General features: G+C 43.2%; 2 protein-coding genes and 2 long non-coding RNA genes across 5 annotated transcripts in view; 1 reads left to right on the top strand and 3 right to left on the bottom strand.

Moving 5' to 3' along the window:
- Positions 1 to 3,785: 3,785 nt before the first annotated feature.
- Positions 3,786 to 16,513, bottom strand: znf865 (zinc finger protein 865). The gene is made up of 3 exons (XM_037092555.1): positions 15,834 to 16,513; positions 15,326 to 15,425; positions 3,786 to 9,766 (listed from the first exon to the last, which is right to left on the bottom strand). Exon 3 carries the CDS (start codon positions 9,308 to 9,310, stop codon positions 5,189 to 5,191), a length of 4,122 nt encoding a protein of 1,373 aa, XP_036948450.1. The 5' UTR covers positions 9,311 to 9,766; positions 15,326 to 15,425; positions 15,834 to 16,513; the 3' UTR covers positions 3,786 to 5,188.
- Positions 16,514 to 18,710: 2,197 nt separating this feature from the next.
- Positions 18,711 to 56,821, bottom strand: shisa7b (shisa family member 7). Its single transcript, XM_037092673.1, has 9 exons — positions 56,285 to 56,821; positions 55,842 to 55,917; positions 37,115 to 40,240; positions 35,105 to 35,347; positions 34,902 to 35,018; positions 34,351 to 34,496; positions 29,547 to 29,783; positions 24,668 to 25,049; positions 18,711 to 23,923 (listed from the first exon to the last, which is right to left on the bottom strand). Exons 3-9 carry the CDS (start codon positions 37,528 to 37,530, stop codon positions 23,488 to 23,490), a joined length of 1,977 nt encoding a protein of 658 aa, XP_036948568.1. The 5' UTR covers positions 37,531 to 40,240; positions 55,842 to 55,917; positions 56,285 to 56,821; the 3' UTR covers positions 18,711 to 23,487.
- Positions 40,249 to 45,364, top strand: LOC119016640. The gene is made up of 3 exons (XR_005074217.1): positions 40,249 to 40,776; positions 42,054 to 44,315; positions 44,406 to 45,364. It is a non-coding gene; the product is annotated as an uncharacterized LOC119016640 (long non-coding RNA).
- A 10,724-nt stretch (positions 56,822 to 67,545) lies between the features above and the next one.
- The window catches only part of LOC119016639, a 12,642-nt gene continuing 8,098 nt past the window's right edge, over positions 67,546 to 72,089 (bottom strand). Inside the window, exons 4-5 of one of the 2 annotated variants that reach the window (XR_005074216.1) lie at positions 70,383 to 70,461; positions 67,546 to 68,478 (exon numbers count right to left, since the gene is read on the bottom strand). This is a non-coding gene — a long non-coding RNA (uncharacterized LOC119016639). Of the gene's footprint in view, positions 68,479 to 70,280; positions 70,462 to 72,089 lie in introns of those variants that run through there. The other variant, XR_005074215.1, reaches the window with a different exon arrangement.

The raw sequence follows: 72,089 nt of genomic DNA on the forward strand, positions 1-72,089 counted from the left end.
TCTGATATTAGTAACTATTATTATTTTGCAATCTCTTTAACATTTGTCCAGGAAGCACAGATGAAAAATATACATTTGGCTAGAAAATTAAATAAATCATTGCTCTTAAAAATGTTCATATAATTAAACATCTCAGAGTTGCCAGATTTTCTCATAAGCTTATATGTTCCTCCACGTTCTCTGAGGCGCTCATCCTGTTTCGTGCTCATGCATCCAACTGGAAGCTGAAATCTATATATATATATTTTGATAATCGCAGGTTTACAATGCAGTAAATCATAAACAAGCCACGTCCTGTTGTTTCCTGTTGATACTGATGTGACTGATTCATAATTCAGAGGCAGCAGCTGCACTGTGGGAACAACCGTTCCTGGAAGGTCCTGGAAAAAAATTTTTAAAAAAATAAAAGCCTGCAGGTCCTATCTGGTGACAGAGTGCTGTCAAACACACATGACAGGAATGTGCTCGTAGTAAGAGGCCAAAATAGTCTCTGACACACACACACACACACAGGCAGGAGTGTGTGTGCGCTGGCATGCATCGAGAAAAGTGAGGAGGAAAAACAGCTTGACGCCACTAAATGTGTGATTCCAGTTTCTCGAGCTGTTTCTAATTCAGAGGATTTTCCCCAGTTTCCTCTCCTGCAGACTCTGGGAGGCAGCAACAAAGTCAAGTGTTTTAAAATGGCTCCATCTAGTGGACACACAAGGGAACAGCAGCAGAGTGTCACAGTCAGGCGAAACCAGAACCAAGACAAGGTCCACTCTGGTTAAAAGAAAGATGTGTTCAGATCTTTTACTCAAAAGTCATACTTGATTAAAAGTGAAGATACTGTGTTCAAATATTACTTGTGTAACAGTGGGAGTTACATGTTAAATAATACTAAAGTACAATTAATATCAGATACTTTTAGATTTTTACTCAAGTTTCAAAAGTTGGGCATTTTTAGAGGCAATGAATGTCAAAATAAAAGCAAAATTAAACGTAATTTTTACATGGATTTATTACATATTCAGCATTTTTCTGATTATTGGAATCTGTGTTTTTAAATCTGATTTCTGACAGAATAGTAATCATAGTAAACATGTAACTAAAGTTATCAAGTAAATGTAGTGGAGTAAAAACTACAATATTTGCCTTCAAATGTGGTTGAGTGGAATTATGAAGTAGCAGAAAATTTAAAGGTCCCATATTATGAAAAACACGTTTTCTCTGGTCTCTACATATATAAGCTGGTCCTCCCAGAGCCTGCCAACTCCCAGAATGAGGAAAACAAGTGATTCCTGCATGGTTTCTGCAGCCCACCCACTGATAACACGGAGCTCCTACAGTCTGTTCAGAATCTGCTCCTGTCGTTACGTAATGAAAGGAGTCATTATCATAGGCCGGCCTTTACCCTCGTAAAGGATCAGTCCCAACCGTACCGGACCCAACAGCTGCATCCGAGCCACCGAAAAGTGACGCCGCGGTTTTATAGTATTTACAGTTGCCTATGAGTCTGGAGAAGTCAGCTGTCAGCAAACACAGCTTTCGCTAGCTGTTAGCCGTTAGCTACATGGTGGTAAATGTAACAACACAAACAAACAAACTAACATTATTCAGACACACTAACCATTCTGAAACATCCTGCTGCAGCCACAGAGTCTGTACTTCTTCAGGAGCCTCTCCTTCTGGATCCGGTTCTGGGTCAAACTGGTTCGGTTGAACGAAAAAATCTCCGCTAGCAACAGCGATACATATATACATCCACGGGTAAACATTAGCGTATGCTACTGCTAAAGCTTGCTGGAAGGGCTCTCCAAGTGGGCGTTGACAGATGGAGCTCATTAGCATTTAAAGGTGCAGGCACAGAAACAGACTGCTGTGAATAGAGCTCTGTAGAGCGACTTTTAGACAGCTGAAGTTCAGGACCACAGATGGGTTTGAGGCAATGCATATCGAATACAGAGCTGTTGGACTTCTGACAGCTGTGTGAAATTGATGAAAAACAGTATAATATAGGACCTTTAAATACTCAATATCTTTAAATTTAAGTACTTGAGTAAATGTACTTAGTTACATTCCATGACTGCTTTAACTGAAGCATGTAAAGCCCCGCATTCATTTATATAAAGTAACAAAATAGGATACCTCACAATTTTACTACAGTACTGTGATTGAGTAGAAGTACTTCATTACATTCCATCAGTCGTCTTCGTCTCTCCTCCCGTATGATGTCTGAAACACGTGTCAGAGCACGAGGCTGTTGGAGGGGGGCAGCTGCTGAGTGCTGCAGCCTCTCACAGCTCACCTGACCCTCCTGCTCCAGGTGCACCACACATGACCTCCCACCATTCATGTGGGAGGCTCTTTGTGTTGTGTCTCTTTGTGTTGTGTGTTGTGTGGGGGCAGAGAGAGGAACCACTTCACGGCCCCTGTAGGCGGAGATGAAAATATACACAGTGGATTAATTATGATAAACGAGCTCTGAGGGGACGGAGGTGTGCTGGACAGCAGGAGAGACGACAGTCGGGGGCCTCGTCTGAACCGCCTCCACAGATGGAATGTAACTAAGTAAATCTACTCAAGTACTAAGTACAAGTTTGAGGCAGATATTTCCACATTGTGCTACTTTATATGTCCATTTCACCACATTTTGAAAGGGAATATTGAACTTTACTGGTTACTTCCCTTCAGTGAGGTTTTAAATGCAGGACTTTACTTGTAATGGATTATTTTCACAGTGTAGTATTGTTACAGTTTCAAGGTATTGTATTTCATGTTACTTTATACTTCTACTCACATACTTTTACTTCAGTCAGGTTTTAAATGCATGTATTCTTCTACTCCACCACATTTTGGAGGCTCCACTGCCTTGAGTTGGTAACTTTAGTTACTATTTTGCAGATTACTTACTGCATATAAATACATGTAAATATGTGTGTAACTAAGGTATTTGTACTTTTACTCCACTAAATTTTGGGGGCGAATATTGCACTTTTACCTCCACTACATTTATTTAATGGTTTTAGTTACAAGTTACTTTGCAGATCGCTGCATCAGAGTCAAAGTAGTGTATCTTTAAATTAATTAATTTTTTATTTTGTGAGTCAATAATCAGAAATCAGCTGAATATCTGATGAGATAAAGTGTTTCTGGGAGGAAATAGCTGTTGAGTTTAATCAGAAAGTTTTTTTAAGACTTTGAAACACTATAAATTGAATCACGTTCACCTTCATTGTCTTTGGTTTTTGGCTGACGGAAACTTGAGAAGCGGATATCATGAATAAAAACCGCAGCCGTCTTACAAACCCTGAAAGGGAAGTTGGCATGTTTTCTTGTGGTTTGGTTTAACCGACGGTCTTTGAACTCACCGCTGTGGTTAACCTCCAGATTAAAACAAGGAGGATGTTGAGCTTTGTTTTGGTTTTTACTTTCTAATTTCAAGAGAAAGTCCACGAGTTCAATTCAAAACTGAAACTGATAATATCTAAACAGTCCTTTCAGCTGTAGGATCAGCAAGTCTCACTTATGCTGGATAAAATTCATTTCAGCGTGCCGTGTTTTCCCTCAATAATCCTCTTTTTGGTGGCTGCAGAACAAATTGGAAAAAGAAAAACACACGATCAAAACTGCAGAAATACAATTATTAATTATTACATGTTTGTGTTTGAACATTAAATATAGGTCAAAAAATGAATTTGCAAATCTTTGCTTTCTGTTTTTATTTACAACATTCAACATTTTAGAGAACTGGGAGTTGTAGATGTATTTGTTTTTTTCTGGAACCTAAAAAAACAAGAAAATAAATAAAAACCTCAGTGTTTTTATTACCTACATTTCATACTTAGAGTACAAACATAATTGTTATTTCTTAGTGTGGAAGTTCATCAGCATTTTCACATAAACCGACAAGTGGACGTAACATTTCAGATTTTCTTTTTTTTTTTTTATTGATTTGAGGGTTTTCAACAACTCACTTTTTAGGCAAAGAAAAGGATAGTAATTTAGTAATAATATTACATGTTTTAGTTTTACAGGAAAAAAAAAAAGAAAAAACACGTCTGGACAGAACCTAAGTAATGAACTATGTGTACACGCTTTTGTTACAAAAATTGGGGCATAACTGTGGCTTTTAGGGAGTGGGGGTAAAAGAGGTACAGGAAGGGGAAAAAAATATCACATCGATACATATACTCATCCCGCTGTTTTACAAAGATAGTCCCCGACTCGATATCCCTCCCACCCGTACAATACCAACAATGATAAAAGAAATGATACTTGGAGTAAAAAACAGCAAATAATCAATATATAATAAAATATAATACCAATTGTACAGTACACTCCGGTTATTTCTGTTGTCCTTTTCAAATCCTGAACACATTAACAGTTTGAGTCGTGTCTTCTCTCTCCGTCCACGCCTCTTTTATAACAATGACAAAAAGTAGTGTACATTAAAAACAAGGTCAACAACACTTTTTCTGTTTTGTCCCAACTCCTTTTTTTTCCTCCTCATTCAGTCACTTTAGCACATCAACTAGTATTGCCTTTCTGTGACAGAGAGACCCTCTGAACAATTTAACAAGGATTTTTCTTTTTTTTTTCTTTAAAAGATTAATTTATCTTGAGGGCAGATCTCTTTATAAAAAAGGTGAGAGATTCTCCACTGTGGGGGGGTAACAAATAAACACATACAGAGCAAGAGACACGGACTATACTGTTTAACTGTGAATAATGTGAAAACAATTTGAAAAAATAAATTGGTACTAAAAAGGTACCTCACTTCTACAATAGGCATCCAATCCATATTTATGCGCAAACACTGCTAGAGGGAAGATTAAAAATAAAAAAAAGGATGATGGAGAGGACGCTGGATTAATGCATTTGTCAAACAGGTGCTACTAAAATCGTCACGTGGTCTAAACTTCCTCCACCTGAGGTGAAGAGAAGGGGGGCAGATATTGAGGGTGGTTCTGATTTTGGGCCTTTTGAAGTCCACGTTAATTTATCAACCACCTTTGCTGAAGTACGTTAGGACTGGGAGGGGTGTGGGGATATTACAGTAGTTACACTAACCCTCCCCCATCCTCCCGTCTGGTCGGTTAAAAACTTGCTAGCGCTTGCTTGCTTCTTGGATTATTTAAAAAAAATAAACATAAAAACATTCTAGTCTAGAAAACTGTTTTTTTTTTGTTTTGTTTTGTTTTTTTTACTGACTGTACTCAGTCAGAACTGTTGATCTCTCAGGCTGGACCAAAACTGGGACCGTTAGCTGAACTGGTGAGCGGTCACTATCTGAGTGGTCGCGTGGCAGCTTCATCAGTTCCCAGGCGCCGCCGCCCCCGCTGCCGATGATGGGCCCCCGGCAGCAGAACTTGTGGCGGGCCAGAAGCACCGGGTTCCAGAAGCGGTGTCGGCATTTGCAGCACTGGAATGCAGCTTGTTTTAGATGCCGGCCCCTGTGTTTCAAGGCTTTGTGTAATGAGCTGGTGCGTCTCCCACACACCTGGCACCGCAGACGGGCATGGTGGCCTGAGTTTCTTGGCGGGTGCCTGGTGGCGTAGTGGACCAGCAGAGAACCCTGCTTGGCGTATGTGGTGCTGGGGCAGATGGGGCAGGGGAATCTCTTGATGGGGATGTCCATTGAGGTGAGCCCGGTGACTCTGACCGCACCCCCAGACCACGACTTCACCTTCATCACGCCACTCTTGACCCTCAGCTGGGCCAGCATTTTTTTTTTGTTGAGCTGTGCTTGCAGTTTGCCTCTCCTCTTCCTCAGCATCAGCAGCTTCCTGCGGGTGTCTTTACTCAGGGGGACACCCACCAGTTTTCCGTCTCTCATGATGCTGTGGATCACCACCCGCCTTTTTTTTTTTCGGTGCTTTCTTGTTTGCCCATGCCTTTTTTGGAAGTTTTTTGAGCGGTACTGAAAAGGGTGTTGCAGCTGCTGGTGATGCTGCTGCGGTGGAGGTGGTGGTGGTGGTGCTTGCTGCTGTTGTTGAGGTGGTTGTGGCTGTTGCTGCTGCCCAGAGGCCCCTTGATGCATGTGGGATGACCCTGCATAGGTGGGACCTGATCCAGAATCATAGAAGAGCGGCGAGTACCCGGTGGGTTGGGACTGGTTGACACGCTGGCCGTTTCGGTCGAGGCCGTGCTGAGACAACTTGTGGCGTACTAGGCTGTTGGAGTAGGCGAAAGCTTTGCCGCAGACTTCACAACGAAAGGACTTTTCCAGCCCGACACCGCCACCATGGACAGTCTGTTGATGAGCCGTCAGGTGGAAGTAGTGGCGGAAGGATTTCCAGCACACGGTGCAGGTATAAAGCCTCTGAGACGGGGTGCCATGTGTTGGAGACTTCTCTCCTTGGGAGCAGGATGAGAAGTAGTCAGAGGTCCCCGAGCTGGCGACTTGACTGATGGCAGCAGCAGCAGCACCTTTGACTCTCCTCCCCTGGTTATCGATCTCTCCTCTTCTATGCAACTTCCCGTGTCTCACCAGACTCTGTGCATAGGCGAACATCTTCCCACACAGGTTGCATTTGTAGTTTTTTTGACCAGAGTGCACAGTGAGGTGCTTGGTGAGGTGGAAAGGCTCACGGAACATTTTGCCACAAACATCACAGGCGTGGGGCTTCTCCCCTGTGTGGACGCGGTTGTGGCGCCGCAGGGTCTCGGCCCTCCTGAAGCGTTTGCCACAGATCTGACAGCAGTACGGTCGTTCTGAACCGTCCCCCGGCGGAGCAGGGCTCCTTCTTCTCCGGACGATGCTGCTGGGGTCCCTTTTCTCTCTGGGCTTCCTCGGCCTCCTGGGCTTCGTGTGGGGCTGACTGTGGTGGGTTAAAGGCATGGTGGAACCGTTGAGGCCCGATGTCGATGACGGTCCACCCATGTTAAACCCCAACCCCCCCAATAGGCCTCCGATGATATCCCTCCTCTCTCCTTCCCGGCTTTCTGTGTTGATGTCACAGGAGGCTGCGGCTGCAGCAGCGATGGCCGACATCGCACTGCTGGTGACCTCATCCTCCGAATCATCCAATAGGGAGGAGAGGGGGAGGTGGGGCTGTTGTTGCTGTGGCGGATGGTGGTGGTGATGTTGCTGGCTCTGAGGATGGGGGTGCAGAGTTGGGGCTAAAGGGGCCTTACGTAGAGTTTGGTTGTTCATGTCACTGGCTAGCGTACTGTCTGAGGGGTACAGGGACGATTGTGATTGTGATCGTCTGTAGTCGTCAACCACGCTGTTGTAGGACGACTGGTTCTGGTAGCGATTTCTAGAATAATCTGTTGCATACTTGTCATTTGCCATTGGAGCCGCATCATTTGAAATTCCTACCCTGTCTCCACCGCCTTCCATTTTACTGCTGCTGGGGTTGGATGAGGCACTTCTTCCAGTGCCAGTTCGGTTTTTTGAACTCCGAGGAGGTTTGCCGCAGGCACCCGAAGCAGCGTGATTGAGGAGAGAGGTGCTCTCGCGGAAGCAACGCCCGCAGGCCGGGCATCGAAAAGGCTTCTCGTCGTGAATCTTCTCGTGTCTTGTAAGTGACTCTCGACGGTTGAAGGACTTTTGGCAGATGTTGCAGACAAAAGGCCGGTTTTCTGAGTGGGTGACACTGTGTTGGATGAGATGACCCCTCTTTTTAAATCTCTTCCCACACTCACCACAGCAGAATATCCTCTCTGGGCTGGGGGAGTTACAGTCCGACTTCCTGCTTTGGCTTTCTGGTGTCAGGCCGTGGCTGCGGAGATGCCTTCGAAGGCTGGAGAGGTGGGTGAAGGTTTTACCACATTCACCACAGTGGTAAAGAGGTTCTGGTTCGGGCTGGCCAGATGAACTATTATTGTGGCTTTCTCGGGATTTTGACAACTGTTGGCTACCGTTGGCTACAAGCACAGAGGTGGAGTTGGAGGAGGGAGGGGCAGACGAAGAGGAGGAGACAGTGGAGGATGACTGCGATGATGATGAGAGGAGAGAAGAATGCTGTGGCTCACTTCCGATGCCACTTATCCCAGATCCTCCTCCCACGAGGCCTGACGAGGAGCTTTGACTGTGCCCACTCGAGCTGCTGTTGTGGCAGTTACTAACACTGCTGCTGCTATGGCTGTGACTGTGGCTACTACTGTCCGCTTTCCTCTGCGGCAGGTAGCCCGCCATTGCTTTTTTCCTCCTGCTCCCTCCACTTGACGTGGATGTAGACGAGCTGTCTCCCGCCTTTGCATCGTCTTTAGAGAGCGACAGGTGCAGGGGCAGGGGGAGGGGAAGGCCGGCCTCTTGCTGCATTAGTGATGCTATTTGGTTAGAGGAAAGGACTGGAATGCCTTGGAAATCAAAGCCACCCAGCGGGGCAGGCTGGGGGGCCGGGTGGAGAGGGTGCGGGTGGTGAGTGTGGCTGTGTGGATGAGATAAGGCATGAGGGGTCAGCTGTTGTTGTTGCTGCTGAGGCTGTGGAGCTGAGTGGCTGTGGCTGTGGGAGGAGTGGAGGGCCGGAGGAGGGGCTAATGCCGAGTTTGAATCCGTGGCCCCTTGGCTCAGACCCAAACCCAAGTGGTTGTGAGTGCCTTGCTGGACGAGGAACTGCTCCAGGCTGCTGTTGGTGGGGACGCCGGACAGGAAGTACTGGTTAGCCGCAAGCATGCAGCTGAACTGCTGGTGGAGGCTGCGGGGGTCAGACTGGCCGACTAAGGGGACTGCAGTGCTGCCAGAGGGGTTGTTGGAGGCTGAAGACGTGGAAGGAGAGGGTGAGGAAGTGGGGGGACCGGGGGAAGGCTGGGGGACAGACAGACCTGGGTGCAGCGGGGGAGGCGGAGGCGCAGGTGTGACGACCCCTCCAATGACCCCAGCACTTCCCCCACTGCTGCTCCCACCAAAGTCAAAACGTCCCATCCCGGAGTGAAGCTGCTCCTGGGCCAGCGCTGCCTCGGCCGGGTGAAAAGGCCGCAGGAACTGGGGATAACCCGACGAGGAGCTGCCACTCCCACTGCTGCTACTGCTGCTGCTCATCTTACTGGACTTTCTGGAGCTGTGGGACGAAGAGGACGACTGGCTCTGGTGGGAGATGGGCGGGGGAGGGGCGCTCATTTTGGCGAATAATGAGGAGGAGTCAGCAAAGGCATTACTCCGAGAACTCTGGAGGGATCCCAGTCCGAGGCCGGACAGGAGGCTTCCAGAGGTGTCCGCGGAGGGCTGGTGCTGCTGTTGGAGCTGCTGCTGATGTTGCAGCTGGACCTGCTGCTGGTGGCTCAGTTGTCGTTCCAATCCGAGCCCTTTGAACTGGTGGGCTTGGTGTCCACTTAGCATTTCCAGAATGTCCATCGGGTACTTGCTGAACTGAAACATCTTCAGATATAGCAAGGTGCAGCAAAGCCACGTACACAAAGTCTTTCACTGCTGAAAACAGCAGTCGATCCTTGCCAACGTGGCAAGGTGTGATTTTTAGAGGTAGTCCAGGTGTGACTCCCTCAAACTTCCAACAAGCCACTTTTAATCCACCGAAAGCCGATGCTTGTTTTTGTCACATAAATGATTCACTAATGCGTTTACTCTTCATTTGAGAGTGAAGCCTTTCAAGTGCTTCTGTGGGACGTTACAAAAAAAGGTCATAAATAGGCAATAAACTAAACTATACTAAAAAAAACAGTCTGTAGTGTTTCTTTCAAGTGTTCCATAACCGTGTGCTGATTTCCGAAACAAGGTCAGCGAGTCCCATGAAGTGGAGTGTGTCCGTTACATAGGTGGAGGATGAGCCACTGCTTCACTGCCCTCCCGTCCCTTCATGGAGTTTCTTCGGACAGCCTGAAAAATGAGAAGCAGAAAAAGACAACAGTGTTAGTGATTCAGCGACTTGATACAGAGAAGATAAACTAAACAGTTTTGGCACGGAGAGCTCAATAACACTGAGCGGCTTTTCTTGCCCTCGGTGCCTCAAAACCAGGATGCTTCACGTCTCAAAGGAGACGCCTCCTGAATAAACAACTCCAATGATTCAGCTGAATGCAACAGTTCAGTTTCAGTAAGACAAAATGTGCCACCGTTTTCCCTCTTCACACTGAAAACCAACTGTTACAGCTTTTGCACAGTTTTATATTTTCCTTCACCAACTCCACATGTTTGTTTAAGCAGGTAAAAAACAATAGCTGCTGCAAACGTATAACTTGACTTGTTAAAAGTGTTTCCTGAAGTTTTTTCTTTAATCGTCTTTATGGACAAACTGTTCCGGGCTGTATTTTACTTTTGCATTAACATATTATTACAACTGCACAGTGACAAGCTCCCTTTAATCATGCAATGTGCAATTTTGTCTGTCACTGGGCCCCGAAATCTCCTGAGAAAATGAAGACTGACAGACGATGGATGCGTCTCATTCTGATTATTACTGATTATGATTTTTTTAAACAAGTTTTACGTCTTCTGGATGCGGTCTGATGAGCTATATGATCTGCTTCGCTCTTCTGTCCCCACAGAAATAAAAAGAGAAAGGTCCTAACAACATGTAAATTGTTTAAGAAACCTGCATGAACAGACTTTAAATGTGTGTTTGTGTCACTGTTTTAAATCACAAAAATGTTTAGTTGTAATCAAGACAAATAAACGTGAACAACAAAAAGAAGATTTGCAAATTCTACGTACAAACTGTCATTTACAGGTTTCCAATTATGAAACTGAATTAAAACGAGTTTGTTTTTTCATTACTTTATATTGTGGAGATTCAGCTAATACAGTTCAACACTAGTGGAACCTGGAGAGGAAAAAGAAAAGAGAGCGGTGGCTCAAAATGCCACACGGCTCCTGTCCAGCTCCTGCTGGATAACATGGCTGCCCGTCGGCTCAAACACACACACACACACACACACACACACACACACACACACACACACACACACACACACACACACACACACAGCTAAATGCCAGATCAGAAAAGGTGGTCTGGCGGAAAGTGTCTTTGTGTGTGTGAGAGAGGGAAAATGTGCTGCTGAGTCTCGACATTCAGACTCAGTTAATCCCTTCTGTCAAATATAAGATCTGATTGGCATTTTCCATTAACTTCACTGATTACCTTCCTGCTCTGTGTCTCAATCTCAACCAAGGTTTTTTATAAACAATTAGGGGAGGAGAGAAAATGTCTTCATACAAATGTGGGTCACCACACGGAGCCGTGGCTGGATACCGTTAGCCCATCGAGGAATGCAGCACTAAGCTATTAATATAGAATGTGATGCGTGTTGTGTCATTTCTAGAGTCTGATATAACTCAGTCATGAATCATTGGACATGTAGAGCGTTTACAACTGATTTACCTGACAACCCTTTCTGTCAAACACAGTCTTTGGCAAAAACGTATTTATCTTGACAGTAAATATGACATTAATCTGATTACGGTGATACTTTTACGATAACTCACTGTAGGAAATAACCTGCCCTTTTCTTCCGGCATAAAAGCCCTGAACAGAAATCAGACTCATGTTCCTCTGGGTCTGTCTAGCCTGGGCGACACGTCTTTTTAATAAACCGGGGTTAATTCTGCTCTCCACTCTGACCTTCCTGTGGCTTCCTTCCAGACCACTCGACATGAGCGACTATCCCCCCTGAGACAGAAACCAGAGAAGCCAAACATCCTCATATGTGCTGTCACATCTGCGTACAGTCTGAAACTCAGCAGAGCAACATCAGGGACGGCGTAGGCTCATCCTGTATCTAAGAAATCTTCAAAATACAGCAGTAATAAAACTGACAACAGCCAAAACTAAATGTGACTTTCATTCTGTAACATACTGAAAACTGCTGATACTTAAAGCTCTGCGTGTCTGCTTGTATCCATGGAAAAAAAAGGCAAAGGAGATAACTGAAGGCCAAACAAACAAACGGTCTTCCATAAGCACATTCAGCACATATAGACGCCGTTTCCTGAGATAATCCCAGACATCTGATTCTGATCGGGCAGGCAGTTCTGCCGCGGCTGGCCTCAAATTGAAATTGACAAAACAAACATTTGTCGGCCGTAACATTTACAACAATCACTCTCTCCAAACACAAACCACTAAAACCAACTACTCAGCACAAAGGCAAATAATCTAAATTCTGCTCAGTAACCAGTTTGTCACACTGGGTTGAAATCAGCAGAAATCTTCTGAAAACAACTTAAAAAAAACACACAGACTTTTAATAACCTATAACTAATAAATAAAAACATAAAGTATCTAATAACATTCACTCTGAAGACACAAACTGCAGCTCCATAGATTTAGTTCAGTTAGCAGCGGGGTGACTTGCATCCGTCCTGAAGGGTGCTGAGGTAAATATTTACACCTGTTCCATCCAGGTGAATGCAACAAAGAGTCTGGACTTAAAGCTGCGTTTCCACCACAGGAACTTTCCCAAAGGGACTGAGAACCTTTAGAGGAACCAGGGTCTGTATTAATTTAATGTGATATCAATTTAACCTTCAAAAAGTCACTGCTTGTTGGATTATTTCAAAGAATCGGCAATTAAATCATTAGACATCAGTATTATTCTAGGTGTAAACAGATTATCGGGTCCAATATTATTGGTATTTTTTAGTTTGCATTGTTTTTCTGTCAAATTACAGAGAAAATAAACTAATTTATGATGTTGTTACTTTGGCTCTGACGCAGCATCAACAACATCCCACAAAAAAACAATATCCAACTGGTAACAATTAATAGTCTATTAACTGAATAATATGAACATACTAAGTCACTAAATGCAAATGAATATCGGTTTTCTGTCTCCTTGATTTCTAATAAAGTAGTATGTTGCACTAATCGTTTTGAAATATTCCGATATACTGATGTAATGAGTGTAAGGAATGTTTTAAACCAGGGAGCGACTTCAGTCGTGTTGAAGTGATTTGGTTACCAAAGATCTGATGTTAAATAAACCATGTTGGTTTCGTGTGGCTACAAAAGAGGCCAATACAACAAACTTAATTCACCACCTCAAGCAGAAGCATCCTGTTGAGTACAGAAAGGACCAAAAGTCCTGTGAGGAGCGCTCAACAAATACAAATTGTTGTTTTTTTATTGCTACTCATGTGATGGACCTAAAATTTGATTGAGGCTTCAGTCAGGACAGCAAACATTTTGTAGGAGTCTGTTCCTGAGAAAGTAAGAAGCACAATGAGAAGGCAAAATCTGGAGCATCACCTTCTGAATGAGCTCCTCTGTTGTGTTTGAATGGACGATTGTTAAATTGTTCCACAAACAAAATAATTCTGCTGTGGTGGATCTTTTGAGCCCCACTTACCGAGGCACTGTCAGTTAACAGTTTAACCTTTAAACTGCAAACTCATCTGTGTTTCTTATTACTTCTCTACATGATGACAACAAGTTCTTTCTTGCATTTTAAAGAAAAAACTACTTTAACTGCTTTGATCAGCTGCTATTACAGATGCACACGTTAACAACTGCTGCAAATCTTCAGTTTTGAGACATCTTTCCCGGAGAGTTTAAGTGTCCTTCTTATCAAATATTTGAAAAAAACAAAATGCACAACTCGTCAGCTTGTAGCGTTTCCATTCTCAACCTCGCCTCCCGTTTTCAGGTCGCAGGAATCTCACGACCGAAGCAATTACAGAGCTGTCAAGCCGTCATGTGAGATGAGGTATGACATACTGCTGTTTTCCATCTTCATGAGCTCAGAGACCTCAGACTGGATCACAGTGCAATATTAATATATATTTACTTTATCAATGTTGTGGTTTTAGAAATGTCCTGTGACCCTGACATGCAGGCTGAGAAGATCTGCAGCAAGGTTTTTTTAAAAAGTTACTCTGCTGTAAATATGTTTAAGTGATTATGATGATATATTACCGTCTTTTTATCAGTGTGAGGTAGATTAAAGCCAATACAAACAGGAGGAAGGATGGATGTCTGCAAGAGAGCCCACAAGTTTTCACACAACACATCTTATTAGAGCTGCAGATTATTAAACCATCCATCTTTGCTCAGTACATCGCGTTTCTTAACCTCACGTGTGCATAAACTACGTCACAACTGATGAAAACGACGGACCTGTTGATCGTCTGAGATGACACAGGACAAACTTCATAGGATAAATGTGGAACAAACCGATGAATTGAAGCCGTTACATCCATCTGTGCTCTCTTCAAATCCACCAGACTGCACTGATAAAAACTTTTTATTTTACAACATGTGAGATGCTGCTCCACTACAGCCTTCATTATTAGTTTGTGTGTAACTTTAGTGATTTAACACATTAAAACGACCTCTCAGAGAGTTGGTCAGAAACCCTCAAGGCTCTTTTGGAGCTCAGCAAGCTGTCGCCATATTTCTGCCACGCCTGCTTCACCTGTGGTAAGCATCATTTTAAATGTGATAATTCACCTGTATTGCAAGTTTGCATATTGGAGCATACTGTCACAAAAACGCATCACTGCTGGCGCGAGTAGTTTTGATGCGACATCTTGGAAGGCGAGTATTTGTGTCATGTCCCCGGTGTGTCCTGGCCTCAAGGAGAGCTGACCCACAAGATGACGGTGGAAGATTTGTTTTTCAAAGTGAAAAGCAAAAGCGCCTATTTAACAGGACTTTGGATTTAAACCAAACGCTGATAGAAGACCTATGAACGCTTCTTCTCGTCACGGTAATCCCACAGACTGAATAAAACTATTTCCTGACGTCTTTAATACTCATGCAGTGTCAAAAATGACTGTTGGTTTGTTCTGTATAAGTGTCGTTAAACTCAGTGAACACACTGCATTTCCTGTGACCAGCATACTTTATGATAATCGTCATGTTTCATCACTGAAATGCTTTAAATTTGACATTTTTTATTCGTATCAATGCAGCATTTTACAGAGTGAGAGCATCTTTTCTTGTAAAAAGCCAGGTGTGATCGGTAACACCTGTGTATTGATCACTTCAACATCCTGCAAATCAGCCATGAGAAGCAGATAATTATCAGATATCGGCTGATTAAAATTCATATAGACAGTTACATGAGAGACTTGTTACAAGATGTTACAAGATGTGTCAGTAAACTTTTAAAATATTCTTCATTCCTGTTATCTTTGAATTCAAATTGTTTATCCTACTTGTAGAAAACTTTTTTCACTCTCACACTGACACAGACAGACAGACAGTGGTGTCATCAGCTAGTCTGACTGCTGATCCTGCATCAGTTTGTACAAAACGCATGAAATGACAGCTCGAGTACATCATGTGCACCTGGATCCATCTCCTTAAAGCTCACTTTCAATGCTTATAATATAAAACAACTCGGGAGCACAAGTGACAAACTGAAGCTCATCAAGCTAACGTGGAGTTTGACAATCTGGAGGTGTGTGTGATTGCACGTTATGTCCCCATCTTACCGGCTAATCCACAGGTACGGAGCCCCCAGCGGGACCGCGGCTGCGGTGGGGGACACTGTTCGCTTTCTCCGCCGACAACCGGTAACCTCAGGTCGGCAGCCTGTAACAAGATGTACCGAGAAGCGAGCATGTTAGACGGATAGAAATGTCTGTTACCCCTCACTCACTCTCTCACCAGCGCCTGCTAGCATCTCTAATCACTCGGCTAGCTAACGTTCACCAACTGCCAAAATGTTGCACTAACGGTCGTAAACTCGCATAATTTGCGGTGGATTTAAACACTCACGGAGGAGAAAAGTGTTTTAAATCAAGTTAAAATATGTTTCGCATCATTTGTAACACTGATAACAACAAGTGAAAAAGACATAAAGGGGGTATGCCAGCTGCACACAGGGACGCTAGCGCCGCTAGCAGCTTAGCTGAGCCGTTAGCTTCACTTTAGCATCGGCAGCTAGCAAATTAGCCAACATACTACTGCTGCGAGCGGCTTTTGTTTTTGTTGTTTTACCTTGTTGCCTTCGATGACCGGCTGCGAAAAAAAGCTCACAAACATGGAAGTAAAAGTGAGAAACCATGGAGCTGGGGATGCGCCGTGAGAGCGGGGTCCCTACTGCCTGTCAGCGGGGCCTTTTTCTTCATCCATGGAAAAACACTGTGAAAGGCCTGGCCGTCCATCGGCCCGGGAGGGCTGCTGCTGCTGCTGCTGCTGCTTTTCACTCGCTAACAAAAACTATTTCCGCTGGCCCGCTCCGATACGTCCATTGTCTGCCGCCTCCGTCCTACAGCTCGAGCGGCCCGCTGCCCGTCTTCACCCGCACGGCGCCTTTGTTTTCTTTCCGTCGTGTTTTCCCTTCTTTTCTCCGCGGCTGGCTGTTTTCCGCCCTTGTCAGTTTTAGGTGTCCCCCCGTGTAGTCGACGGCTCCTCCGATGCTGCTAGCGTTAAAATGGTAGTTTCCTGTCTGCATAATGGTTCCGGGTAGAGCCAGGCACAGGTCGGTCTGTCCGGCCGCGACCACACCGCCGCCGCTGCGCTCACATCCACCTCCGACCCCCCGACCGCAAAATATGCTTTCTATCCGGCATGCTGCCCGTGGATGAACAAACTGTGTGTGTGTGTGTGTGTGTGAGTGCGTGTGCGCTGTGTGTCTACGCGCGCATGTACGTGCGCGCGCGGGCATGCATGTTTGCACACTATTAAAAAAAGATATCAGTGACACACACACACACACACACACTGTCATTAGGCCCCTCAGAGAGAGACTGTGTGTGTGTGTTTTCACACTAAGTGTGTGAAATGTTAATGAGTCAATTAAAGATATCATTAGAGCGCGTGCTGCATAACATTACAGTGTGTGTGTGTGTGTGTGTGTGTAGTGAAAAGCTGAGATTTTGTCTGTAAACACGTGTTGTACTTTTCTTCTTCTTCTTCTTCTGTTGATATTCTGCATGAAAAAACACCAAAATAAATAAAATATTAGTCTTAAAGGGGCGCCGTGACTAAATTCAAATTCAGAATTTTTAATATTTATAATATTTTATGAGGTAATGATACAAACTCTCTCTGTAAGTGTGTAAACAAGCTGTTCTCAAAGGAAAATAATGTCCTAGCACACTAGTTGAAGCCAGACAGGTGGCAGGGTCCGCCACATATTATAATACAAGCTGCTCTTTCCCTCTTTTTTTCCACATATTACACATTCATGATGTTATAAAATAACCTACAATCTATAAAACTATAATGGTACCCGATAGAGTTAATACCTCCCTCATCAGTCCCAATCATAAAGATAAATGTTAGTTATGTACATTCCTGAAAAACCAGTGATAATTTCAGACTTGATGTTTCTTTATGTTGCATCTTTACGTTTGTTTAGGCTGAATTTTCTGGTCCTTGTGCAAAAACATCTGGTGAGGGTTCAGAAAACATCATGGTTCTGCTTAAAAGAACCTGTTTTGGTCTTCACAGTCGAGGACAGAGATGATCCAATGTCCTGAAACAGTGTAGGTCGTCATAAAAACATCTGGAAACGTCTGCAGGTCTCCTTAAATAAACAAATTTATGATGTTTGTGTCAAAGCTGATTTAAGAGCTGATATGATCACGTATCACCACCAAAGATGAGGTGTTGAGTAGACGGCAGCCAACAGGAGCCCAGCCTGCCTCTAATTTCCCTCATTTTCTTCCTTTAATGACTTGATGAATTAATAATTTGAGCTAAATTAGTGGGAGTGAGGATGCGGCGTGTTGTTTCCCCTGTGTGGAGCCTCAAATTGCTCCCTGAGAGCAGAAACACAACAGAGAGGAGGGGCTGAACACAGAAACAGAACAGATCACAAACTTAACGTTCGAACCAAAAAAATAGACTCTAAAGGTCATAATTCTCTTCTCTTATTCACTTGTTCTCTGATTAAACAGTTAAACATCTGATCTAAAACATTTCTGACATGGTTAAATTGAGATTAATCGACTTTGTCATGAAGATTTGTGTCTGTCTGCCTTATTTAAACCTTCAGATATTCAACACAACAGTTGAATATATGTTTGGGTTTAGCACCAGAAAAAAAAAAACATCCTTCTACAGACACTGTGTTTGTACAGGAGCCCAGAAGGGACAAACCAAACAGAGGCAGAGGCGAGGGCTGTTCAGGTGGTTGCAACCTGCAGCGTCACCAGTAGATGGCACTAAATCCAACACACTGGACCTTTACAGTCAGTCAAAACTACTGGAACTGGGAGTTTATAATCACTTAAATTCAATTAAAACAAACAAGACTGAACCTTGGGACATTTTGAAGCAAAAATGTCCAAAATATTCCACCTTGTTCCAGCTTCTTAAAGGGAAATACCACTAATTTTACAACCTGTGATGCAAACTTTTGTTTATTCCACGCTCTCCTTTTCAGAACCTGTTGCCTACATTACCCACAATCCAATGTGGCCACTGAGTGACATCACTGAAGGTCATTCATCAGATCACGCACAGCTTCCTCTGAAGACCTGTAGAGACACTTTAATGTGTGAAATTGGCGGAGTTACCCTTTAAATGGGATGCTTTGCAGCTTTTCCTGAACATTTTCTGGTTATCAGACACAAAACAGGTGATCTAATATGTCACACTGAGTTCTGGGAACTTTTGATTCCAAGTTTTCACATTTTTGTGACATTTTATAAACTAATAATGTGTAAAATAATATTCAGCTGCAACTCTGAGAGCCGTTCCGTTCTAATTTACTGATTAAACATTTAATTGTTTCATCTAAAATGCCGAGAAAATAGTAAAAACATGGTTGTTTTGTATGACCAGAAGTCAAAAACACCAAAGATATTCAGTTTTTCAACATACAAACAGCTGTATTCACAGAAGTAACACACACACACACACACGTTTTAGTGGGATTTTTCTTTTTTATTGTTATTATCAATTAAACAGTAGGTTTCTACAAACGCAAGAATTGATCACCAATAACAAAAGGGTTGCACGTGTGTGAGACCTTTGTTTGGAATTATTCTTGGAAATAGACATATAAGGGGATGTAATAAATAAATGTATCATACAATTTGAGGTATGCAGAGTAGCTTTGAGAATACAAATATGCCCGTGACCCCCCCCACCCACCAGTTAACACACACACACACACACACACACACACACACACACACACACACACACAGTTTTATCAGGGGAGCAATTAACTGAACATGGATTACGACATGTGTATCAGACCTATGAGCAGAAATGAGACATTAAAAATACAACTGAATCTTCACGTGTCATTTACAATCCCTCCCTCCCCCCTTTTTTTTCTTTCCTCCTTCTCGTTTAAAATTTAATGAGATGTTTTCATCATTTAAAAAAAAAAAAAACCCCGCAGAGTCTTTTCCATCCTGTCAGACAAAAAGGCAGGTCACAGGACATTCTCCTCCACGACCCGCTGAAAAACACTTGAATATATAAAAGTGTGTGTGTTTTTTACCTCCTCAGCGTGGACTGAAACTCTGAACAGTTCATTTTTCCTCCTACCTGTAGTGCTGCATCCATCTAGTTTCTATCTTTATCGCACCAGTATGTGAGATATCAGTCTCGACAATGGCAAAAATGTTGATTTGTAGGTACGTTAAAGTTTGTAACCTTCTGGAAAAACATCCTGATGACTCGTCCTGCGTTGGTTTGAGACGCTGCCGTGGATGAATGAGAAGAAGGTCATCGTGTTCGGCTTTAAATCTATAAAGGAAATATTTTCTGGCTTTTCCCGTCTGTTGTCCTTCAGCAGCTTTACTTGATGCTAAGGTAGATAACCTGGCAGCCCATCCTCATCAGAAAAACAACCATAGTGGTCGACTGTGAAAGCAGTTTATTGCCACCAGTTTATACATTTCTTGTTCGGTGGCGCCCTCTAGTGTCTGTTGTGATTATTACAGCTGTAAAGGAGGAAGTCAGGCAAGGTAGTATAAACTGCAAGAGTACGATGACGGTTCGGTAAACCCGTCGCTGGTGCGATGCTAAGCTATACTCACTTACTCACACGTCGAGGTAAGAGGATGTAGGAACTATTTTCTTCCTGTATCACTGCACAGAAGGAATCATGAACGAAGCAAGCTAACGTTACAGCTCAGCCAAGGAGGACGCCATCAACGTTTACACCTCCCTCTCTATCGTCGATGAGTAGATGCCCGTTTCCTTCTCAGTGGTGACAAGAAAATAGTTCCTAACCACAAGGTGAATTATATTGAAAGGCAGACATCTCTACGACTGGCACTACAGGTAAGAAGAATAATGTGTTTCTTCAAATTTTGGGGTGAACTGCCCCTTTAATACTGCGACTTTAATACTCTTAAAGTTCTGTCAAAAGGATCGAGTGTGTGAGCATCACGAAACACAAATTGCAGATTTTTTTTTTGCAGGCTCATATTCAACTCATCTCTTCTAAAATACCAAATACCCAAAAAGATTGGACCCAATAAAATCCTTCAAATAATTTTACATGTTCAAATGTTTGAGGAGTCCTCGCTTTGGTGAACGCAGCTCGACAAGAGAAGCTGTGATTGATCAATGTCCCTTTTTTTTTTTTTATTAATCAAACAAAACGACAGGCCGCTTTGATTTCATTACTGGTTGATATGAACACGTGACGGCCGCGACTCGGGTCTCTGAACTGCAACCGGAAAGTTTGGTCGGAAAATGAGATTCAGCATTCCGAAGAAGAAGAAGAAGAAGAAGAAGAAGACAGAGAGAGTTACACACACGGGCACACAAATGAAAACAGACGCATGTACATTTACACACATACACGCCGTGACATCATAAGTCAGCACTATGACATCATCAACACTGGCTTCTGACATGCGGTTCGTCTTTTCTCTTTGATTGCATCAGCAACTTTTTGTTCTCGAGAACACAAATGTTTGTCTCGCTCTCTTTTTATCTTTTTTTTTTCCCCCTTTCTTTTTTTTAAATTCCACTATAAAGTTTGAATATTGAAAATCCAGGATTACACATTTAAAATTCACAGAGATTTTTAAAAAAAATAAATACATGTTTAAGTAAAAGACAAAAAAAGAAAAATTCATGATAAGAGCGTTCGTATTCTGATAGAGGAGGGGGGGTGGGAAGTCTTTACACGTATGATCATAAACCTTTAACATGAGCACATGTGTCGTAGTAAAAGACTAAAAATGGCTGGCAGGAAGCGTCGCTCAGTCATCAATCATCATCTGTCTTTATCGAAATACAACTGGGAGAGGGACACTGAGAAACCTCAAACAAAAAGGCCTCAGGAGCCCCTTTAAACCCCTCGAAGGGTGAATCCAGCTTAAACGGCCGGCAGGTCCATCTCACAGCCAGAGGAACTTAAAAAACAAACAAAAAAAAAATGTACAAAATATGACATCATCTTGGCCACCGCTTCTCCCGCGAAAGAAAGAAAGTTATCATGGTCGTGTGTTTGTGTTTTTGTTTTGTTTTTTGTTTACATGTTGCACAAAAGTCCCTTTGCTTTGCAGAATTTCTTGCATGTTTAATGTTTTTTCTCTCGACGCAAGAAGAAGAAGAAGAAGAAGAAGAAGAAGAAATCAAGAATCCGTGAACACAAGCATGCCTCCCGACAGCGACACGCAGGAGAGATGAACATGAGAAGCAGACACTGTACAGAGCACAGACACACAAAGATAATTCGGTATAGCCCTTGGTGCGAAGTGTCTGTTGTCCCCCCCACCACCCACCCAGCCTCGAAAACCCGCCTGCCTCCCCCCCGACTTCCCTTCATATGAGGTGAGCAGCTGAACTTGCAGGTAACATGTGGCGTCGTAGAAGCACAGGAGGGTCCGCTCGGAAACCCCTCGACTCTCTAAAGACTCACAACGACACAAGTTTAAAACAGTGTTTGAGGGACGTTTGGGCGGTCGGGGTCCATCATGTTGTAGAAGTTTGACCCGTCTGCATGAGCGGTCGAATTCCAAACTTTTGGTTTTTTTTTAATCCCGGTGGTAATCGTTACGCAAAAAGGGGTCACAGCACAATGTTTCATAGATGATAAAACACCCACGAGAGCCCACTAGAGTTCACTGTACAAAGTAAGGTAAAGGTGGATTTTTAAAAAAATTTTTTTTTTTTTACTTTGAAGGCCCGGTCACTCCAGAAAAGTGGCAGCAGACTTAATCTGCATGTCTGGCAGGAGAAGCTACTCGTGGGGCTGGTTGGTGAACCACCGTAACAAGACGAGCTAACACGCTAGCGAGAAAGGAACATGCTAATGCCCTCGAGCATCTTTCTGCTCTCCCCGTATTCGACTGTTTAACATCATTTCATCCTATGTCTAAGTGTTCAATAAAGAGGGAAACTAACCAACTCTGAGCTATACAATAAGTTTACATGATTCATAAAAAGATGTATTTCACAATTAACGTTTTATCTTCTGCAAGTTTGACTTCCTGGGTATTAAATAACCCAGATACCGCTAACTATCTGCTAACTTGAAAGTCAAGAAGAGTCACACGATTAAATCTTTTTCTCAGACCAACTGGATTAAAGTCAGAAGTGAAACGAGTCATCTGCTGTTTCACCGCTGCGTCCGTCACATGTAAGCTTACGGGAAAAAAGTATTTCTGTGCCCACGAACTCGTCTTGTCACAGTTCACCAAGAGCCCCATCGTTAATAAATCCAATGTGTGCAGAATTTCAGCTGTGATCTGATGATTTTGCCAGATGATTTACCAGTTGAGCGCTGGTGTGACTGGGCCTTTGTAGCAGCAGTTTGTGTTGATGCAGGTCTTGTTTCTTTTTTCACTAAATGGTTTTTAATTTGACTTTATCTAGCGTGAATTGTGCCGTACAGGCAGTCATTTGATGTTTGCAGAGAATGTTGAACTTTAATTACATGTCCAATCACAACTAGAGAAAGAAATGACGGGCGGGTCACATGTCCGGCCTTTAAGTTACAAACCGGCCGGCTAAAGGATAAATACGTTTTAAACCAAGTATACACAAAGTCTTACAGGGCTCAGTAATGTTAATACTATTGTTATAATTATCATCATCAGGTTAATTTCATACAAAAGCAACTTGTTTGGTTTTAAATACTTTTTATAAATACAAAGACAAGCAAACCCGTCTGTCTCTGCCTCGGCGCTCTCCGTCATCCACAGTGGATTCAAAGACAGATGAATCTCTGTCAGAGCTCTCGAGGACTCAGAGGACAGTGCAATAAAACTCAAGGACAACTCAACAGATTCAACTCAGCGGGTATCCTTCAATAAAAGTCACAGCGAATACCCAGCAGCCTTCAAACGGCACTCGTATGATATTTTTTGCTCTTTTTAAGTGGACATTTCTGTCTTCCCTTTACAAAGAATGGCTGAATATTCTCTGTTTTTTTCTTCAATACACAAAGTGACGAGGAGAAAATCAATTGGCTTTACTCACTATGAGATTAATGTCGTCTTCCACCACTTTCTGTGTTACGACGGGGAGGGGGGGGCGTTCGCTGCTCGGCCCTGCGAGGCAGCCGGCTGAGATCAAACCTCTTCCTCACTGCCTCTTCCTGCTCGTCTTCCCTCTAAATCCCTCGACACCTCTCTTTCCTCCGTCTGCCTCTTCGGCTTCTCTACAAGCTTCAAGCCTTCACCTCTCTACTCTTCATCTTCCTCTCTTTACCTCCCTCTTCCTCTCACACCGTCACCTCGTTCTTACTCCCAGTCCGCAGTCCCTGCACTCCTCCTCCTCCTCCTCCGGGGATGAAGTGCAGCTGTTCGACGGTGTTCTGCCTCTTGCTGGCAAAAGCCATCCGCCGGGCGTTGTGACTTCCGGACGGCTCCCAGCCGCCGTGCATGCCCATGGCGGGCACGCGGTCGGAGCTCCGTTCGCGGTCGCGGTCGTGGTCGTGGCCTGGCGTCGGGTGGGAGTTCATCTTGATCATGTGGTGGCGGTCCATGACCGGCGTGACGCAGATGTTCTGCTGTGACTGGGCCTTCTGGTGGTGGCTGAGCCGGCCCATGGTGGGCACCATCCCGCTGCCTCCTCCTCTGTCGCCTCCGATGATCAGACCCATCGCCAGCAGCTGGTCCTCCAGACGGTCCGGGGAGACCAGGAGCCTCTCATGGGACCTGGAACAAGAGGCTGGATTATCCTCCCTGATGTTAAAGCTTCCACAACAACCAACAAACATCACAACATCACAACTTTATATCTGACAGACGAGACTTTATAGTCGTATAAGGCTGAAAAATGAAGAGAAAATATTTCAACCTTCTGAGTCACTTTTAAATCTTACCAAAAGACCTTTTCTGTGTATTTCTGTGTATTTTGACTTTATGTTTTGATGTTTTAGTTTATTTCTTATTCATTCTCATAGCAGCAGGTTGGCCACAGAGGAAACCAGGGTTTAAATATTAAAAGAGAGGAAACAGACATTTTTTCCCCATGTAGCGTTTCAAAGTGGTGTCATTGTTGTTGCAGTTCCGACAACTGGATAATTTTTAGATTTTCCTCAGAGCAGCGACGACCAACACCACTAAATTTGAGCTTGATGTGGTCGAGCGGGCCGACACGTGAACCCTGAGCTGAGATTGTTTCATCAACTGCTGTTTGTAAAAGGTTTTAAATTGGGCTGATTTAATGTGTGAATGAATCCTCACCTTGACAAAAACTTCAGATCTTTACATCTTCAGTGTTTAATAAAAGTCAAGAGCAAGAAAAACTGATTCTCCTTCATGTTATTATTTTATTACTCGTCTCAGATCATCTGACATCAGTACGATCTCCACTGTCTCTCATCTTCCCTCTTCTTCTTCTTCCTCTTTTCATCTACCTGTTTTCTCTCCTCACACCTCTCACCTCTCTCATCTTACCTGCGGAGCGTCTGCGAGTTGGAGCCCCTGCTGGAGTTCATCATGGCTTTGTAGTACTGATGTTGCTGGTTCTTGGAGAGGCGGGACAGCGTGTTGCCCTCCCCGAGCGCCAGCAGCTGGTCCTGGGAGCGGACGCGGCGCGGCGGCCTGTCGAAGGAAGAGCTGGTGTAATGCGACTGGGCGGGAAGAGGGTACGGGTTCGGGGTGGAGGCGGGGATCTGGACGCGGGGCCGGGAGCCGTTGAGGGGCAGCGTGCCCCTGGATCCCAGCGTGTACTCGCCTCCCCAGGGCAGGTGGTGCTGCGAGGAGTGGAAGGAGGGCGGAGCGTTGTTGGAGCGGCGCTTGGAGTTGTAGTAGCTGGAGTACTCGTCAAGTTCTTTCTCTGGTTCAGCAAAAGAGACACAGAATTGTGCAAGATGTTAATAAAAATGACAAAGATGATTCTTTATTATTATGTAAATCAATTCAACTGATTAATCCTATAAAATGTCATCTGATGTTATTTGTAAACTCTTAAATTTAACTGTAAATTCAGTGTTTGACAGCTTTAATATGTGACTTCAGGTCTCACTGAAGACTTCTAATCTAACACCAACAGCTCAGATCACAAAATATATATTTACACATGATACAAATCAGAGGAAAGTAAAACTAAATCCGCTTATATGAGGAAGTTGTATTTTTTGGTTGATGAAAGAAATCATTCATAAAAAAGGTTTTTGTTGAATAACGCCAGAAAAAATGATCCGGCGCCATTTGAACCCAACGTCAAGTTATTTCTTGAGATAATGACGGTCACGTGGAAAGCTAAACGGACGCTCGTGGAGCTAAAAGGATTCTGTGGTCCGGTTGTTTCCTATAACTGTCCAAGGTTGAAGATGGAAATGTCAATGCAAGATTAAAAAAAATGGCATAAGAGGAAGATAAAGTCAAGGACGAACTAAAAAGATAGAAAAAGTGTCACATGTGGAGGGAAAGGGAGAGGAGTGAAAAAATGAAATAGGAAGATGATGTGAAAGAGGTGAAATGAAGGTGATGGAGTCAGAGGAGGACAGACGGTGAAGACGGAGGAATAAAAGAGAGATATATATATATATATATATATATATATATATATATATATATATATATATATATATATATATATATATATATATATATATATATATATATATATATATATATATATATATATATATATATATATATATATATATATATATATATATATATATTGCATGAAGCAGAAGAGAATGAAGGTAAAAAGAGAAGTCCAGGGCCAAAAGATTAGACTGTAATAGAGGTTAGATCGACAGGTGAGCCGTGATGAGAGCAGAATGAGATAAATGACATGAATCTAAAGAAACGGGGACACAGAACAAAGGGATGAAGCGGGAGGAGACGTGGACGAACAGTTAGCGAGCTTCATTAATAGTGAAACGCAGCGTTTCTGCTCTATAGCCTGAGACCGCTTTAATCTTCAAAGCATTTCCATGGAAGCAGCTCCCCAAGAGCCAATTTAAACCTGACCTTTAACCAGCCACCTCTCTACCTCTTCCTCCTCCTCTCTCGCCTTTTTCTTTCCCTCAGCCCTCCTTCCTCCTCTCCTTCTGTTTGCTCCTTTGTCTCCTTCACCTCCTTTGGTTTTCTTTTATGTCCTCTTTGCTCTTGAGGTTTTTTCTGTCTTTTTTTTTTTTGACCACCATCTTTTCCCTCCTCTCTCTGTTTGTCTCATGTCCTCTCTCTCTCCCTCCTCTCGGTCTTCCTCCTCCTCTCTCTTCTCTCTGTTTACTCCCTTCCTGTAAGGCCAAATTATCTGGAGGTTTTTTCTCCCTGGCTGCTGACCGCAGACAAAGAAGCCTTTATCAGTGTCCTTTCTGTACGGGGGAAACACATCAAAAGGAGCAGGTTTCATACAATGGCTGCTGAGAGGCAGGAGTCCCTCTCTCTGCGACACAATGACAACATTTTGAGCTTCCTTTTGAAGAGGCGTTCCACTAAAAAAAAAAAAAACCCATATTCAGGGTGTTTTCTCTGAAAAAGCTGCCGTTTAATAATCAGACAGGTAAAAAACACGGCTCTGCTTTCAGTTGATTCAAAAGGTGATTCAGCCTGTTTTCTAACGCAGGCTTTAAAAATGCTGCTGCTGAAGTGATCAGCGCCCGATGCTCTGAATCAGCCGGTGCAGATAACAAGACAACACATCTGGTCACATTGCTACAATCTCCTCAAGTTCACAGTGTTGTAAATGTTTGACAGAAGTAAATGTGATAAATCAAAGAAGAGAGCTTGAGAGAGACGAACACATGAACCCTCTGCAGCCTCTCTCGATGTCGAAAGCACTTGATGAACTTTGGGTTTGAGCGACCAGACTTCACGGCTCTGCACTCGAAAAAAACTGCACCGCAACGCTCAATGAATCGTAGTTGAAATTACGACAACAAACTCTGGAGCCGAGCTTCGATCCTGTTCGGCAAAACTGAAACAGAAGCCAGCATCTATTGTTCTGAATTGTAAAAATGCAAAAAATGTTACTGGGATCCCACGTTCCTCTGATAGACTGACTTCCTGCGCAAAGTGTCTCTCTGCCCACCGTGATAAGATTACAAAATAACACCAGAGAATGAATATATATATATATAACAGAGGAAACAGCAGTGTGCAGTCATCCTATATAAAGTCGTTTGAGGTGCAGTGAGAGAAAGTGAGAGAGGCACAACAAAAAGGTAAAAACGTGGCCGTGAAGGGAATAAAGAAATAAAGTGATGGAGAACACAAAGAGGTGGATGAAGGGAGGAGCCTCAGTGAAACAATGACACGGTCAGCTGTGATGATCTGAACAATGAAAAGCTCCGATTAACACGACAGAATCGCCGTTTAATGATGAAAACGAGGAAGATGAAGGCGAGCGAGGTGACCTCTGAACGCCTGACGTGTAACCGCCCGGTTCTTTTTTCTGCACGTCGTCGTCGTCTAGCAAAGTGTTTTCTCCCTCCGACTGAAGTAAAATAATAAAAGAGCCTCATCTGGACTCTCACCTCATTACCACTTCCATGTACAGCCACACACACACACACACACACACACACACACACACACACATATGATCCCCCACGTAGTAACCATCCATCACTCAGCCTGCAGAGGCGACTCCCCTCCCCCTGCAGTCTTCAGGCAGGGCGAGAGAGGTAAAGACAGACAGAGAGAGAGAGAGAGAGAGAGCGCCGCTGCCTCTCAAACGCCTTTTCTTCCCCGTCGAAGGCAGCCAGGCCCCTGCAGACCAGCAGCCAACGCCCCTCCCCCTATCTCCCCATCTCTCCCCCTCCAATCCTCTCTTCCTTTCTTTCACTGCCTCTCCCTCCATCCCTCTCCTTCTGCTCACTCGACCTCTCTGCATCTTTATCTTCCAGAATATTTCTTTTTTTCTTTCTTCCTCTTCTTCCTGCTGTATCCTTATTTGCCCAATCAGCTGTTTTCTTCCTGTGGTCAACCGACCTCTCACGCTTTTCCTTTCTATCCCCCCTCTTTGTTCTTCCTTCTCTCCTTTTCTACGTCTACTTACTGTTTCACACTGATGCTTTATTTTAACCCTTTAACTCCATCTTCTCCTCTTCCGTCTCTCTCCATCCTTCCCAACCTCGTTATTCTCTCAGTCTCGCTCCAATCCCGTCATTCACATCCCCCTCCCCTTTTTTTCTTTTTTTTCTGTTTCACTGTGTTTACTTGACTGTTATGGCTGTTTAGCAGAAACAGTTTACACATTCAGACGACACTGAGATGTTTATTTGGCTTCGCAGCCGAGTTACAAGTCTCCTGGCGGCCATGTCTGCCTGCCTGCTGCCATAATGGAGGTTCACTCGAGAATCCACTGCGTGAAAGTCAAACTAACCGGGAACACAAGCAGAGAAATACCTGGAATAGAAAGTCATGCGGTGGGAGTGGGCCAGTTTACTTGAGAGTAACTGGCTCATAGTTGAGTTGGCAGAGAAGTAGGTGTTGTATGTATTATTGGTCAGTAGAGGCAATATGTTAATAATAAAACAACCACTTGGCACCGTGTCGCCTAACTAAACTACGATGGCCAAGCTTTTGGCAATAACGCGCAGCAACAAAACCATTTTCCAGCCACTTGTCGGAAAGTGTTAGATAAACATCAGGTGTGAACGACATCACAGTGAGGGTTCGCTGACCGGACACTGTGGATAACCAAATCACAGGCTGACGCTGAATATATTGGACATAAAGGTCAGTTTCAGCAGTCAGGAGGAGCGTCAGCCTTTAAAAACAGTTGGATAATGTCTAAAAAAAAAAAAACGACGTCATCGGGGCTGTACTGCAGTTTGAAAGACGTGTGCTGGGGGCTGGATGTAAAACAACAAAAAATTCAATTTTTAATACGTACTTTTTCTTGTGGATGTGTGACAAGGTCAGAAAATGAACACCTGCCGAGCACCAGACGTGGGTGTATTTTCAGTTTGGTGAGTAATTGTTTGAAACGCTATGCTGAGAGGCTCCGATTCTGTCGGTTCGGGTCGGGTTTTTCACACACGCAGAAAAGGAACTTTATGGTGGTTATCTCTTAAATCTGGATTTGAATGTCTGGTTTCTATTTTTTCCTTTTAATTTAATACGCTGTCCGGTTCGTCTTTAAGGAGCCGCCATTGTTGTTTTCAAACGCTGATTACTTTAACTCCTGTAGCTTGTCGTTGGAAGGTAAACTTTGACCAGAACGCAGTATTAAAGGCAGGATATCTCTGTCTCTGAGGCTTCAGATGTGTCTCTTGTGAGTTCTGAAACTTTAAGGAGGTTCACATTAAATAGCTGGAGCTACCAGAAAGCTCTCATTTCTGCCCCCCCCCCGCCCTCCGCCCGGACTCACCCAGCCTCTTCAGGGAGCTGTAGCGGCTGATCTCGGGTTTCATGGCCAACTCGTAGGACGGCGGCAGCTGGGCCAGGTTGTGGAAGGAGTGGGAGAACGAAGGGTGGCTGCTGTTGTGTCTCATGCCGCTTCCCATGATGCTGCTGCCACCGACCCCGCTCGGACCTTTACCGCTACCCGAAATCAGGGTGGGTCCGGAGGAGAGCTGGGGGGTGTTGTTCATCCGGGCTCCACGCTCTAGAGAGAAAAGAGAGAGCAGAAGAGGAAAAACAAGAAGAAGAAGACACTAGCTGGTTAATAATCAGTAAACACAGGAAGTGTGTCCGAGCTCCATGGCGACCATCTATAAATACAACTCCGTACTGTTCGTCTGAGGCTCAAACACACAATCATATCAGCCACATAGAAATACACAAAAAATACACTGATAGCACCGGGGAGGGAATCTACACACACACAGTCACATTTATGCAAAGTGCAAAAGCGGCACATCGATCGATACACATATAAAAAAAATGATTTGTCTTATGTAAGATTAGCGGTATGGGGGAGGGGAAAGGGTGTCTGTTTTTTTGGTTTTTTTTGCAACATGTATACTCATATCAGTTCACATCACACCGCATGTGAGTACGTTCATATTGTCCAAACAGCAAACAGACAGCGACCCGACATGTAGGCGCTCTCAGCCGCGACCCGACATGTGACGGTTCTGTGCGTCCAAACAGGGACAATGAGCTCATGTGTCGTCAAACACATGCTGCACATTGTTGGAACCACTGACGAGTTGGATTTATTAGCAAACAATAAGAAATAAAGTTTATTAACTGCTGCAGGATATATAAAAAAAAATGTGAGAAAGTAAAGATATAAAGCAGCAATAAAATGTTACGTAACTGTGGAAAAATTGGCCATTTGCTGTTGTTTCCTGTCTTTGAGACGGACACAATCGATGTCGAGTCCATTCAGGGTGGTAATGGTTATGGGCCGCGATCTTGTTAAGATAACTGCTGGACATATCTGGTCATTGACCGCTGACAGTAATGGCCAATAATGTCTGTGTTAAGCGTCAGCCAGGGAACACACACCACATCGACTTCTGTACCGCGCATGTGACACACACGGTGAGGGAGGAACAAAAAAACAATGCTAGCTCTGAGATCGTGTGGTTTATAAAAAAAAAAAAAAAAAAACGGGAGGAAGGCTGAAGACAACACACACACACACACACACACACACACACACACACACTGAGCTGGAGGAGCTGCTTTCAGTGCCATCATACAGAATTAGCTCAGTCATTTCCGAGAGTGTGAGGTAATTGATTTTTTTCTTCTTTTTTTTTTTTTTTTGGAACACCTACGACGGCTGACAGAGAGGGTTTTGGATAATGGTGTCATAGAGAAGTGAACTTTGTTCAATGTGTGCAGAGTGTCTGACTCAGAGAGCTGAAGTGTTCTGTTCTTGTATCCTCCCAGGAGGCCGTTCACCTTATCTAACACAGGAAGAGAGAGGACAGAGCTGAAGACAACTCAGGAAGGAAGCGTCCATTAAAAAGGTTTCAAATCTCACCTTTAGAAACCAAAAACTAGCAGGGATGAATTCACACGACTGGACTAGAATCGTGACTAAAACAACACGAGATATTTTTGAAGGCATCGTCTGATACGAGCAGGAAAAACTCCTCTGGTGTTGCAGTATTTCTATTTTCTGCTACTTTAAACTTCCACTCTACAACCTTTCAGAGGTGGTAACTTTATTCAAGAGTTACTTTGCAGAATACATCAGAGCCGGAGTGGCACATCTGGTAACACTTTATAATATTTATCAGTAATAAATGGAAACTTTATGGTTCAGTAAATTACATTGAAAACATCAGTAGCAACTTTAAAATAAACAATTGTTGAATTACTGGTTTTAAAGACGTTTCATTGTTAACAGTGAAATAACGATTAACTAAAGCTTAATTCACTTTAAATATCTTTCCGTCGGTCACAATATAATTTTCACTACACAATTTTTGTAGACAAATAAATTCACAATAATGATTTTATCCCAGTCGTGTGTTTTGTCTCTCTGCTCGGCGATTATGAAGGTGGAGAGAGTCTGAAACTGTAACTCTCAAAAACAACAAATCCACTGAATTACTAGAGAAAAGGCTCAAAAATAAAAAGATATCTTGGCTGTATGCAACAACCACTTGAATATTCGCATGTTTATCGGCGATTTAAGTTATCAAATTTATAGATTTTGACTTTCTCGTCCACTGCAGCAACTGAACAGCTGACGATCTTTGCCTGCAGCACACAGAAGAGCACAATTGGAACTGAACATTTAGTTTAATCTGCACTCCAACTTGATTTGTATTCCTCACTGTTGCCTTCTTGTGTAATTTACTCCCCGCGGGACACATGTGGGTGTGATGTCTTCGAGTAAGATGCAGCGAGAACAATTTAAAAAGTTCAGGGAAAATCATGCTTGTAACCTTTTTTTTTTGTTTTTTTTTCTTCCACAGCAACTAGAACTGCACATTACAACTATAACACATATATCCATTATTCTCTGTCAGCCATGTTAGATGCACCATGAACGGTTATTTGACTCATCATGGGAGGTCCAACCTTTTCCTCGGAGATGAATCACTTGTGCTAGCATTGCTTTTTTTTTTTGTTTTCTTGGTGCAGAGCCTGGGAAAACACACTCAGGTAAAGTGCAGTGACCTTGCTTAAGCCAAGACCTTTGGTAATCAGCTGTAAGCACACTTGCAGATCACTGCTACACAGAAAGAGAAGAAGAAGAAGAAGGAGAAGAAGCACATTTGGAAGCAGGCTAGTGGTGGTGGTGGTGGTGGTGGGTGGAGGGGGGCAGACAGGCTTGCATTAAGCAGAGGGCAGGCCAGACAACTTTTAGCTCACGCTCTTATGAAAGATGTGTCACTCTCAACACAACCCCGTGCGTCATTATAAACATCCGTAGGTGTTGCGCTTCCATTATTTGCCACGGAGTAGCGCTGAGAGCGGCACAGCTGCTTTAAGAGCGCCAGGACAACAGGCCGTCATACCGACAACAAGACAGACAGACAGTGTGGTAGTGAGGCCGCGAATCCGGCCGGCAGCTCGCGGGCCGCCTGCGCTGGACTGTGCTGCTAACCACGAGGCTTACCGATGGTAGCAGAGTGTTTGGGGCTGGATGCAGACCCCTGCTGGTTAAAATGGTGGTGCAAGTTTCCAGCTGCGAAGAGAGCAGAGCCGACAAACTGATGGACAACCACTCCAGAGACACGGAGCCATGTGTCGAGTAAGCATTTGTGTCAATGGATAGAGAAAGAAAGAGAGAGAGAGGACAGAGAGGGACAGAAAGATAGAGACAGGAGAGAGAGAGACAGTCCCTCCAGGACATGGCTTCTTTGCTTTTCTATAATTTTACTTTATTTCTACAATTAATTCCATCAAACTGCACATCAACATAACGCAGGATGTGTTTTACTGTCTCCAACAACTCCAGAGAGGGAGCAGGTGAAGGACAAAAGCACGTAGCTTCAGCTTTATTGTCCATTCAAAGAAGTTCACAAGTCAGACCGAAAGGATGAAATACACCTCGAACTGCGCTGCGAAGCAAACAGCTCTACACAAAAACATGACATTTTTGGAATATCTTAATTTGTACTGAAGCACATTTTCCTTGAGTTGAATTTCTTGATGTCTAAACCCAAAATAAAACATAAAATAAATCTAAAAAACACAAAACTACTCAGCAAAATCCTGGAGAGACTGAGAGCAGAGAGCTTGTTGTGTGAGAGACAGTGGCAGAGCGACAGAACAGTAAAGAGAGAAGTGTGTGTGAGTGTGTGTGTGAGTGTGTGTGTGTGTGAACTGTTGCAATACAAGAAAAACAAACACGTTCATCAGTACTCTGATATCCACCACTCGCTCTGCTCAACCTGTTTCCTGTAAACCAGAGAAACACGATAGTTCCGACTGTTTTCTGCGAACGAGAGCAACATTTCTGCGTCATCAGAGACGACACAGCGCTGTGGAGGCCGTCTGAGGGGCAGCAGATGACAAAACAAAGGATTAAATACAGATTTGTAGAATTGATTTGGAGCTGCTGCCCACTGGCTGCTAACAGCTAACGAGCTCACAATGTAGCATTAGCAAGAAAAAGGCATATTTTCTCGTAGCTCTTGTGTTGAGCAGTGATAGTAACTATTGTAAGACACGCTCGGGTTTAAGTAAGTGCTACATAAATATGTACAATATACAAAAATCCCTTTCATCCCGTCCTCTGGTGGTGCATGATGAGTCAACAGTACATTACATCAATACAGCATCAGCATCAGTTTGACAGAGAGGAGAAACGTTTTTTTTTTTAACTAAATACGCTGGGAAACCTTTGAATACCTTGTGTGTGTACTTCTGTCAGCACAGAGCATCAAATTAATGTTGTAATTCAGAGGTATTCCCTCCCTCACACTGAGTAAGTAAAGGTGAAGCCACATAATGAACAAATAAAAAGGATTTTCAGCTGTTATTTCTGCAGATTGGCTTCATTTTAAAACAAAACCCCTCTGTGATTATCCTTTTGTATCTCGAAATAGCAGCGTCTGGCAACTCCTCAGTCACAACAAATGATTTCCTGCTGAAGTGCGATGTGTTGTTACTGATTCTGAGACTGAACTGAGATCTGAGTATAAAGCAGCGACAATTATCGTCCATGTCACCGGGGGACAGGCCTCGCTTCATGTTTCTCGCCCTGATGATCGTGTGTAATTACTCCCATTTGTTTTTTGTTTCGTTGTGCCACTTACTGCGGTTGTCTTTGCTCTGCAGGATGGGCGTGTAGAGGTTTTTAGACGTCCGACCGTCCGAGGTGGTCGTGGTCAACACTGTGGTGTTGTTCCTCTCTCCCTGCTGCACCGGGCTCGACTGGTGACGCAAGATATCCACCAGTGATCTGACACAGCAGAGGGTGGATGGAGGGATGAGAGCGAGGAGGAAAGAAGGGGAGAGGGTGAGGAGGAAGACAAAAGGTCAGACGGACAGAGAGACAGAGGTGAGGAGACTGATTCATATCAATCCTTCACATCCATCAGAGACAAACTTATCATTAGCTGCCACTTTCATTTCTTCTAATTCATGGATCTGAAATGTTTTTAATTCCCTTCTTTGATAACTATCATGCACCGATTTCATGAATTATTCTTCTTCTCTGTGCCAGTAAACAGAAAATCTTTGGCTTGTGAAGAGAACATCATATTGCCGCTTTGGGAAAACACTTCTTCTGACATTATAACAGGACAAACAACAAGTCGATTAACCAACAAAGAAGATAATCCCTGGTGTTGTCTCGCGCTCTCACCTGGGCATGTTGATGTCCCTGTTGCGAGGTCGGCGCGCCACCTTGCTGAAGGCAATCCTGACGCCCACTGCAACCACCAGAGTGAAGGAGATCACCCCTCCGATCACGTACGCCGTGCTGTTAGTTAGAGGAGGAAACACATTCACTCACTCGCCACGAGAGCGGGACAAATCAAGCAACAGAGAAGAAGTCCAGACTCTGACCTGCTGTTGTGCTGCTGGAGCGTCTCAAAGTCCGGGTCGGGCTTGTTCCCCACGGGCACGGTGACGGGCTGCTGCGTGTCGGCCCACACGGGGGAGATGTAGTTGTTGCAGGAGTCCTGGTCCAGCCGGTTCCTCTGGTGCTCGCAGCAGAAGCGGTAGTGGCAGGTGCCGCAGCAGTAGATGTAGCTGCCCTTGGAGCAGTTGAACGTGGTGTCAAAGTGCCCCATCACGTCGTAGTAACCCCTGTGGATCCAAGTCACAGTCAGTTCTGGTACTAAAGAGGGTCGTTATTGCTTTGGATCCTGGTTTGATGCAGAACTGGCATGTCTAGGTAAAATACAAGCTTTGTTCTCAGCAGATCCGCCACACACAGTTATTTTTTCTTACTGTTTGTCATTCACTTTCCGCCCACTTTAATTTTTCGAGCAGTTCTGCAACTTTTGGCGCCTTCATGGCACAGAATATACGTTTAATCAGCAACTACAGTCGTGTTTCTTTAAGCTGTCTTGCCTGCTCACGCTCTAGATCTCTAAACAGTCTGTATTTTAGCCATATGTAGCTAAAAAACAAACATCTTCATCCATGTTACGATGCATAAAGTTGCCAGCTACCCAAGATCCGAACACACTACGAGCCAGACTACCTCCAGATGTGGTCAGGGGGCAGATACGATCACATTCTGTTTTCTATTCACAGATAAAATGTGTCTCTGAATGTTTTCTAAAGAGAATCCTGAATGGTTTCAGAGACTTTTAAACCTCACTGATCCAATGTCGACCAACACGCGAGTCCTTCCTGGAGCGGATGCACATTTTTTTCATGGCCATTCTTGATCCAGGCCCATTACTATCTGACCTTGATGGCCTCTACATTACCGTAGCGCAGATATGCCTTCATAAGGCTCTAAAGCACTTAACAGGACCTTGACAGGATTCATTTTAAGTGTGGCTGGCACCAGTGGGAATGGACTCATGACTCATGACAGTGTCATTCATGCTAATGCTCCCAGACTGAGGCAGCAGCCTTGTGTTTAATTCAGCCAGGGTGTCGTGTGTCAGTGCAGGAGCCTCAACACCACCGAGGCTGTTTCTCCAACAGGAAGAGAACAACACTCAACACTGCAACCGGATGAAAAGCTAATGGCGGCCAGCGGTGTGACGTAATCGTGCAGACAGAAGAAACGGCATTCAGGGAAACATCACGCTTGCAGAAACACAAGGGGAGCTTTATGTAAGTTGTTGCTGGTGGACTGTTGGTGCTGCGTTGGATCGTAGCTGCTGTCGATAGATGCAGCGTGGAGCTCGCCAGCACACAACTGATGGAGAGCTGATTACATGTTGCCTAGCAACAGCAAGACGCCTCTCAGTGCAAAATATAAGCTTCAGTGGGATCGAGATCAGAGCTGCAGGAGGAGAAGCATCATGATGCGATCAACACATTACACAGATGGAAATGAGTGTGTGCCGTCGAGGAGACGAAGCCTCCCGCTGACTTCAGGCTCATCATTTCTGGTTGTCGCAGATTCTTTTTTAACCAAACAGTTGTTTTTACAGCGAGCAGAACTGTTCTGAACTGTGAGAACACTCATCCTCTACTGGAGGAGTCACGACTCTCAGATTTACAAGTCAATTTGACTTTCGTTTCAAGGTCGCGTTTCCAGTCAAAGGACAAACAAATACTTGGATGACGATGTTTTAATTCCTCAAAACGATCGAGGTTTGTTACAACAACAGCTCGACTTCGTCCTGAGGGCTTTTTGCAGATCAGGGTTGGACAAATTCAAATAATATTCAACAAAAATAAAGACTTCAGAGTTCAAGAAACATTTCCACCGTTTGGAGACTCGAGACTAAACAACAAAACATAAAAATCGGGTTCTAAAGTCGGTCAAATAATAAAAGGAAATGTTATCAGTTCTCCTCCGTTAGGTTCATAAAATAACAGAATTCCCTTCAAGACAATAATAAGCTCAAAACATCACACAACAGGAAGTGGTCTATAGTTCTGTACCTGCACACGTCCACATCCACCAGCTGTCTCGGAGGCGGCGCCACCTGCGCGGCTCCGAGCGGAGGCTTCAGGGCGTCAGCCGTCATGTTCCTTGGTAACATGGTCTGAGGGAGGGGCTTCGGAGGGAGCTCGGCCACGACCGGTGGATCGTCTCCGTCCTCCACCTCGGCTGCTTTCGGCGCCACTTTTGGTCCGGCGGGCAGCGGCGGCAGTGGCCTCTTGTAGCCAGTCAGGAGGAACAAGGTGGTGCTCCGTTTACCAGCTGCAGCGGAGCTACCGCCGCTGGTCAGAGTCCTGACGTCGCTATCGACAGCGCGTCGCTCCGTGGTGATGGTCAGCGTGGAAACAGCCAGGCAGGAGGAAAGCAGGAGGACGAAGGACGAGCAGAACATCCCTTTTGAAATAGTTGGTTTCATTGTTTTATCAAGTTCTTGAGCCGTTGTTTAAAAAAAAAAAAAAAAAAATCACATTAACAGCTCCTCATGCGGCGTGAATAATCAGCGTCCTCTTCCAAGATGGCCGCTTCTTGACTTATAAAAACCTTTTGTATGAAACGCAGTCTGATCTGTACTCTCTGTACAGGTGCAAAGAGTTTCTCTCTCTTAGTTCAAGCGATGTGTCATGAATGTGTTTGGCATTTCACTCGTTCATCTGAATGTAAACATTTCTCTCTGGATACAAATCCTTCCTTTAAGCAGCTTGTGTAAACATTGAGGTCTTTCAGAGTTTTTAGGCCCTGTGAAATGTCTGCAGTACTGAAGAATCAATCCAAATGAAAACGCTTAGAAATATAGAAGAACGCGTTGTTTGTTGTTTTTATGGCAGCAGGTGTCAGATATTTAATTTTGGTCTGTCAGTTTACAGTCCACTGGCCAAAATTAAGAGTTTGTCAAAAACAGGCAGTCATTTTTTTACAGGTTCTGTAAACAAAATGAGTGTAAACCCTTTAAATATAAGGACCCCTCCAAAATAAGAGTCTTATATCTCCGACAGAAGAGTTTTCTGGGCGTCGTTTATGGCACGAACGTTACGATTCATGTAAGAAACTTTAATGGAAAATGTAGTCTGTAAACATTTAGCGCTGCATGTAAACTTTATTTTTCACGTTTGACAAGCAGATGTTGGAAGTATTTCTTGTTTGGCACTTCTGTTGTCCTGCGTGGAGAACCGATGTACATGGAAAAATAATGTTTGCTTAAGTCAAATCAAACACTCGAGCACTGCGAGTCTCGTGTCTGTAAACAGCGCCGGCAGCTTCAGAGATCTCGTGGACAAACTGAGAGGAAGTCAGTCTGAGTTTGGCACGAGCTGCGAGTCAAAATTCAGATTCCTTCAACGTCTTGCTCACAATCTGCCAATGAAACGAGCTCTTCCTCGCAAAACGGTTTCGGAGGAAGAGGATCAGTAAAGGTCAATATGCTTGAAGTTTTGGTTTAACTTACAGTAGAACAGTGACTTTGTGGACAGTGACTTTGACTTGTAAAGCGTTAAGCAGCATCAAGTCCTCCGAGCAGCTGCAAGAGGACGAAGATCAGTTCAATAAACGAGCGTGTAAAGGCATTCACAGAAGAGTGACCAACAGCAAGAATCACAGAACGGAAAGATTTGTAAAAAAAAAAAAACGTGAGGATCTATGTGCGTTCGATACCCTTGTGTGAGTGTCTTTGCTCTGAATTTAGCTTGGCCCAACAGAAGAGAACGAAGGAGGGCTTGGGCCCGGTTCTAGCAGGGCAGCGAGGTTCTGCCCACAGAACAGACATGAAAATGTCCGGATTCATCCGTCAAACGCAGAGGAACACGGGACGACGACGACGGGAACTCGACGCGGTTCACGTTCACTGCCACGCTTGACACCGCGGGTCACAGATTTACAGCGACGTGGAAAGACGCGGGTAGAAAAGGTCCGGACTTACAAACAGGGTTCTGACATCCAAACGTATGAAATGTAGGGTTCTTCTCAACAGCAGATTCTTCATCGACTCCCTGAATGTGTCACTGATGTGTTTGAGGACTTGTCGTAAATGTAAAAGGTATTCTTCTATGGCTGGTGTTCAGTATGGCTTCACTTGGGTTGGTCTTGTTTTTTTTTCTACAAACTTGATCTCCTTCCACAAAAAGTGTAAATACAGTGAAAGGTTTTAAATTGCATGTGGTTTTTTTTGTTTTTTTTATCCTGGAGAACAAAAGGAAGAATGCAAAAAAAGTTGAAGAGGTCACTGGGATTAGATAAAGGGGGCGTTCAGGTTGTTCGGTGTGGCGAGATTGAGCGCCACGCGTGGAAGAAACAGAAGACGACAACGAGCGAGAGGCGTCTCTCACGTAAGCAACTGGAAGAAGGAGATAGGCAAAGTGTCAACAGTGTTTCACAGCACAGACCGAGACGGTGGAATATCTCTCAGCCTTTGAGATAGCAGCAGCAGCAGCGGTGGCGGTGGTGGCGGCGGCGGTGCCTATAATTATCAGGTTAGACGCGGCTCGTGTTGCCTGTCAGTCAAACGACGTCCTGCCGAAGCCTTAAAGTGTTCAGATGGCGTCAGAGCGCGGCGGCGGCGGCGAGTTATCACTGCTTAACACACGAGCGAACCATCAGCTGGAGGATCGGTTTATAAAGCACTTTGAACCAATAATGCACTGATCGTCGTCCTCGTGTGAAAACAGCAGCAGCTATGGAAACACTGACAGAAGACGATGGATATTAAGCTTCATCTCTTCAGTATGCTGTGATGACCGCGTGTTAACGGGAAGCAGGATGTTCGGAATGTGTTCCTGTGTAGACGCGGAGAGAAAAAGCTGTTCTTCAGTTACTAAATGGTTAAATAAACTCTTGATGATGATTTTTTTTTTTTTTTTGCTTCGTCTCTTGACACAGTCAGTTTTGGCACCTGGTTTTGGTCTCGCTTGGAACAAAACGGCAGTCGAGTAAGAGAAGAGGTGTGTGTGTGTGTGTCACCTCTGTCCCGACGACGACAAAGAAAGTGAAAAACAGTTGGAAAAAGAGGAGGGTGAACAGTTAGCGAGGAGCCTCGGCTTTGAGAGCAGCTGAGAGATTCCCCCGGTAAACCTCCATGTGGTGCAGGGACGGTCCTGTTGAGATCCACGTTTTCTGACCCTCACAGGTTTTTACATCTGCAAGAGAAGAAGACAGCAGACAGAGTTAGTGAGGAGGCGTTCAGCTTGTTGTGGTTGGTAACAAAGTTAAGAAACATCCTCTGGTTGCAACAGGATGGGGTTCATTTATCTATGAACATGATTCCCACCTGCAATTAACTATTATTTTCATTAAATAAGTGTTTGCCAAAGCTCAAGATGACGTCATCAAATGTCTTGTTTTGTCCACAACCTAAAGATATTCAGCGTACAGTCACAGAGGAGGAAAGAAACCAGAAGATAATCACATTTAGAAGCTGGAATCAGAGTCATTCCCCCTGAAAAAAATTACTTAAACCGATTAATGCATCATTTTTACTGAGGTGACTGACAGTAAGTCTCTGTGTGAGAGACTTTGGTGTGGCGTGAAGACACATTTCACGCTGTTATACACCTCAAAATGGCAGCAAGAGAAGAGGATTACCCAGAAATCCTGCAATGTGATGTCAGTAAACTGCTCGCTGACGGCTGTTCCTGCAGCTGCTCTGTGACGTTTTTCAAAGAAAACCAGACAGGTGAAGACACACACACACACACACACACACACACACACACACACACACACACACACACACACACACACACACACACACACACACACACACACACACACACACACACACACACACACACACACACACCAGTATTTTGCACAGGAAGTCTGTCATTAGGACGCTGTGGTGACGGCCGGGAGGTGATTTTATATAATACACTCGCCTTGAGCGGCCTCCAGTACAGCTTCTATAATGCCTGATTAAACCTGAAATTCTGCTTTACTGGGGGATGTACAACACATATAGTTGCTCCTGCAACACACGCACACACAAACACACACATACACTTAACACACACACTTGTGTATATGAAACATCAGCTGACAGAGGAGATGGGAGCAGCCGTGGTCTGACTTTGATAAAAGGAGAGCAGGCGACATGACAGCTGCCATATGGAGTCATCTGACAGAAGGACAGAGGAGAGCAAGACCACAGATGTGTGTGTGTGTGTGTGTGTGTGTGTGTGTGTGTGTGTGTGTGTGTGTGTGTGTGTGTGTGTGTGTGTTCTGTTTATAAAATGAGGCCTGCAGCTTCAGGACTGGGAGGGGTTCAGCACAACACTGCTGTCAGGAAAAATCTCACAACCCAAGTCCTGATGTTTTCTTACTCTTATTTATCTGCAGATCACCACAAACTAATCACCATCAAATATGTTGGTCACAAGTGTTTTATTAACATATTAGATGGTTCACTGCAAAAAAAAAAACAATGTTTGAAATATTTTTACTCAAAAGAAACCCTACTTCATTATCTGTATTGCAGCAATCTTGTAGAGATGATTTTTGGTACTTTCACAAAATATTAACACACTTATATTTATATTTCTGACCAATAATCTTCAGTAATGTGGAAATAATGACTAAAGAGGGCAAAGACAAGTACCACAACAAGTAGAAACACTCCAGTAAGTTCAGAAAATCACTTTAGTATCATTATGATTCAACAATATCCAACTTAAAAAAAAATATACCTGCCCAGCCCTGATCTAGCGTCAGCTGATGAACTAATAAATCAGTTATATGATCAGATGTCACAATCATAACATATCAGTGGTTGTTATCAGATTCCAAATGATAGACTGACACACACACAGGGCTCCAGGGAGGAACCACTTTGGTCACACATGGACCCAAAAATCTGTCAAGCGCGACTAAGCATTACATTGGTCGCACCAGTGAGCCCTTTAAAACAACTGAGATGATCATAATCTCTCGTCTCTGTCTGTCGTCCCTCTGCAGAAAATCTACTTTTATATATCAGACACCGGAGCGACGACATCACCTGCAGCCGACCACAGAGTCCGATCACAGAGCAGGAGAATATTCATCAAACAGTGAACGACAGACGGCAACAAGACAAGTGGAGGAGAAAAATACACGAGAACAGGATGTTCTGATTCCCGGGTCGGGAGGTTGACGGGAACTATTTCCTGAATCACAGTAACCTAAATAGCCCCGGTCCTCTCTGCTGGAAAGTTCGGGGCGCTCTGCTGCCCTGACAGCCCGGCTTCACATCAGTGTATCTCCACCCTCGGGGGGCTTTTCCGACCCGCTTCCCTCAGATGTCGTAATTAAGAAGCCCCTGCTGACAAACAGCTGAACTTCCACCGGCTTTCCAGGCAATAAGTGCATCAATTCAATCGGAGGGAAAACAGCATAAATTTGCAGATTAATGCAGACGCAGACGAGATCGTGGGTTAATCAAGCAACATGCGTCTGCAGGTTTCAGACTTAATGAATTTAACCCTAATAAAAGCAGCCAATTAAAGTGCACACAGCTAATACAAACAGTCCGCCTAAGTGCATCCTTGAAATGATGAATTCATGAATTTATTCAGAGATGCAGCAGGACAGCATGTCGGGAGCGTTTCTCTTCCTGAATGTGATGTTATCGCTTGTTAAAACAGGATGTGAGGGGGAGAGGTGGGACCGCTCAAACGTCTCTGTGACGGCTTTATTGGCTGCTTTAATTCTTGTTTTTGTACCGAGACACAGTGAGATAACAACGAAAGATAACAGTGCTCAGGAAGCCACAGTAATGGGATTTTCATTTCATTATGACTGCGTTTATTAAAAAGGATATTCCTGCTTGTTATTCTGAATCAATCTGAGAGTCTGTGCATGCGGGACAACCCCACTGTGAGAAGGCAGCGCAGCGATGTGTTCAAATAACACTTATACACCCACTAATGACACATTTCTCACATGAAATTCGCTGCTTCGTTTACATGAATATAAAACTTTGTCAGACGGATGTAAAGAGCGATTATGCAGCCGAGCCTACACGTTAAGAAATGATTAAGACCTTCACTGTGTTACCAGCCTCCTCAGTGAACCTGCCCGTCCTCCACGTCTACCATCTTCATCTCTACGCCTGCCCGGCTGGTGGTTCACATGCCTGCGTCTCCCCGCTGAGCTCGGCCATTTGTCACGCTGCGTGTGCTGCACACATGTATGGATTTGTCTTGCTGCCCATATGCCTGCTGCTCAGCCTCCCTGCCAGCAGAACCTGCCAGAATCCTGTGGTATACTATAGATCATCTGCACCATGTCTGCAGCACACAACATGTCACATTTACACATTTCTAATTCTCTACGTCTTCTTTAGCAGTTTATCTACCTACACTGACGAGAAATGACGTTGCAAAGTGGAACTGTGAAATGTTCTTGATCCATTGTTTTCATTTGCTCAACAAAACCACAAAAATGAGACAAAAACAAATCTCGTCTTTGTGAAAGTATTGGTACGTGTCCAAGGTGTTTTTTGGCACTGGATGCCGACTGTCTTTCCCTCCTATAACAACACAAACACTCCCGCTTGTCTGTCACCGAAATGTGTTTCTAAAGTGCAAAATAATCCGTCTTCATTTTAACTCAACAATGTTTTGTTTCTTTAAGTTCTTTCTGGATTTTCAATCATGCCGAAAGTCCCTCATTAGCATGAAGTAGCTTTGACTGAGTGTCGGGAATCAAACTTAAATACTTTCACGGCACCGACTGCCTCGATCCCGCTGAGCATTAAAGATATCTCGTCATTCAGTACCAAGTTTCAGTATCTAAGGAGTTAATCTGCTCAGCGTGAGCGAGCCAGCAAGCATGAAGCATGCTTGATATGCCAAGATCACAAGATCTCAAGGCATGCAGGGAAAAAGACTTAGCATAATGTAATCTTTTGTTGAGACAGACTTCAGAAAACCAGAATCAACAAAGGAAGGAAGCAGCGTCAAAGTCAAGGTAGTGAAGTTATTAAATGATACTTCACTTTATTACAATCAAGAATAAAAACCAGCAGATACTTACATTAAGATGTTGGAACCAGCACATTTTTATCCTTTTTACTTCCAAAGTGACAATGAATCCTCGAGGATACATTTCCCCTGACTAACCTGTTAATTCAGCACTAATGCTAAAAGAATTTAAATCATGTACATCATTTGTCTTCTCAGATCTTCCTGGACTTGTGTCACCACCGTCCACGCTGCGCTGTGGTTTCTCCCCGACGTGAGTAACCCTTTCATTTTCCTTTATGCACCGATTTACGTAACATTAGTGTCCATTAACAGCACACTCTCAATCTATTCTCATCTACAGTAATGTATACAAAGTGCAGTAATCCCAAAGAAAATCGACTCCAAACTGCAGTTATTTTAAGCCCCCGTGTGTTACAAAACCTGAATGTATGAGTAATGCTTCCCTGAGTGATTCAAACATTCGGAGATGTGCTGCCAGTCGGTCGACTCTCTGCCACGCTGAGCCTCGTTTACAGAGAACATGACGAACTTTGGCTCACCAAGGACATACGGAACGTAACCCAGAATCACAGAGGGGCTGAGTGTTGAACGACGTCAAAACTAATCGATCGTAAATGCAAATATCTGCCTGTTACGTCTTTGTGAAGCTGATATAAGTTGTGAATCGTAATGTAGTAATATTATCATATCATTATCATATTATTATTTTAAAGTTCTGTTGATAATTATGATGAAATATAAGAATTTAAGTTATTTAAGTTGTTGTTTCAAATGTCTAAAGACTCTAAAAATCTAATGATAATTTAGACAAGTGATAATATCGTTTTGGTAATCTAGCAACAAAAATGTCAAACATGCACTGTTTACAGCTCCTCACATATGGAGGACTGAAACTACTGAATAAAAGGCTCAATAAATTAATTAATATGCACCAAAAATAATATATAAAAGATAAATCAAGTCAATAATCAATGTATTAAATGTGACATTTTCTGTTTTAAACTTAATTTCTTTGCTTAAATTTTCAATTTATTCATTTTAAATGTATTTATTAAAATCTGTATACATTTTCTATTTGTCATTCTTTATTTTTGAATTTTCTTTTCACATTTGTTTTTGTCTTTCTGCACCATTATACAAATGAGTGGGCTGTCAAAGTGGTTCATGGAGTTCATTTATATATTTATTTTATTTTATTTTTTGGCCTACATACTTAGATGCCTCTTTACTATGTTTTAAATCATTTAAAATTAAAATTATTTGGAATTTGGGAGGGCTCCTAATTATCTTTGTTATTTTCATGCTTTGTCAGTAAAATGACAAAATAATTGTGAAAAATGTTCATCACATTTTCCCAGAGTTCAAACTGACGTCTTCAGATTGTTATTTTTGTCCAACCAACAGTCCTGAACATTTACTTACATTAATTACCATGAAAAAGAGTGATTCCTTACATTAAAAACACCTGAACCCAGCAAATATTTAACATTTTAGCTTGAAAAATGACTGAAACAATCAAAGACAAAATAAACTGACATTTAATATTCTTCCAATCTACTAAACCGCTTAATTGACTTATTGCTGCATCTATTAATAATTTAGTTGGCTGCTCGTGCAAATAGAGTTCTTCTTTACTATGACCTGATATCTTTCTGACCACGCAATTCATGAATTAATAACTGGGCTAACCAAAAAGGTTAATCAATAATGAAAACAATCGTTAGCGGCAGCCCTAAAAGAGAGAGTGATGTAATGCATTACAGTAGGACTGGAGTTCACTGCACTGAATACCAAATTGATTATGCATACGTGTGCCATTTCGCGTCACGTATCGATATTGGAAACGCATTATTAATATGTAAACATTGATTTCCAGCGTATAGCCAGGCCCCAACACGTACGCACGTATGTATATAAATGTGTGTGTGCAGCGTACTGTGCTGACCTCCACGCGCAGCAACACATGAAGCCCCCCTGACAGTGTGTTAGTGCAACACACTCCCCCACCCCATAACACACACACACACACACACACACACACACACACACACACACACACATCTCTCCTGACTTCATCCCTCCATCCATTCACTCCCTCCCTCTCTGGCAGTGCGTGGGCTGAAGCGTCTCTCTCAGAATAGCACTGCAGCATTGAAAAGAGAGAAAGAAGAAGAAAAAAAGAAGAAGAAGAAAAAAAAAAAAACAACAAGAGGAGGAGAAAAGGAAAAAATAAAAGACGTTTGTTCCTGTGGTTTCGTACTCTGAGGCTGTTTGTGTTATGTTACAGGAAAAGAAAACACACACACACACACACACACACACACAGGACAGGCAACACGTACACAATAAAGGTCCGTCAGTCCTGCTGGCTGGCGTCCATATCGACGCCGTCGTCTCACCGCTCCGTGTTTTCATATGAATCTCCACTTTCCTCATTCACTATCTTCCCTCCCTCCTTACTCGCATTTCTTTTTATTCTTCTTTAACCCCATTCTCAACCCTCCTTCCTCTCATCTCCATTCACCCTCCTCCTCCTCCTCCTCCTCCTCCTCCTCCCTTCGCCTCCCCTCTCTGAAGCATGCTGGGAAATGTGCCAGTGCGTAAGGGCATGTAGCAGCAGCCGCAGCAACAGTATGGCTCCGTATCCTAACATGGACTGAGGCGAAGCTGGCAGAGGCGTCACTGCTGTGAACTCTGTCCGTAAAGGTCAACGCACTGCCCTTGGTCCTGACACAGTGATGCGGCGCTGGAATAAAACTAGATTCAAACTAAAATAAAAAAATCCATTAATGCAGCCCAGTTTTCAGATGATAGTGTGGAGCGAGGGGTATTATACAAAAAGGGCCCCGGCGTCCATTAACTCTCATCAGAATGACGCCACATAATGTCACAACGATTTATTTCAGCAGGAGGAGTTGAGTAATCTGCTGTTTGGTGGGCTGAACGCCGCGGTCAGCCGTTTAATGAGTTGGAGCTGTTTTGTCATTTTCAAGTCCACTTTCATGAACTTTACATCAGATGTGATCGGATTTGAAAACAAAAATGAAACGACATGAAAGCGGCACAGTAAGAGCGAGCAGTATGAATCTGATTCCAAGCCAAACTGTTGCAGCTAAAACAGATACTCAGGCAGCAACTGAGTATCATTTTCGATTATCGATTATTTAAACTGTAAAAACTGCTGAAAATTACCATAAACTCTCACGAGGTGCTTTCTTTTTCCTGCAGCAGCAGTCCAAAACTATAGATTTTAATATTTAAAATGATATAAAACAGAGAAGAACAGCGAATCCTCACATCTGAGAGACAGAAACCAGAGAAACTGTCAGTTCTTCAACAAATATTCAACTAATTGTTTCACGACTTTCAGTCCAACAGTCCAAAAACAAATAATATCTAATCGTCTATAAACTAGGAACAAAAAAAGCAGCATATTCTGATGTTTAAGAACATTGAACTATAAATGAAATATGTACTTTTTGGCATCTCAGTGGATCATGATTAATTTTCTGACCATCGACTAATTGACTAATCGCTGCAGCTCTACAAAAAGCCACCGGACTAGATTTTGATACCAGTGATCGTACCGTATTCAAGTTTCTGTACAAATATCAAAACAATACTTTAATACAACACCTGACTTACAGATGTACATTCAAGTTCTCAAACTCTGAATATTGTCTCAACACAAGCTGCTGTACGTGTTGGTTTCTTTAAGTGCTGAGGCCAACGGCGATACTGATTATTAGTAATCAAGGAGACTGATAATCAATATTTGAAAACATTTTCTGCTACTTTACACTTCCACTCCTCCACATTTTCTGCTGACTTCAGTAACTAGTTACTTTGCAGATTCAGATTATTCAGTGTTGACATTATTAGTGACTTCAGCGAATGATTCCCAGAGTGGAGTCTGAAGAATTCATCTCACCGATCACGTGGATGGATCTACTGCTCTGGTCTGAATCCTCCGTACTGTGACCGTCAGCCGTCACCGTGAAGCTGCTGGTGATCCAGACACCAGTAACAGATCTTGGGAGTTTGTTAGCACGCAACAAAAAAGGTTCTGATAACTGTAGATTCTCTGAAAACTGACGCGATCGACTCTTCTTCAGACAAAAACGCGTTGTGATGTGAACGTCCCTCGCTGAATATTTAGTTGTTACGTCACGACTTGCCAGTAAGAATACATAACACATAACAAACACACAACAACTCAGATTTGTTCTGTTCTGATCGTAACACCTGCAGCACTTTAACGGCAGCCAACAGGCGAGGAAACCTGCACCAGGTGTGACCTGAAGGACTTCACGCCTTTAAAGCAGATTTAAATTTGTGTCAACGATCTGAAGGTTTTAAAATGCACAAGTACAAAACTGCTTTTTAGGAGCTCTGGTCCAACTGGCCTACTTTTAGATAGTCTGTCCCTGCATAACATCCTGCCCCACTTCCTGAAGACAGACACCATTTAAAATCCAATAACTCACATCAAGAGACTCGCTCGCAGTGTTTTCGGGGTGGTGTGAGGTGCACAAAAACAAAAACTTACTTTAAAAAGACATTGATGAAAAGCTAACTGCTGACTGATTTTTGCCCAAAGCGTTGCACAGCCTCTCCTCCGCAGCGGCACGAAACGTTCAGGTTTTATTAACCACAAAGTCAGCGCCGGTGCTTTCACGATATTTTCCTGCTATTTTTATGCATTGTTGACATTTTCTCCAGACAAAAGCGAGTTCTTCGAGTCCGACTACTCACCTTGCAGAATCTCAACACAAGGCTCGTGTTTGTGTGACTGAAATAGAGGTCTGCAACTCGACACAGCTGACTGAATTAATCAGGCAGAGCACAACTGAATAGTTAACGGAGTGTTAACTAGACACACACATACACACAGGAGGACTGAAACCAACTGATGCATGTTTTAAGGGGGTACTGCAGCAATTCAGTGATGCAGTTATATCACGTTAGGGGCTTGTGTGGGACAGATTTAATGTGTAATTAGAAATTGATGGTGAGAATTTGAGGGTAGCTCCAAACCTTTAAGGACAGGAGTGTGTTATAATAGAATAACTGTTCACTCCTGCTCACAATACTGGACCGAACAAGGCTCGACACAAAACTGGGACTGAGCACTGAGACTGACAGATGCCAGAGGTGATTTACGGAGGCTCTGATCAAGACTGTGACTCCACAACACAGCAGGCGGAGAGAGGAAAGACGAGCAAGAGAGTCGGGCAACAACAGAGGGTGAAAATGGCGTTTAAAGCCAGAATATTATCTCTTAAGTTAGAACTTATTCTGACCAAACCAGACACACCAGGAGTTTACAAGGTAATTAAGCTTGTTTTAGTTACTTAGAAACTTGAATTCAAATGGTGTATAGTTGCATTTCTCTGTCTAGTAAGAAGACATATGTACATGTAATAACACCTCCTGTCTTCACATTTCCATGACAAGTTGCTCCTACATAGCAAAATATTTGAAATCAGCACAACAGAGGCTGAGATATCCTGACTTTCAATTCCTGGATCTTACATTTCCCATAATGCAACTGAGCAGAATCTTTTGTTAAACCCTTCCAGAGTCACAACAACAAGATACAACAAGTGTCTTCACCTGTTGTGTTATTGAACATGCCCTAACATGAATGTGCATTTCATTATTTTCTACCTGGTTGAAAAGAGAGTTTAAACTGAATATGTGAGACATAATAAGTCTCCCCTTCACTGTTGTTACGTACTGAATCATTTATTAATAAAATGTCTCTGCGTGTGCTGAATAAATTAACAGAACTGGATCTCACTCCTGGATATTTAATTATTTGTTACTTGAGCATCCAGCACCCAGTAATTTATACACATTTCTGTGAGTCTGCTGAGCTTCGGTCCACAGTATGTTTACCACATTAAAAACAGACGCAGCAGCAACACAGCAGCTCTACAAACAACTGTACCAGCCTGACAAAGCATCAAAAATATGAACACAGTGAAAACCAAAAGGAGCTCCAGATGCAGCTGCAAGCGTCTGGACCAGCAGCGATGCAATGAAGCAAACAGGGAAATATAATCTGAGGACGAACAGAGTGAGAGACGCACAAAAAGCTAATAATCATTCTGTAATTCTGTACAGTGACCTCTCGTATGAAGCAACTTGGTGGAATAAGTGTTTAATCAATCAGCAAGTGTTTCATCAATACAGACAGGGTGCGTGTGTGTGTCCGGAGCGTGATATGTAAATGTTGTCATTGACTGCATCATGCTCGCTCAGTTTATGACACCATATGCTCTCATGGTAACTGTGAAGCAGACCGCGACAGCCACTGCGCGTGAGACTTCTCATGGAAAATCACATTTCGGTGCTCCGTTAGTCCCGATGCTGCCGGCCTGCGAAACCTCTCTGAATATTTCTTTCAAATAATTATCAGCTGTATAATTAGTCAATCTGATCAAGGCGTTAATTATTCCCTTTCTATGGGAACAGTGGTGTAATTTCTCTTAGTGACAGCTTCAGAAGGCGTGAATTAAACATAATGTTTAGCTGTCATGTATGTGCGGCGGTGGGACGTCGCCACGCTGGCCCGTCTGTTGAAGGTGGTTAATACAACGGGGGGGGGAAATAAAATTAAAAAAGGCCTCCCGGAGCTGCGCCTCCCTCACAGCCAACTGGAAGGTGTCGGTCCAGCGAGGAGCGTGTTTCAGTCCAGGCCCGAGTGCGATGACTAACCGCTTGGTAAATAATTTCAGCTCGAACAGTGGCACTTGCTGGTCGCTCTGCCGTTGCTGAGCCGGTGACACTGGCAAGCAGAATCGACAAAACAAGTCAACAAACAATCTTTGTAACAACAGTCGGTGCTGCCAAATGTCTGCCCGAGAAAAGAGAGACAAAAAAAAACTGGTGGAAGGGTACCAGATAAAGTCAACATGGGGTTGGTGAGCAATATGATCACCAAATCTCTTCGGATTAAATGAGCGAGCTCTACAAGCTGTATCTAAAATATGAGAGTAAATGTCTTTTCTTTTCTTTTTTTTTTCCTAGGGGCTGTAAAATGTCACTTAGTTTGCCTCTGAAATACTGAAATGTTAAATACTGCAGCTCACAGTTGGTAAATATCGTGGAAGATTCTTGACGCTTCATGCAGGAGAAATTTCAGATTTAAGAAATTTACTGCCAAACAGGAACTGATAGTATGAGCTGAAATCTAGAGAATATCATAATACATGGAAACAATTACCTTGACAACTAGAATGGCAAGCAAGTACTGATGTCACAGTGTAGCAGCTGCAGAAAATTACACCATCTGCACCTTCACGATGCCATTTAGTCTGACACTGCGATCAGATTTTCCCACAACACACGGACGGACGAATCACATCACAAAGGAAGCGTATCTGCCATCGTGCAACCAAAAACAGGAAGTTGTTTTCCCAAGGTAACAGTGGAACAACTGGGAAAACTGTGGAAACTGAGTGAACAGACGCTCTGGTGTTTTATTTACCATACATTGTCATAGCGCTGAGCCAGGCTGCTAGCGGTAGCCATGTTGCTAACACTGTATGCACAACAATGGCATCAACAGCAAAACTACAAGGAAGCTGTTCCACTTTAATTCTATTAAATGAGCACTTCTGAACCAGAACCGCCAATATTTGGATCAAGCAGTTTGAAAGTAATACGGTGTGTCTGATTTAGTCGGCTGTTATTGAATGAAAGCATTTAAATAATTCCACTACCAGTTTATCATGATTTATTATAATATGAACTCAATCTGTGACCGACTGACTTTCAATCAGACTGTTATAGGAGCCACTGCCACGAGCAAAATGTGCCACATTAAAACAAGGTCCACATAATACGAAGCTGCGATGGAGATTTGTAATGTAGCAGCTTGTTTTTCATCATCATGTCACTTTAATTCCAAAAAAAAAAAACTGCCAGAGAGTGAACAATAATGTAGGTTCCACATATAAAGGCATGTGACTGACTCTAAATAGCTTCCAGTCGTGCCATCTACACTCTGAATCTGCTCGAGTATAACCGTCTCCAATCCCAGCTGACATGGGAGCAGCCAGCACTGAGCCCAACCAGGTCAGCCATATGTCACCATTCAGACTCAAACTTTTAATTAAAACGTCTGCTGGACGACAAAATGGGTCATTCCAGAAATCAGACATTAACGTTTTTTTTGCAAAAAAGGGCTCTTCATTTGAGCAGAAGAACTAATGGTGCACATCTCACTTCATATCATGTCACTTTGTAAAGCAGAGGATTTATTTTTTTTTTTTGGAGAGAGAATCAGGTGTTGGATCACACCTGTACCCAGAGACGTTTCCTGTCAAACATCAATGACAGCGGAGGAGTACCAGGACGAGGAGTCACTGTACAAATCAGTACAAACACAATACAGTTTGTTCCTGAAGGCTGTTGTGTGCCGAGAATACCGACAGCCATTTGTACCCACGTCCCCGATGATGACGTCAACACCTGAGACTCTCCAACATCCGGGGGTGCAGCCAAGGCCGTTTGTCTATGTACGTCGTCCGTTTCCAGCCCGTTTCTCCAGGGGACATTGAATGCCTGTACACCACCTATCATATTAATCAGCGCTGACTCATAAAACAACCATGATGGATGGAGAAGCTGCAGACGATCCACCTCCTCCACCACATCGGGGGAATGAGCACACTGGGGCCCGGCAAGCGCAAGTGAGCTGAAGTCACCCATCATGCTACAAAGGGGCGTCTACTTCAAGTCATCCACTACGCTGCCAGTGAGGTAAACACCACCTGAAAATAAACCCCAGAGAGCCGGATACCTTGCTGACATTTTAAAGGAACAACCCTCCTTCTCACACCCTGACACTGTTATATCATCCATCTGTGATGTGCAACGCTTCTGTCATCAACTCGGTGTACCCACTTTCTCGTCTGCTTCCACTTCAGTCAGAGATTCCCAGCGTTTCCCAGAATGCCTTTCAACAGCCCCCAGAGAGTGGGCGTGAACTTGTTGATTTCACTCAGAGGTAGGCGTACATAGGCACACCAGCAGCTTGAAAGTGTGATCATTCAGCTGTAGGGGTAAACGCATGTATAATCGCAGCCCTGGCCCTTTACTCAAACACAGCGTCCTGTGGCAGCGCTGCAGTCCGGTCTATCGAGGCTGCCGCGGATCCACAGAGCAATCTCTCTCTTCTTCCTCCTCTGCAAAGGATTTTTACCCTCGTGTTCATGCTGAACGTTGGTGTGAAAGAGCTGCTTTCACAAGATGATTCTGCTCTGTGATTTTGAGAAACTGACAGAGAAGTCTTACATCTATTGTTGATGGTTGGTCCGATTAAGAAACAACTTGATCGAGAGAATAAGGGTTTATTTTCTTTGTAGATTCATCCACTGATTATTTTTCACTCCTGTAAAAATATCAAAACGTCAAAAGTGGCATCTTGAAACGTCTTCTTTTGTCCAGCAGAATCTCCAAAACCCAAAGACTGTTCATTTACTGTCATGTCAGACAAAGAAAGGAAGCAAATCCTCGCATTTATGAAGCTGGAACCAATTCTGTTCGAAAAACAACTAATCAATTGATCAACTAATCATTGCGGCTCAAGAGGAAATCAATCTACTGTTGTCCTGACAATCTGTTACGTCATTTATCAAGACAAAGTATTAATAAGTCTCTTCCTCTCAGATGTGAGGAGTGGCTGCTTTTCTCACCCTCACAAAACAATTAATCAATTAAATAAAAGCAGAATTTCTGGACTAATCGTTAATGGAAACGTAACATGCCACTCTACTTTGTTTTATCAAATTATAAATCTTTCGTTTTAGACTCAAAAATGACAAACAATTTATGTCAGATTGGTTTCTGAGAAATGTGGTGGCCATTATGCCAAATATCTGATATCTTACAGACTAAACAATTCATCAGTTAATTGCAAGAATGATCATAAAGGAGCCAACTGATATATTGGCCTACCACAGATATATCTACATGTATTAATCACTGTCTTAGTGGCCGTATGTGAGTGGATTGTAAAGTGAGGTGAAAGATTAAACCTTCCTCGTCTCTCTCGGTTGTCATAGAAGCATGTGGATGATTTGTTAGATGCTGCTCGGCTCTGGATTTCTTTGTGAGCGACTCTGCTTAGATTTTTTTCCGGATGTGACTTTAAGCACATCACGCTCGAGTGCCTCGTCTCGTCCGCTAACATAAACTAAAGACCGGCTTCCAGCGCAACACAGAAGTCCCACTGTGCCCCTTTAAACTGAGAAAATATCCTGCCTCCATTACCTTCATGAGTCCCGAGTGTCTGATAACCACATCTGAGATATCTTTGCAAAAGAATCTGCATGTGATGTAGCCCAACTAATATATCGGTATGATATTGCTCTGTTGCAGATTTACTGGTATTGGTGTGTATTGTTGTCGGATCTTTTACAGAAAATACTGCAGAGAATATCTATTACCCCATAACATCTTCCTGTAAAATCGACTATCAATCAGACTTCAATGTAGTCGATGCAGAAAAATATTAGCACAATGTTTTGATTATCAGAGCCTGATTAATAATGGATTCTTGGGAGAGATGCCGATATTAGTGAGAAATGACAATATATCAGCCATATCGTCAATTTTCAATTAATAGCTTAAGTATTTTATTAGGCAAAAGCTAAACATTCACTGGCTACAACCTCATCAGCCTTCTGTTCGATTTGAGGACATCACCTTGAGCTCTGGGACATTACGACAGCCATTTTCCCTCCATTTCTCCAATTAACTGACAAATAATGATTTGTTCCAGTCGGACTAAAAACACCAAACTTCAGCGAGGCTGCAGAAATATCTGGATGTGATGTGAAGATTACATCATCCATCATCAAGCCCTGTTTAAAGTGTTTCAGGCCGAATTAAAATTCCACATTTTTTTCAGCTTCTCTTTGTCGCACTGTGCCGCAGGTGAAGCACCACACCAGAACTTTCAATGCGGCCGACTCTCAGCATGTCAATTATGGAGCATGGGAAGCACTTCACTAATGCACCCCTCACTTCAGGAACCCGGTGAAGGCAGGTGTAGGTGTGCAGCTCTACAAAAATCCTGGCTGAAACACATCCTCGACCACACATGGCCCTGCAAGCATATATGCAAGGTGATATCATCCACAAACACGCACCTACACAGACACCTACACACATGCATGCCCAAACACACACACACACAGGCACGTACACACAGCAAGTTAGGTAAGGCTGGCCGACACCTGTGAGCCCATGAGGCAGCAGTGCAGTTAGTTTGCAGTGTTTCTGCATTAGCATGATGCATTAGCATTCATGAGGCAATTATGCTCACGTTGGAGGCAGTCGTGGCACTCATGTGTGTGTGTGTGTGTGTGTGTGTGTGTGTGCATGTGTGTGATCTTTTTCTCCATGACACACACTCTCTCTCACACACACACACACACACACACACACACATGCATGCATACAGAAACACATAATTATTCCTTATTTCTTTTCCAGCTGCTAGGTGAGTCCATATGGCTGCTGCTGCTGCTGCTTTTGCATTCAGGGCATCACAGTCAGACACAAAATGGGAGGTTTTGTTGCATTATGTCGAGGCGTTACTGTGTTGTATGTATGGATGTATGGATGGATGTATTGTATGCATGAAGATGAGACACAAAGCCTCGTGATAAATTAAAAAAAAACTGTCTGTCTCACACACTGCAGCAGCACAACACCGACAGAATGAAGGCAGCAAAATAAAAAAAAAAATTAAAAATACCTGTTTTTCTTTTACGCAGGGCTCCACAGAGAGGATGCTCAACCTATAGCTGCGGCACCCGTCACCATTTCTCCCCCTTTTTAGAAGAAACGGAGAAGAAGAAACACAAATCAGTGCCTCGTATGAATTGAACAAAACACTTTGTCTTTTTTTTTTTTTGGCTTTGTGTCCCTCAATAAAAAAAATCAATGGAGGCTCAACAATAAAGCGCAAACATTGCAGTGCCACACATGCGCCCTGGCTCGAAATGTGGCATCACTGACGCCTGTAAGTTAACATTATGAGTCAGGATGTTCAACTGCCACACACACAGCCTCCTTTAAACCAAGCTAGCTCTCAAGTTTAAAAAACAAACAAACATGACAAGCCACAAATTCACATTTTTTAAAACGTCTCCTGAAAAAGAAGAGCTCAGTCTGACACAGTCTTCTTCTTCTTCTTACCTGTTTTTTGTCCTTCTTCTTCTTCTGTCGTCTTCGCTCGGATCCTACTGTGATTCCTGGACCGTCAGAGAAAATGTGTCACCTACATTTTTCATTGTAATTCCAAAAAGGTCTGGAAGAGGAGACTGATTAGCCGCAGTGATGCCTCGCTCTCCGTTCCTCTTTCTCGACATACACACACACACAAACAAAAAAACAACACAATGAAAGCGTATAAAACCGGCGAGAGGACGAAGAACAAAAAAACGGTATCTTTGCGTGATTCGGTCGCGTTATTTCAGTTGAGTCGCTGCGGTGGATGACTGAGCGGCTCCCCCGTGATGCTCAGAGCTCCACACTCGGCGGTGATGCTGCTCCCTCTGCCTCTCCGACACAGACTGCTGCTCCCACTGAGGTCCGCTCGGCTCCGCGGCCAACTCATTGATTGGACAATATGGCACTTGCCCACGTTAGCATTCCTCAAGTGCTGGAAGCGAGCGGACCAATCCCGGGGCGGCTTGTTCAAGACCGCCGGCTCTGATTGGCTGCGGCGTGCTCCGAAACCGTTGGTAAATTCCCGACACACGCGCACCTGTGACTGCTGACAGTTAATGTAAATATTAATGCGCTGACCGTTAACGTCGCTGCATATTAATGCGCTGATCGGAAGGGATTAGTCATACATGTTAGCAAGGGAACTACTTTTCTTAACAGAATTAAACCCAGTTGATTTGATTGACTTTTTTTAATATTTCATTTAACTGAACATAAGCCTCTATATTTACATTTTGTATTTGCATTCTTAATTACCTCCTCGTTTGCCTTTAAAACACTTGCTACTCAGGCTAACAATTGGTTGCTAGCTAACCTTTTAAATTCAATTAAAAAAAACTTTATTAGTACCCGGGGGGCAGTCAAAGTTAGCTACAAACCAAATATTGTGCCCTTGTTTATGTTTCTGTTTTCTATAATGGCATTTGTGATATATATTTTTTCTACCTTTAATCATGTTATGGAGAATTAAACATTAGAGTTTGCTAATCAATTCTTGAAGGTAACGCTAACTAATCACTAGCTAAGCTAGCTCACAGCTAACACGAGGTTACTGGGAAATGAATGTGGGCGATACCTCCATGCTTGGCATAATTAGCATATGTAACAAAGCAAATTAATAATAGATGCAACTAGGTACATTCAAAGCTATGGAATCATTAGCTAAATGGGCTAAGCACTTAAACCCTCTAATTTAGATCTTCATGAATGAAAAATACAACATACTAGTTGCTCTAAGAACGAGGATTAGCCTCCTATTACGTTGGAAATGGCTGGTTTCAGTTGTCACACACATGATTTGTACATAGTATCGTGGCCATTTTATTGTAGTAATCCATCATTCAGAGGGAATAGGCCTTTTTCACAATACAAGAGATTGGAATGCAGGTATGGTGGCTGATATGGCTCATTCCTGCCACTAGAGCGCTCTCAGTCAAAACAAAACAAAAGGAATAAGTAGCTAAATCTTCCAGACCACATGAAACGCTTCATTACCTTGAGTAAATTACAGATTTACACAAGCTCAACAAAATATACATCATAGGACTCGTTGTTTTTACACATTTATATTCAGAAATATTACATTATCATTTTAAAGCATCGTGTCATCGTCACACAGAGAGTTCGGGTTTGATTTCTCCAGGTGTCGTCTGTCCACTCCATCACAAAATCACAATAAAGGACATTTAAAACCTTCTGCAGCAGCATGTCTCTGTCCTGGTTTCTGTGGGGAAGACCAGAGTTCATTACTTGTTTTTTATAATTGTGGTAAACAGAATTTTTATAGAAGAATAGAATGGTAGTATGCTTTTTATGCGGTCATTTATGCTTTCCCAGGTCCTCCACTGCCCCATTGTAATGTATAATCATGTATTATTGTAATTGATTTCACAAGATTAATACCAGGCCAATAAAGGTCTGGAATTAATCTTGTGAACTCTCCTCTGTGAATAAAAAAGGACTTTAATTTGAGTTTAGCTGGGGTCGCCCTCCCCTTCCTCCCTGCTCGGAGCTGTTCAATGGCTGCTTGATGAATGGGAGGAAGGAGGGAGGAAAGGAGGGAGGAAAGGGGGGGAGGATGCAGAAGCGCCAAGTGATAATGCAGTGTCATCAGTTACCTTGACAACCACAGCCTGTACATCTAACGTGTTAATTATGATTTTTTTTTTTTTTTTTCTTTTTGCCAGGAAATTAGCAGAGGCTTGTTCCCCTGTTCTTGGCCCCGGCCTCTGCAGCTCAGGCGGTTTTTGCCTCCATCGCTCACTGTTGACTTAAACAACAAGCAAGGAAAATATAATATGCAAATCTGTACGCCGCTCTGCCTCCAGCCCCAGGTTTACATTCCCCGGCAATCCGAAGGTAGCGACGCAAAGGCGGCGCCCGTCTTAACGCTGCAGAAGCATCGTTAGCTTCAGTTTTTTAATCACCGAGACCCCGTTTTTTTAGACATTAGCTCATTTGGATTTGGATCATTTGGAAGTAGCATGAGAGATATAAAGATTCATAGCAGTGGTCACGTTTCAGCAGCAGCAGCCGGCCAGTTTTGTAACATGCACGCAGGCTTGTCAGTGGAAAATCACAGATCAAATAAGTGACTTCACAGGTCAGCAGGCAGGAAATAAAGCAGAGCGTTTCATGTCAGACTTATAGCCTCTTTGGTGTCCACGAGAATCCTCTGAAAGGATGTGTGTCAATTAAAAAAAACGCATTTTCTGATAAATTAACACGATCTTATTATCGTATCTGTTTAATGTATCAGTACTGATCCTCTGTGGTGTTCTCACGTTATGAGACAAAGGGTTCCGCTCTGGCTAACAAGAAATCAGATTCACTTTGAGCATTTTATTTATTCATGAGATTAATTCTTTATGTAAAGGCATAATGTGTCCCAGAGTTGAACAAGTGCAACACGGGGACTCGGTGAGGACTGAATTCTGCAGTTTCCCCGATCAAGGCTGTCAAACGACACCTGAAAGTCGATAAATGTTCTGTACAAAGACTTATTTCACTCCAATGATTGCTCAGTTATGATTCTCAGTGTTGTGATTTGGTCTTTACATCTCAGGAAGCCTTGTGGAAGTAACATGTCGTGTGGAGGACTGTGGGAAGTTTGAGGTCCTATTTGTTGAGTAATGAAAGCTGGAGTCAAACTGCAGACGCCCGATTTGCAGCCTCGTGTCCTGTAACAACATCACCTCCCTCCACTGCACCTCTCGATGTGAACATCAGCTACTGAGCTTATAATGTGGATGTGATTTCACACATTTGGGACAAATATCAGCCTTGCACCTATCTGTGGTTTGCAGAAACATTCACTGCTAACATCACATCCTGGAGAAGACCTAAAATTCAGAAACACGCAGTAACTCTGGACACTGGACCTTTAAAAACCGTTCAGGAAACTAAAAATAATCATATATATAATAAGATATCACATAGAGGCTAATTTGATCTGATTCAAGTACAGATGTGTCTTGAAACACAATTAGTTTGAAAACCACTGCAAGAAAACTTGAACACATCGGTGGTTTGCAGAATTTGTAATGACAAAAGTTTTTGGACGTCTGTCTGTGTTTTTAAGGTTTTTTTGCAGCCGATTCTCCAGAATTTAACATCAGCAATTAATGTTTTCCACAAACCACAGACACATCTGACATTTATACCAAATGTGGCAAACCACGTTCACGTTGTCCGCTTATGAGCTGACTTCACATCTGAAGGTGGAGGAGGTGTTGATGGCTTTATAACAGCTAACAAGGCTGCCAGTCAGCCAACTGCAGTTTGAGTCACGCTGCTGGATCCACTGGAAGACATGTGCAGCTGTTCTTGTTTTTCACGTGAGGTCAGACCATCTTGATCCGTGAAAACTGTGACCATAATGGTGATTTTAAGCCGCATCGTGTTTTCCTGACCCTAACCAAGAGGATTTTGATCCTAAACCTAACCAGAACATGAAGCGCAGCGTCGTGACAGGAGAGGAACAGAACATTTGTTGCTTTAGCTTAGATTTATTCTGCCCATTGAGTCGTTTTTTTGTTTGTTTTTTTAACCCTGAATACTTTTGGCATGATTTAAACGTGGCGCACTGTGAAACTTCTCACCAACACGCCGACGAACAAACATCAGCGAGAGATCGTGTCGAGGACCCGAGTCTGCAAAGGTTAAATCTCCGCTGCATTGATTACCAGATGAAGTCGTGCTCCTCTGATCCGCTGCTCCACTCTCGCCAGCTGCCTTCAAGTTATCATCCATTTTCATGCAGATGAATATTTCATTCCGAGTCTGTAGGTTTTCAGCGTTACGAGCGGCGCTGACCCGAGTTCAGCAGAAAAGCGCTGTGGAGGAACCGCAGATGGAGAAGCTACATGTTGGTCTCTGCAGGAATAGCCAGAGGAGCTGGCACACAGCTAGCCGACCGTGTGCCAGCTGTTCCCTCAGCAGAGACGACTCCGAGAGTCCTTTAATGTACATCTCGCTTTATATTAAACACGTATCACCGGACACGAATCATCAGTTCCACTGTGGAGACACTGAGGGGGCCTGCAGGTGCAACATAACAGTATTACAGAGGTTTAGCTCCAGCTCGCCTTCAAGCATCAATAGATCAATACCGCCACTAAACTTACAATCAATATGCTGCTGGAAATCGATTGTGTGCAGCACACTGAATTAAACATGTGGGGGGTTTCTATGTGTGTGTGTGTCACTGTTTAGTCCACATCAAGGAGATTTTGATTTAAAGTGTTCATTTAGAAAAGCACCTCGTCAGATTTGGTTTCAATCTTCAGCATTAATCATTTATCGCGCTCATGAATAATTACGGATGAGGCGTTCACTCGTCACACTCTTTTAAAGGGAATCTATTGTCATCAGTCGGCCGCGTTGAAAAACAAAGATGACACTGAAGCCTCAGTGTGACTGGAAACCTTAAACTTTAAAAGGATTTTCTTCAAAGAGGACAAAGAAAGTTGTTTTAAGGTCTAAGTGCCGTCTTCACTTCCAGAGGGAATAAAACGACGCAGCTGTCAGAGAAATGAGAGCGTTTAAAGATGATTCATTAGTTCACAGGTTTAAAAAAAAAAGCTAAAAATACAGGAAACACAAAAGCTTTCATGCGTGGAAGTCCAAAAAATATATATATATATATATTTCCTGACATCTTTTAGGACATAGCTCTCAGTTCACGTACCGTCCATTCAGTTGTTCTGTTTAACTTTTTAATAGTTGATGGCTCTCGATGTGTCACGCAAACTGAAATAAAGTACTTCAAGTGAAGACAGACAACTTTTTCCTCCACTTATGTCACAAAAACAAGAAGGAAGGACGAAACTCCAACAGATAAAAAGTTCTGCAGGTCCATTTATCACTACAACCGACCACCTTCTGTCTGATTTGTGATTTAAATCCGTTGGAGGTCGAAGCTTCTCTGCTAACGTCAGGTCGCTACAGCTGGTTTGGCCTGGTCAAAGTCAGAGACGAAAAAGCGTGAAAATAAAATAAGAGTATGTTTTTTTCCATGTTGTGTTTTCATGTTTTTGGTTGTGTTCTGCTGCATGAGTTTGTTCTTTTGTCACGTCTGGTGTCTGAGATTACCGGATTAAATAACTGACTTCCAATGAACATCTTTCACCATCAATCCCAACAATTGTGATGATTTGTTTAACTTCCTGTGATCCCTGGAGGAAATGTGTCCTCTCTTATTTCCTGTATTGGTGTTTTTCAGCAGGTGAGAGGTATCTGCATCCTCAGCTGCAGGGTTCAGGTGTCTGCTCACCTTCACAGAAAAACGCAACAGCAGGCCGAGCTTCAGTCTGAAGATGATGAGCGGTGAAGAGGTGAGTGTGAACAGAGATGTGAGCTCTGGAGGAAAATGCAACAACAGAAAGCTGCAAAACAGACAGAAAAAAAAAGCAGAGAGATTTTTTTTTTTCTTCAAGAGCAAAATTAGAGCATGTGGAGGAGGAAGATATGGCCGAGCAGATATGATTCAGAGGGGGCAGCGTGATGTGAGGTACTTCTTGAAGAAATGAACCTTTAATGATCCCCTTGGGGATTCAGTCCGACCGTCAGCAGAGGACGAGGACGGACGCCGCTGTTCTGATTAGACGAGGAAGGTCAAACTCTCAGGTCTCATGCAGCTGACGGCGCGGCGTTAGTGGACACCTGATTTGTTTTCTCTGGCCTCCCTCGACCCCCTCCGCCTCCCCCACTCCCTCCTCTGGACAGGAAATCAGTTAACCCCCCCCGGAGGCTCTCTGCACTCAATATGGCTGCTGTTGGTGAGTGTGGGAGAACGAGCGCCGTTGTCTGCATGATGCGTTTAAAGAAACAGAGATGTGATCCAGAGGCAGATATTAGACAAACTGTAGTATTATCACATGTCAGTCATGGTGGAGGTTGAAGACTTAATGCATTCAGTAACATCTTTTAATGGAGTCTTAGACAGAGTTTCTACTTTAACGCTACAGACTTGTCTTTTCAGAAGGTTTTTATGAGGTCATCAGAAGACAAGATTGTAACACTATAAAGAAACATCAGACATTAAGGGAAATACATTTATTAACTGTTATTTTCAAGGAGATCTGGGGGCATTTCCAGCTGTTTTTGTGGCAACAAAAACAGGTGTTTTATGAAGAACCTGCAGATATTTCCAGATGTTTTTGTGGAGTCAGTGCTGAGTGTTTTTTAAGGAGATCTGGGGACATTTCCAGCTGTTGTGGTGGAGTCAACTCTGAGGGTTTTCTAAGTAGCCTGGGGACATTTCCAGCTGTTTTTGTGGAGCCAAAATTGTGTGTTTTGTAAGGAGACCTGGGAACATTTCCAGATGTTGTTGTGGAGTCAATGCTGAGTGTTGTTTAGGGAGACCGGGGGACATTTCCAGTTGTTTTTGTGGCAACAAAACCAGGTGTTTAATGAGGAACCTGCAGATATTTCCAGATGTTTTTGTGGAGTCAGTGTTTTTTATGGAGACCTGGGGACATTTCCAGCTGTTTTGGTGGCGACTAAAAACTGCTATTTTTCATGGGAAGTTGGACCATCTCCATCTTTGCCCATGGCTGTCTGCACGTGATGCTTATTAGCTCCATATATCAAAGCACAGGTGTTGCAGGATAGAAGCAAATTCTGTAATAAAAACAGAGCATTTATGTAACATTGTCTAATTTTCAAGGTAAAATAAAAGGAAAAGGAAAGTTTAGACACTTTTGTTTTATATTTTTCTGAACAAACAATACAAGACTGAAAACAGAACAAACCAAGGTCTTCAGATGACTCATGGCTTCAACATGATGTTCTTAACTTTTGTACTCGTCTCTATAGAACAGGTGTTTACCAAGTTTTAGAAACGAGATCGGTGTTCGACAGATGCTGGAGGTTATGGAGGCCATCGTAAATATCGTTAAAGCTCATTTATGCTCAGTGTTATCTGGATTTGGACAGAATTCTGTTGCCTCATCTATAAATCTTAAACTGTAGATCAAAACAGCAACAGGAAATATAACAGCAATGAGACGAAGAGGGAGAGAAAGTCACCAGACTCCATTAGAAAATCACTGAATTTTGTGAGTTGTTGATATCAGAGAAACTTCTATACTTCTTGAAATGCTTTCTATGAGTAATTCTTAATTATTTGGGCCTTTGTGTAAATTCTGCATATGTTATACATTAAAATCTTTCTGTCTTTGTGTCTGTTTGTCCTAGTGATACATGTGAAACAACGTTTCTCTAAACCTAACCAGACCTCGACCCTTCGAGATCCCAGCATGTGTGTCGCTGTGATGTGTCGATGATCGCTCGTACCGTATTCAGGATGTTTCAATCGAGACAGACAGTAATCGAGTTGCGTCAGAAGACTGTTGATTGTGGGACAGCTTGTTGCTCTCGTCTGCTGTCCTGCTCTGATGTGATGCTCTCTGATTGACTCATAGTTTAGTTTCCCCCGCAGGCCGTTTTCATGTCACCCTCCAATCAGAGGCCGGAGACCGGAATAACGCAGCGTGAGCTGTGGTGCAGATGGACTCTCGACCCATGTCGCATCTCATACTTCTCGACTGTCTCGTGAAGCTAAAATCGCTCTGAAACTCTTCTCCTGGAGAGAAGACGCTTGTGGGAGTTTTTCCTCAGCGAGCAGCTGTGCAGAGCCTCCGGTGGTTTCAGAGTGTGATAGCTGGAAAAAAACTTTCTCCGGGCAGTTTCCAGCGTCTGCTCCGGCACCAGCACCTCCAACGCTCGTCTCTAAAGTAACATGTATGAACAGATGAGCGTCAAGACGGCAGAATGTAGGTCAAAGCAAAGATGGCGTCCGCGTTAACGCGAGCACGCTGTAAGGTACGAACGGCCAGAAGCCTGAGAGGGACGTTTGCAGGAATTATTTGGATTAGTTCTTATTATCTTTGAGCTGTTTTCATTCACGCACAGGAGGTCTGTTATCGTGTTTTATAAGGCGTAAAGAGATGGAGGTAGAAAACGAGGTCTTTGTTTTTATTCCTCTCGTTTCTCATCTGTTCAGACTTTACATCACTTCCTCCAGGGCAGGAGGGAGGGAGGGTGCGTTTGACGCTGCAGCCGGCGCAGCGCTGCTCTCAGTGGTGGACCTGCCAGACCTCAGTACAGTCAACAGACAGGGATGAGTCAAAGTGTCCTCTGGCCAGCAGAGAGTGCGTCACTCATACACATGAGCAAACACATGGACGCGCACACACACACACACACACACACACACACACATGCGCACACACACACACACACACGTAAAGGTAAGAATACTGAATATCCCTCTAAAATGTCGACATGTGAGGGTTTGACTTTGTCCCGTCGGTTCTTTTAGGACACGTTTCCCTCGAGAGCAGCAGACAAACCGAAGCGAAGTCACCTCCGCCTCGTTTTCTCTCGACCACTGCTTGTTCTTTTTTTTAACACTTTTATCCACGAGGCTTTAAAAGCTTGTTAACCGAGCTGCTGTAGCTGCTTCTCCAAACACGCCAGCGTCGACTTATTTCCCACTTCACGGCCGTTACAATAAAAAGTTGACAGGAAGTTGCTTCAGTGAGCTCGTTCAGCACAACATGTATAATGCGGGGGGACAAAGAAAAACAAGTACGAGTCTGTTCGTTCTCCTCACGGCTGCTCGGTGGTGCACGAAGCCAAAGAAGCTCGACTTCCCACATGTATAAATACCTGGATGTCCGAGACGACTAACTTCCAGTTTTGCGCCCAGCTAACGTAATCTTGCAGCTCTTCTAGACTTTCCAATATATCCACTGTTCATCAAGTGCCGATGTAATTACACTGTTCGGCCTCGAGGAACGTTAACTTCAAAACCAGGAGCTCTTCCAGGGAGCATGACAACCGCTGGAACACTTCCTGGTTGCACTTGATTGGACAATCAGTGTGTCGGTTCGTTTGGAAACTCTTTCTCAAATGACAAAAATTGTGTTTCTGAAGAGCTTCAGGTTGAGAAATAAGCTGAATGCAGAATCCGTCTTTGCTTTAATTCGATAAAAAATGGTGTTGTGGTCGAGTCGCAGCGATTGCAAGACAACTTTCATGAACGTCACCTGCAATGACTCGCTTCATGTTTCATCAGGTCAAATCTAGAAGAGCCGCAAGACTAAATCATTTTATTCCTCAGGAAGTTGAGCTGTTTCGGCATCATGCGTCACTGAGCAGCTCTGATAAGAATGAACGACGCTCCAACATACGTTATTAAAGGCAGTTTTAATCACAATAAAACCCGTTAATTTAGAGTCAGGCTTGTTTATGTCACGCAGGCCTCATCACAGAGTTCAGGACGGCAGATCGAGAAACTTTCCCCTCCTCTGGTTTTACGATGCGACTTCAGTGCAAGCCAGCGATCCAAGAGAGAGAAAAAAAAGAAGAGGAGAGCGAGCGAGAGCCTCTGCAGCCAAACCAAACAGCAAAACACGACCATATGGCGGCACATCTCCATATGTCGCTGTGCGGTTTACATGAGGTAAAACTGCGCGAGGAGTAAACAAGCGGCGCTCGGGCACACGCACATGAAAGCAGCCGGAGTGTAAATAAGTGGGGCAGTGGTAGCCCAGAGGTGAGGGGAGGGACGGGAGTGTGTGTGTGTGTGTGTGTGTGTGTGTGTGTGTGTGTGTGTGTGTGTGTGTGTGTGTGTGTGTGTGTGTGTGTCAAGCCCAGCTGAAGGCTTCAACACTTCCTGCCGAGGTGCCCTTCAGCAGCACAGTTAGCTCCGGGAGGAAGGCGCTCGGTGGACAACAGAGGAAGCAGCTGGGAAAACAGAAGTAGGTGTGAGAGTGTGAGCACGAGACGGGTCGCTTTAATTAATGAAAACACGGTAAACCGTCCTCTGCGGCGGCTTCGCTGGAGACGGCGTGACGTGTCAAACGGTCGAAGCCCTGCAGACAAACACGTGGTTCTCTTCTTGTTCCTGCAGTTCCTCCTTGTTCCTCACTATGCGGACTGAAAGTGTAAATCTCATTGAAATTTGATTTTTTTTTTTTTTTACGAGGTGGGCATGCAAGCATGAAACATGACATCACAGTAGTTAACAGAAAAACGCAGGTGAATCAGGAGAATGTGGTTTGTGCGGATGTTACTACAGGCTGTAAAACGCCCGATTTTTTGAATGGAGTTTGGTTTACCAGGCTGTCCACTCGCTTGTTGCAGCAGCAGCAGCGGTGAAGTAAAGTTTTAAAGGTTTTACTTTAAAACACATCGAAGAACAAACAGACACGATGGCGGTCTGGCTGAAAGTGGAGAGACGAGAGCTCACAGAAACTTGGAGAAGCAGCCAATCACACGCTGGCACAGGTAACAAGACAGACGGACTGAATCAGATTAGAGAAATGTTGACCTTCCCTCTAATAACAAAGCTCATAAAAAGCAGAAAACCACCGACATGTTTGGTGAATATTACTGATGTTTGCTCGTCCAACTTCTCAGCACTTGTTTCTGTCGTTTCTTCTACATAATAACTCAGATTGTAGATCGACAACAGCATCACATTTTTTAGCCCAACTGGACGTCAGATTTGAGCTCCGAGCAGCTAAAAAGCAAAACAGTGTTCTTATTTAAAGCTTCTTTAAACAGGCCTCCAGCGTTCACACCGTCCACTGAGATCAGACTTTATAGTGAAGCTGTAGACGTCCTGTGTCCAGCAGCAAAACTTCCAATCAAATATAGTTGAATTTTTAACAAATGAGAAGGAAAATGTGGCATCTTGTGTATTTAAATGTGGTAATTACAGTTTTTTTTAACACAATCTTTAAAATGTGAATATCTTTGTTATCTAAAAGCAGCATATAAACATAATTTAACATTATTATCGTTTTCTTTCCTCTGTTTGTACTCCGGCCTCCACTCACATGTTGACAGCTTCATTAATAATCACTTAAATCTCCACCGTATACGAGCGCGCTGTAAACTCTTTATTAAATATGAATATGTCGCCTATAAGTGCTAAATGAGGGCGTTAAAGTAAAGTGTGACCGTTATCATATATTCATGAACTCATGAGTGTTTCAGCTGCGTCCGGTGATGACGGTTCAGCCGAGAAACCAAGAAGCCAAGAAACCCAAAACTGTCGGTCCACGCTGCATCGTTATGGTCGATTAATCAATGAATAAATCGATCAGCCGCTATTTTTATATTTGTTGAATCATTTGAGTCACTGTTTAGTGAAGAAATGATTTAAATTTCTAGCGTTTAAGTTCTCTAACATGATGCTTTTCTTTAATATCTTTGTATTCTGATCGGCACCTTGATATTTCTGATTTAGACCTTGTGGATCTTTTGTCTTTTGCCAAAAGCAGTAACACAAAAAAACACTTTGGCAACAAAGTGAAAGCAGGATTTGAATCTGTGAGAGCAGAAACGAGCCGACGAGCCACAGAGATAGAGCCCCGTGTGAGTAAACAGACTCTTTACCTTGATCCAGCATGGCTTTCTGGGTAATGGGTCGCTCAGAGGAACCGGCGGCGCGGGTGGCTTCATTAAAGCTTTATTGTTCCATACAGCAGCACAAACTGCGGTCACACTTCCAGCTGCTTCCTCCTCCTGTGATGTTCCTGCTGTTCACCAGTCAAGTGGCAGGTGCAGCAGAACGGCTGCTGCTGCACCTGATCTGAGCCACGAGCAGCACAAACCAGTCAGATGCAGGCCCGGTTCTGGACTGCCTGGATTGGGGCGGCAGTAAGAAATGCTGATGGGTCACCAACTGCCACTGTTTTAGGAGCCATAAGGAGGATGTTTTTTTGACAAAGAAAACAAATCCTGCGGCCAACAAATTATATCATATTTTCTATTTAAATTTGAAGCATTTTAAATTTTTAACCCACCTCCACCTCTCCGTTGTAGGAAGACAACTTCATCAATGCCCAATTATAATTAGTTATATAATATTAAATGGAATCCAACCCTAAATCTTGCACAACTGGCAGACAGAACTTTTGACGCACCTTTGAGCCCCAGTGATGCTGTAATCATCAATATCAATGCACAACCTCAGTGTTCTATAATAAAAACATCTTGCCATCATTCGTTATCCATGTCTGCCTCTTCTAGCTGACGCTGTACTTGATTTTAAAAACAAATCAGTCGGTTTGCAGCATTGTTCACCGTCAGCCACTTGGGGCTGCCACCCTGGATTTGTGGAACAAAAGTTCACTCGACTAGCTGACAGACTAATGTTGGCGTTCATAGTCCTGCAACTAGCCTGGATGAAGTCTAAGGTATCTGTATCAACACTGTTAATGTTTAAAAAAAAATGTACTTATGGCTGATATAAACAAGCAAATCTCAATATTGGTACTGGCCTCAAAAGTCCAGTTCTGGTCAGACTGTAGTCACATGGATTTAAACAACATTTCTAAAACTGTTCGTTTACATCAACAGCTGATTCTCAACCATCCCTGTTCTTGTTTGTGTCCTTCAGCTGCCTGAAACACAACGTGGGCCTTGGAGGACCATAAAGTCAGAGACCCATCCATGGAGGAGGCTGTTGGAAAGACCCCCACCCAACAAATGGTTCAGTCCATCCCCGGCTGACCACAGCAGCTCCAAGGGGAAATGTTTTCTGACCAGACAAGTCTGCAAAACCTTTCCGCCAAGTTCTCTGGACTGGGAGGATTTGCCTTCCCCTGAAGGTCTGACTGAGTTTTGTGCGAGGAAACAAAGCCACATCTAAATGTGCAAAATCAGAAAGAAACAGCAAAAAACAACCTGGCAATCAGATCACAAGACAAGAACTCACCAATCACCTCAACTCCTGTTTGTCAAGCTAACACAGAGATAACTTTTTGCTGTCATTTTCCCCTGACTGCTCTCCACTGGATCGGCCATTACTGGTGCAGCTGAGGAGCCTGTGAACTATCCTGACTAAAAGGCCTTTTGGATTTATTTCAGGTTCCGTTTTCTGTTTTATATAATACAATAAGTTCTTGGTGTAAAACAAGGTGCAGAATCTAAAGGTTGAGATGTAAAAACCTTCAGTTAAACAAAGCCTCATTCAGAGACATGGAAAGTAATCAAAACTAAAACACTAAGACATTAAAACAGCATCTGAAAGACAGAACGGAAAAATCTGATATAATAAGCTACAGATAAAAAAAATGCATTAAATTAAAGTACTTATTTGAAAGCCACAGTGAACAGTTATGAATTAGATGAGTGGACAGTTTTACTTCAATTACGTTACTGACTACTTTGAAATAAGTAACAGAACAAACATTTTAAATAACCCTCCTGATCCCCATACAAGTAAACCAAATGTGTTCAGTTCTGAGAACATTTAGTTCTTTACAGACCAGTAAGTCAGTCTTTCCCAGAACAGGAACAGATAATGAAGGTAATGGAGGTCCTGCTCTCCATTACAGAGAGAAAATGTACACATCAAATATAGTTAAAGCTTTGAAAATGCCACTGAGAGGAAACACTGGACTCCATCAACAGACTCAACACATTCTTTAAAAATCTATAAAAACCACAATAGAGTGTTCAAGAAAAAGTTTTATTAGGTAATTAACCAGCAGAGACAACAGTGCCGACTGTCTGAGCAGGTGGAACCAGAGTCAACACACACCTGCAGCACCTGAAGGAGTTTCATCAGGAGACGGATCCTCAGTTTCCTGCTTCAGGTCCTGAGGAGGCTCGTCCGTCACCTGCAGGAAGAGAAAGGAGAGCAGTGGTAGTTTGATGTCTCTTTGTGGAGGATTTGTGTTGTTTTAAGTTTGTTTGTTTTTAGAGGTTTTTGTTTGTTTTTAGAGTTTTTTGTTTGTTTTTAGAGTTTTTTGTTTGTTTTTAGAGTTTTTTTGTTGGTTTTTAGAGGTTTTGTGTGTTTGTTTTTAGAGGCTTTTGTTTGTTTTTAGAGGTTTTTGCTGGTTTTTAGAGGTTTTTGTTTGTTTTTAGAGTTTTTTTGTTTGTTTGTTTTTTTTTTTTTTTAGAGATTTTTGTTTGTTTTTAGAGGTTTTGTGTGTTAAGTTTTTGTTTGTTTTTTAGATGTTTGTTTGTTTTTTAGATGTTTTTGTTTGTTTTTAGGGGTTTTGTGTGTTAAGTTTTTGTTTGTTTTTTTAGATGTTTGTTTTTTTAGATGTTTGTTTGTTTTTTAGATGTTTTTGTTTGTTTTTAGAGGTTTTGTGTGTTTGTTTTTAGATGTTTTTGTTTGTTTTTAGAGGTTTTTGTTTGTTTTTAGGGGTTTTGTGTGTTACTTTTTAGATTTTTTTTTTTTTTTTTAGATGTCTGTTTTTAGAGGTTTTGTGTGTTTGTTTTTGAGGTTTTTGTTTGTTTTTAGGGGTTTTGTGTGTTACTTTTTAGATGTTTGTTTGTTTTTAGATGTTTTTGTTTGTTTTTAGAGGTTTTTGTTTGTTTTTAGAGGTTTTTGTTTGTTTTTAGAGGTTTTGTGTGTCTGTGCAGGTTTTTATTGTTTTTAGAGGTTTTGTTTGTGTGTTGAGGTTTTGTTTTTGTGGTAGTTGTTTGACCTCCACAAAGAGACCTGGGTCTGTTTTTGATGAGTTTTGAGTTTCCTTGTGGAGGTTTGAGTCTCTAACTCAGTTGGATTTAACCTGAAATCACTTTACATAATTGATTTACATGGAGTTTTAATCTAATTTAATTCAGAAGTAAATTAGAACATTTACAGGTTTTGTTTTACTGAGAGGAAATATTAACAGGTCTGGTTACATTGCCTAATTGCATTTATTTGATTTAATTAATAAAATATTTATCATGTGTACACACTGAGAGCGACAACATTAGAACCAATGACAGGTGAAATAAATAACATGGATGATTTTGTTCCAATGCCATGTTCGGCTGTGAAACCAGGAGTCCTGGCATTCATGTGGATGTCTCTTTGACAAACACCAGTCACCCAAACACAGCTGCAGACCAAGTACACCCCCTCATGGCAGCAGCACTCCTTGGTGGCAGTGCCCCCCCAGCAGGACAACGCGCCTGCAACGCTGCAAAAACTGCTCAGGAACGACCCGAGGAACGTGGGAAAGAGCTCAAGGTGTCAACCTGACCTCCAGATTCCCCAGATCTCAATCCAACTGAGCTTCCACTGGATGCAGTCAGAGCCAAGAACAATCCATGGGGGCCCCAACATGGATGGTAGTTGGTTCTGGCGCATCCAACAGATGCTCAGCTGGATTGGGATCTGGAGAATGAGGAGGCCAGTTTGACACCTTGGGTTCTTTGCCATGAGGGGGTGCAGTTGGTCTGAACGGTGTTTGGGTGGCTGTGTTTGTCAAAGAGAATCCACAGAAATGACAGAACTCAAAGTTTCCTA

This window comes from Acanthopagrus latus, chromosome 3, assembly GCF_904848185.1.
Source record: "Acanthopagrus latus isolate v.2019 chromosome 3, fAcaLat1.1, whole genome shotgun sequence".
NCBI lineage: Eukaryota > Metazoa > Chordata > Actinopteri > Spariformes > Sparidae > Acanthopagrus > Acanthopagrus latus.

What these genes read in the sequence shown, in the direction of transcription:
- znf865 (XM_037092555.1), bottom strand. Translation starts at nt 9,310, where the DNA reads ATGTTTCAGTTCAGCAAGTACCCGATGGACATTCTGGAAATGCTAAGT.
- shisa7b (XM_037092673.1), bottom strand. Translation starts at nt 37,530, where the DNA reads ATGAAACCAACTATTTCAAAAGGGATGTTCTGCTCGTCCTTCGTCCTC. An exon ending in GTGGATGTGGACGTGTGCAG is followed by an intron (nt 35,348 to 37,114) that starts GTACAGAACTAT and finishes TTGGATCCACAG; the next exon opens with GGGTTACTACGACGTGATGG. An exon ending in CAGCTCCCTGAAGAGGCTGG is followed by an intron (nt 25,050 to 29,546) that starts GTGAGTCCGGGC and finishes TTGCTGAACCAG; the next exon opens with AGAAAGAACTTGACGAGTAC.